This window comes from Misgurnus anguillicaudatus, chromosome 24 (genome assembly GCF_027580225.2).
Source record: "Misgurnus anguillicaudatus chromosome 24, ASM2758022v2, whole genome shotgun sequence".
Taxonomy (NCBI): Eukaryota; Metazoa; Chordata; class Actinopteri; order Cypriniformes; family Cobitidae; genus Misgurnus; species Misgurnus anguillicaudatus.
Window position 1 is genome coordinate 6,915,173 of NC_073360.2, and position 58,297 is coordinate 6,973,469.

A 58,297-nucleotide genomic window follows, 5' to 3' on the forward strand; every position below is an offset into this window, starting at 1 on the left:
CACACACACACACACACACACACACACACACACACACACACACACACACACATACTGACACTTATTTAAATGTTTATTTAATGTAAGTTGACCAGATTTCTAAGATGGAGACGAGGGAAATTTCCTAGTTCAGTTATCAAAATACAAATCTCAAATTAAAGCTCATTTGTTATTATCTATTAATTGTAATTATATGTTGTGTTTTAATTATTGTGAGTTTATAATTCAGCATTGGATTAAAAATGGGATGAACCCAACCCACTGGTTTGTAATTTAACCTGTGTTTGTCCCTTTTTGACCCATTGATGGGTTAAACATAACCCAGCATTTTTTTATAAGTGCACTTTTCTCCTTCCTTTCTAATTCTCTTTCTTTAACCTGACACATTTGAAAGTATTAAGTTAACCTGACTACCCACTCCTTTAATGTTCACTATGTACTACATCAGGACCATTTGGGGTGGTTTGATGGAAATTGGCGGAGGCACCAAGTGTTGCAAGAAAACTGTACTTAGTATTAGTAGTATTACTATAATATTAGGATTATAGACAGTTTTTATTTCAAATGTCACATCTTTATTCTCAATGTTTGAACAATATTTAAATGTATTAATGTCCTCAATCGATAAAAAATAATAATAAAATAAAGAGTAGTTCATGTACAACACAAAGCAAATGTACACAATGATATGATCACATCAACAAAGTAAATGTAGCTGCTCATACCAGACCAAAATAAACCGAACATTAAAAAACAACAAACAAAACGAAACCAATCAGATCAGCTTTATGTTGTACCTTAAACCTGAAATCTTTCTCTTCTAGTTTACATTTCATTATAGAGACAATTGACATACAAAAATGAGTATAAATATTCTTATGACTTCAAACATTAACATGAGACCCTTGTTTAGTTGCAGCAATAGAAAATAAGCTTCTACAGTATAAGGTGTCGATTCATGCACCTCTTTTGATCAATACAACAAACAGTAAGACTCTGTTATTTCATTTCTTTTGTTTCACCAACATTATCCAAGATAATAAAATAGAAGAATGATGCAGGAAAATATATATAATCTATCTCTATGAAGTGTAACGCTGTAACAGACAGTTTAACTATAAGCCTTCCTCTCACAGATGAATCAACGTCAGTATGCAGTATTAGATTTCATCTTTAATAAACATGAGATCAACCTCAGGGAGCAGATTTCAGATATGTCTTAATACTTTGTTAACAAAAATATCTCTCTACAGTACTTTTTTAAATCTTCAATAAGAAAAAAAAATATTTAGAAACTTAGTAAAAAGCCATTTTGCAGTTTTGTATAGAAATGTAAAAAAACAGCCATTTCAACAAATACAAATGAATAAACATTTAACAAAATAGTTACACATTGTATAAAACAACTTAAATAATGACACTATAATATTGGGGTACAAACAAACATTGGATAAGCAAATAGTTAAAGGGTTTTTGCTTTTTACTGCCCCCTTAAACCAAAACCCCTCACAAAATAAAACTTTAAATAATAAACAACATTTAGTTTGAATGCTTTCAAACCAATAAATGATATTGTGAAAATCCTTAACATGTTCAGGTCATATTTCACAATGTCTTAAAGGTATAGCGGAAGATTTTCGTTTTCCGGGTGGATCATCTATATTATTGGTCATCCCAGATGTCAATCATTCTGATGATATGTTGACGTATAACCGTCGTTCGTGCTCGTCCCTAGGTTCGCTTTCTGCACATGCGCACTTTCACGGGTATATGTGTGTTGTGCTACGGTTTCAGCACAAGTCACTCACGAACCGCACAGACACGGTAAACATGCCGACAGCAACTTGTAAACAGAGCGAAGAGAAGAACTACCTGCATGCTCTCTCTCTGCCGTCATGCACGCGTTTAACAGGCGTTCCCTCTCGGGAGGAGGTACAGTGTTGCGAGCGTGCATTTTTTTTAAATGTGGAGGGGCGGTTCTTTTAAATAATTTGGGAAAATCTTCCGCTATACCTTTAAGAAAAACTATGTAGATTTGACATATTTTACAAAATGATCCCTAACTTTGATATTTATAAAAAAATTAAACAACGGCACTTTATTACAACAACTGTACGTAATACAATAATAGTTAGCCCCTGCATCCACCAGAGTGTTTTTCCAGTAGCCAGCGCATGTTTTTTGTCTGTGCTGGCTGTTTTTGTGGGTGCTTATCGCTTGCCTTTTTAGTTTGAGCTCAGCCATACTCAGTGTCGGTGCTCGCAGTTTTTGTCTGCGCTTAGCATCGGCTCTTGCCATTTTGTCTGCGCTCAACGTCTGCTCTCGCCAATTTTTACCATGCGCAGTGTCGTTGCTTACCCTTTTTGTCCATGGTCAGCAATGGCGCTTGCCACTTTTGTCCGTGTTCAGCATCGGCGAGCACAGTTTTTGTTCAGGCTCAGCATTGCTGTTCTGCGTTTTTGTCAGCACTCAACAATTTTTTCCGTACTAAATGTCAGTGCTCACTGTTTTTGTCCGTGCTTAGCATCTGCGCTCACAGTTTTTGACTCTGCTAAATGTCAGTGCTTGTAATTTTTGTCCGCGCTCAGCATCAGTGTGTGCCGTTTTTGTCCGCGCTTAGCATCGGCACTCGCTCTTTTTGTCCGCACTCAGCATTGGCGAGCACAGTTTTGTCCGTACTAAATACACATCAATTAAATTGTATTTTTGTTTGGTTTTCCAGTAATGTTGGTCTATGTGTTGTGTTTGTCTCAGTGTCAAATGTGAAGTTTCTAAGCAGATTAAACCCTCACTCAAGAGTTTACATGATTTTATCTCTGCATGTTCTTGCTCAAGAATAACAGTGGCTGTATCATTTCTATTGTAAAGAAATGCTGCAGGCATTTGTTATAATACTTAATGCTGTTTTTAATTACAAAGGCTACATATTACTGTAATGTGAAATGCTTTATTTGAACCAATTATTTTTGCATTATCAGTATTATGTAATTTTAAAGGTTACTGCTCACCTAGGTCTATTTTTATTACCAAAAATATCAAATTACTTCATTATCAATTAGAAAAATAATTGTTAGGGACAGTCCTATATTAGTTAAAACATTTCAATAATAATAATAATGTGATTTAAGTTTCCCATTCATTTATTTTATCATTGAGGATTTCTTAAAAAATATAAAAATCTTGTCTCGTCTCGTGAATTTAGTGTCTCGTCACACCCCTAGAAAGTAGCAATTAAAGCTCTCAGCTAAAGAAACACTGGCAAGCGCCCACAGTCAGCAGCATTTAAATGCTTTGGTGGACACAGGGTCTTATGTTTTTTCCTGTATCAAAGACAAGTAATAAGAATGGGACTTGGAATGTGCGTATTTGAAAAGATGTCACGATGTCAAAATATAAACATTTCTATTTCATTTTTCCTTGAAAATATAATTTCTTTTTAAAGTGTTTTTCTTTTTTTATGTGAAATATGCCCTGGACTTTCAGTGAGTCTAAAGTTAAGGCCTGTTTTTGTTGATCATAAACTGTTTACATTAAAGTGAACATCACAGAACTATTGGGTTTAAAGACACCACACTATTGTGATCTGAAAGGGAATGGAGTGCGGCTGGCCTGGTGAGTGAGGTCAAGGGGCGAAGCTTCAAATCAAAGCGACGCAGTGTTAATACGCCTCTTTCTGCGTGTGCATCTGCTCCTGGATCTTCTGAAGCATTTCCTGCATTCGTCGCAACTGCAATGAAAAACAAAACCAACAATTAGCCACCACAAAACCGCTAAATCAATAAATCAATACTGATGATCAATATGTCTGTAAGCTCGAGCAACAGCCAACGAGTCATGTGATATTGATCGTTTTCCTCCTGAACATCACATTAACCAACCGAAAGCCATGAAAACAAATGACCAATTGCACAAATGCTTTACTATCATCAATAGTAAATACTATGAACTGTGATCACAAATCAATAGCTTTGCTACATAATATGACCATAGCTATTACTAAATCAATAAAGCTTTCCTACCAAATTATACAATAATTCCATTATAATAAAAACATATGTGCATATTTGTGCTCCTGTAAAGTGCTGTGTCAGCAGCGAGTGGTTGTGTGTTTGATTCCCAAAGAACACACATTCGGATTAAATGTGTAGCTTAACAACATGTTTAAAGTGTGTGCCAAATGTATAAATGTATGTGTGACAAATATCATTGTCCCTAAAATACTTGTTTGTAAACTATTTGTATGGTATTGGTATGCAGAAGTTAAACAATACTTTGGTAAAATTAAAAGTTGATTCAAATAAAGATGACGTTATTAAACTTAATAAAGGCAAAACCAGTGAATGCAGACATGTTATGAAATCATTTAAACTGGGCGGATCAAAGGATTTTAATGTCAGATTCCAATGCAAAATAAATAACAAAAAGAAAGCAAGCCTTTGTATATTTTCTTCATTATTTTCAACATGAGACTACTACAGACTAGTGCTGCTTTATTTATATCTACACATAATCATATATTAATCTTTCAGAAGATGTTTAAACTATAAATGGGTAATATTTTTAGGGAACCCCTCATCTCAGCTTTATGACAGGTGTTAAAAGAGAAACAGAGTGATGTAGGGGAGAGCGGGGCACAAAGTAACGCTTTGGCTTCAATTAAAAAATATTAAAGTAAGATGAATCATTTCATTTACACAATTAACACACACACACACACACACACACACACACACACACACATCTCTGCTACAAATGAACACTTAAAGTTTGTTTGTGGGATCTACCATTATCGCACAATTACAGCAAGGTGACAAGAATGCAAACGTGCAACTTACCCCATAGGTGGGGTTCATTGTAACAAACAGAGGGTTTGTTAAACACAAATAATTCAATAAAATCTGTCTATATATTTAAGGTGGATATTGTTTATATATCTGCCTATAATAGATAGATATCCACACATTCATCCATTCATCATCCTTCATCTAACCACCCTTGTATTGTGCAGCAATGCATATAAATAGATTTTTTGAAAGGGAAAAAATCATAATTGTGAGTTATTTTCCCTGATGTTGTATTAACAGTTATCATTTTGATGAATAGTATTTATATTGTTTTCATTTTATTATCACTGTATACTTGAGGCTTCACTGTAACGCTATGTGACAACTACTGTAACCCTGCTGTGTAAAAATGTTTTCAATCCCAGCTATCAGTTACTAAGAGTTGCTGACATGTTGGTGTTATGTTTTAGGTAACAAGACAGTGATTCAAATAATATAAGGTTGGATTTGATGACTTACACACCAACTCAGAAATTGAAAAAAGACATAAGATGAAGAAATTTACTTTCATGCCTTAAGATCACTCTTTGTTCAATATCTTAACCAAAATGCATCAAAACTTTCACAAATTCATCTTCTGACAGTAAGAGAAAAAGATCAAAAGCACAGATTACTCGGCGTTGTAGAAATATGTAAAGTAGCTGCGTTACAATGAACCCTGCGTTAGTTTGTGCCCCGCTCAACCCCTACTATCAGATGGTGAAATACAAGACTAAAGTGCATAATGGCAGAGATGTGCAGGCATTAGGAAATGTTAAATAAATAAGGAATAATTGACGACGGGCTGTTAAATTCTAAGAAAATAATGCACACCCAAGGTGGTAATGCGGCATGATGCGAAGTGCCGTTACACCGCGGGTGTGCATTATTTTCGAATAATTCAAAGGACCGTCAATTATTCCGCTTATACCACGGTTACCACAAACATTGCTCTGATGCCTATTTTTAAGACATTTGACAAGTTAGGTGTGCGGTTTACAGAAAAATAATCAACACCCATAGAACATTTCTCAGCCAATCAGAATAAAGCATTCAACAGACCCGTGGTATAAAGACTAAGAAACACAGCAGACATCACAGTGAAGATGAATGATGAATGACAAAGTGCTCTATTCTGTCTGTATACACATATACACTCTTTCATACTGCACACATTAGAGAAATCGAGGGTTTATCATAGATTCCTGTGCTTAAATAAATGCTGTATATAAATCCCTGTCAAATATAACCCCTATCATCATGACCCTTTCAGATGAGGGTCAGCGGTGGGCTCGTGCTCTGTGCGTTGGTCCACACATGACACAGGGTCCGAATGTGGCTCATGATGTTGTTCTGGACAGGGAGCATGTCGTACCTCCTCATCCTTCTCTCGGATGAGCTTCTCCGTCTCATTGTCAGCGACGGCGGGTACCACGGGGATGGGGAAGTCAGTAACGCTCTCTCTGGTCAGTTTGTTGCTCAGAGAAACAGATAAATATGAGGGTGAAGTGTGTCTCTCTAGTGGCACCAAACACAACTACCATCAGATGACAACATATCAAACCAACTTTTTCCAGATAAAAATAAAGCTTGGGCAACATAAAAAAACAACAACTTAATTTTGTAATTATTTAAATGGGACATGTCATAAGACTTTTTTGAAGATGTCAAATCTTTGGTGTCCCCAGAGTACATATGTGAAGTTCTAGCTGAAAATATCATATAGATAATTTATTACAGCATGTTAAAATCGCCACTTTGTAGGTGTGATAAAAAATGTGCTGTTTTGGGTGTGTCCTTTAAAATGCAAATGAGCTAATGAAATGCAAACACTGATCACCATAATGTTGGTTTGTTATAATTAAAACTCAATTGTGCTGTCAATTACTTTTTCCCTCCCTCTGCACTAAATGGCAATGTCGTGGTTGGATAGTGCAGATTAAGGGGCAATATTATTATAATAAGATCCCCTTCTGACATCACAAGGGGAGCCAAATTTTTAAACTATTTTCACATGCTTGAAGTTACCGGTACCCAATTAAACATATAAAAAGTCAGATTTACATGATATGTCCCCTTTAAAACACATGTCATACTTTAAGTTATGAGTGCATACTTGCGGTTGCGTTCCTTCACCACCATGCGCGTCATGCTCTGAATGCAGTGAGCTCTGTAGTTCTCATAATGAGTTTCCCGCGTCACATCCTTCAGATCCTGCATGTGTGTTCGTACCAACATGTTCCTCAACTTTACAAAGTCACAGTGTGCTGGGTTCTCCACTGTTAAACACACACGTACGTCAGGGTCATTACGTATTTTAACATAACTCGACTCTACAAGAACTACAAATGTACACTATAGTCTCTAGTAAAAATGAAATATACCTGAATGTACTAAAAATATACTTAAAACCACACAGTCATTTGTAGTACAGTATGTTATATGCTATTTTGGTAACATTTTACAATAAGGTTAATGCATTAACTAACATAAAAAAGAGCAATATAGTTTTCAGCATGTATTAATTCTTGTCAATGTCAGTTAATGTCAGTAGTTATTTATGTTAGTTCATTGTGCATTAGTTAATGTTAACAGTTACAATGCTTGATTTTATAAATGTATTTGTCAATGCTGAAATTAACATGAACTAAGATTAATTAATGCTGTAGAAGTATTGTTCATTGTTAGCTAAAAAAAATTATTAATTGTTAACAAATACAATCTAAACTGTTACCGTTATTTTTTGGGCTCAATAAAAAAGTGTAAAAGTGTAAAAAAAGTGTAAAAGTTATCAACTAAAAGTAATATACTAATTAAAAGTATATTTGTACTTCAGTAGTACTTAGTGCTTGAAAAAAAGAATAAGAATACTTAATAATACCAGTAATACTGCAATTGATTTTAAGTGTATTGAAATAAATGGTCTCAAAATAGCACAGTTTATGGTAGTATATCTATTTACAGTACAAATACTACTTTTTTGTATTAAGTATAAAATGAATGTGTGAATGTAGTACATTTACTAAGTGTACATAACCCTGGAGAACCCAAGAACTATCCACTGGGTGGCGATCTTACCCAACTTAAACACTGACGCATTCACTCAACACTAAAAACAGCGTATTTTGATCAGGCTCTAAATCTGATCTTTTACAAAAGTTCTTCACAAAAATGGAATTATCTCCGCTTTTAGCTAAAAATTTGAGAGATGATAAGAGAACAAATGAAGGTAGGATGAAACTCGGAGCGTCTGTTCTTTTATTTGATATTTTATGTTTATTTAAAGAAGATCATTTCCCTGGAAGGCATTAAACTAAAACTGGGTGGCAACTTAAAAAAAAAAAAACGCTGACGGGGAAAGCATATTTGATCATCACTTCAACAGTTGCATGATATAAATGTTAATGCATAAATTAGATGAATGGTGATTTAAGAAAATAAACACCACAGTCTTTAATCATATTTTCATTGTGTCTTTGCTGCGTCTGTGTTGGTTGGGAACTACACTGTGTTTCAGCCACTCTTGATTCTGAGGAACTACTTTGTTTGGCGGAAGAGTAATATTTGTACTAATATAATTACAACTTATTTGTGTTTTATTTTATGAAACCCTGCTATGCATATGAAGTAACCGTTTTATAAACGCAATAAGCCTCGTGAAGCAGTGGTCTTACAGTGCATTTTATAACAGCTAAAGGGCTTCGCGTCGTGCCTACAGTAACATCGCCCCTTAGCTGTTATAAAATGCACTGGTAACCCACTGCTTCTTGGGGCTTATTGCTTTAATAGTGACTGAAAGTTTTACTGACTGTTTATATAAGGCTCACAATGAATCTTTGCATGTTTTTAATAAAGGAAATAATGAGAATTTGAATTGTGATGAATCTACAGAGATGACTGGAGATTTCTGCAGCTGTAGGTTTTTGCAGCCTGTTCATTTTATAATTATATATATATAAATCAGTGACTCTGGTATGTCTCAGATTTTCTTATATAGATTTCAGAAAACAATACAGAGATGGGTTTTGAGTATCGTATCGCTGTCAAAAGTCATACCTTCTACAATTCCCCAGGGGTACAGACGTCCTCTAACCCTCTTCCCTTTGGCCTCCACGACTGTGTTACTGCCAATCACAGCAAAGGGAATACTGTCCTACAGAACAACAACAAACAAATGAATCATCTCAACTGAACAAATCATCTCAAATGAATGAATCAATTCAACAAAACGAATCATCTCAACTGAATGAAACAACTCAACTGAACGAATAATCTCAACTGAAAGAGTCATCTCAACTGATTGAATCGTCTCAACTAAATAAATAATCTCAACTAAACAAATCATCTCAACTGAATAAGGCCCTGTCCCAAATGGCACACTCTGGACTTATGGACCTCTTCAGAATTCACACTTTGATGGCATCATGTAGTGCAGACCTTAGGGACCCTTGACATGAGTTCAAGAGGGTGCACTGGAGTCATATTTTGGGACAGACTTGAGCGTCACGCCGGAAATAGGTAGAGAAGAGAAGTTGCCCATCAGTGTGAACTCTTTTCATCGGTTGCCTGATTGGTCTGATTGCTCTTTCTCAAGGACTTCTGGGTTGGTAAAGTGCGCGAAGCCTGCTGCAGTGTGGGGTTCGCTGAAGACCGCATCAAGGGGGCAAAGGAGGCGCTGATGAGCACACTTCAAAGCATAAAAATGACATATGGGACAGCCTACAGACTCATAGACTAAGCGAGCACGCGCAATTTAAGGCCATGAGGCCGAAAGTCCAGATGAAGTGCGCCATTTGGGACAGGGCCCATCAACTCAACTGAATGAATCATCTGAGCTGATTAAATCATCTCAACTGAATAAATCATGTGAGCTGATTGAATCATCTTAACTAAACAAATCATCTCAACTGAACAAATCATCTCTGATGCAGCTGATGCATTCCACAAAACAATCTGCTATCGTACAGTTTTTACTAGTACAGGATGTTATATTTAACAACATGCTAGATTAAAATGTCTAAACCTTGAGTTCTTGATCTTGCTGTTTGAATTCCTCGTCCTCATCTGAATCGCAATCTGGAAACTGGTAGATCTTGATCCCATACTGCTCAATCTCCTCTCGAATCTGTTATAAACCAAGGAGTTGGAAACTGAAATGTACCCACGACACAAACACAAATGACAGATATTGATCAATCGAGCACTTGCCTTGATTTTCTTCTTTTTGACCTCAGTAGGGGTGAGCGTATCGGCTTTAGCTAGCACAGGCACAATATTCACCTTCTCATGTAGAGCTCTCATAAACTCAACATCAAGAGGCCTTAAACTGATAAACACAACAGCAAACCAAATGAACACAGATTTCTACACTATAAGTGTTTTAACACAATCTCAAAGCAATTCTGATGTATTTTCTAAAAATGAATACAGGTATATAGGAATTAGCCAAGTCTCAAAGACAATATGTGAGATTAGATTAAGTGTTTTTATTATTATATTAATATCATTTCATGATATTATTCAATCATATTAACATTTACTGTGGATGTAATCTTTATACAATTCTAATGCAATTAATTAATTGTGTTTGCCGTGAGAGACAGCCATAGACTTTTTGTTTTAGTCAAGATAATAAAGAGTTGTAATTACAAATGTATGACAGCAGGGGACACAAATGCATTGCAGAAGCTGATTATCTTTTATTATTGTGCAGAAGTGTTATGTCTTATGACTGACATGCTCCTGTATTATAGAAGCAGATATGAAAGGTTTCTGCCAATTTTTAATTAATAAAAAAATGATAAATAAAATTGTAAGATATGTCCCAAAATTGAACATTAAACACAAAAAAAATTCATTTTTTCACTTTAATGGTGATAATGCATCTTTCTTGCCAAAATGAAAAATAAAATGCAATGGGTGATTTGACATTCACTTTTAGTATCTCGAGGCAAGACCAACAATATTACAATCAAAAGGTAACGTGAAAAAAGAAGCAAAAAATACCCTTTAAAAGGCATTTTATTAATGCTTATGCAATAATAGCGACAAAAATGTATTTAATTATTTATTTTATTTAAAACATTTAATTGTATTTAACTTTTATTTAATGGTTTTCATTTTCCCTTTGTTTTGCAAATTCTATGTTAATCAGACAATTAATTTAAACTCTTTTAACTAGCGAGGTAGTGAAGTTGAATTCATTTTAAACTTAATTTTTACAATATAACAACTCCTCACTTGTCAAGAAATCGTAGTCATTTTAAGTTGATTAAACTTAAAAATGTAAGTGCAACAGGGAATTTTTTAACAGTGTACCTTAAGTACAACAGCTGAACGTGTCATTCACAGCCATTATATGGTACTTTTGAACTCTTTGAACTCTTGCTAGGAGGATATTTAAATAAGTAACCGGAAACAATATGTGCACATCCGAAAAAATTGTGGGAAGCTGCACGATTAACCAAATCAAAAACACTTTTCTAATAAAAAATAAAAACCTTAAAAGTATAGGGAAAGAATTTATTTTTCCGGGTGGATCATCAAGACTATTAGTCATCCCAGTTGTCAATCATTCTAGTGATATGTTTACGTAAGGCCATCGTATGTGCTCGTCCCTAGGTTAGCTTTCTGCACATGCGCACTTTGAGGTGTATATGGTGGGCTATGGTCTCAGCCATTCATTGAATCTCGCGTTCTCACCGTGTTTTTTCAAAATGTCTGAGGGTTGCAAGAGAAAAAGAAGAGAAAGGCCTTTAAAGAAAGAAACAAGACCAGAGTGTTTTTGGGAGACTATTTCACACGCTGGCGTGCGCTAAAAGCACAAGTTAGGCTTGCCATGCGAAGTTTCTACTCGGCAGGTAAAGTTTGTCGTGCTATTTGGAGAAATCCATTGCTAGTAAAAGTTGATGTAAGCTATGATTAGCGATGCTAGCCCTAGCACAAGTCACGAACCGCGCAGACACGGTAAACATGCCGACAGCAACTTATAAACAGAGCGAAGACAAGAGGCTTGTGCATACTCTCTCTCTCGTGCACACGTTTAATAGGCGTTCCCTCTCGGGAGCAGGTAGAGTGTAGCACAATTGCATTTTTTTAAAATGGAGAGGGCGGTTCTTTTTTACAATTCGGGAAAATCTTCCACTATACCTATAAGTTCTTCATTAGGCCTTTTGGGAACAACAGTGGCAGTGTGCCGATTTTTGTTTTTTATTAGTAAATGAGTAACTGGGCCAAAACCGTCTAAGGACATCTGTGTGAATAAAACAGTCGTACCCATGACCGAAGGGTGAAATGAAGTACAGACAGCAGTGTACTCGGTTATCCTGAATGTTTTTTCGGTTAAGTCCGCTCTCATCTCGGAAGTACTGCTCAAACTGCTGGTCTATGTAGTCTGCAACTGACTTCCAGCTGAAAAAACATACACAGATCATCTGATACATCAGGAGTGGAAGTAATCATGTCAACGGTAGCTGATATCGGTTTCATTAATAAAGTGTTGGACCACAGTTTATCTTCAGTACAGCTGCAAACCTTCTCACTAGATTCATACAACTATTGAATGATGTCCTGTCTTTATTATTTATCTATCACATCATGATCCAGGTGTTGAATCTACTTTTTACTCTTTACAGATGTTAGGGTTGTTCTTTCTTTACCACTCAGTGTTATTGACTGCATCTCCGAATCCCGGTGTGTCTACGATGGTAAGCTTTAGTTTGACGCCCTTCTCCTCGATGTCCACTGTGTGTTTAGTGATCTCTACCGTCTGAGTGATCCTCTCTGCCAAAAAAACAAAGAGCAAACTTTCATCCTCATGTCTGTCATTTCTTATTATTTCAGATTCATTAATGCATTTCTGTCTGTAGCGTCAGACAGAAGTAGTAGTAGCGTCAGCGTTAACACTTGACAGAGGGCATGGTCCTGACCGTTCAACAGCCAATCACATTGGACGCAACACATTGGCTAGCTCTGCACTAGGTTATTTGCATTAAGTCGATCTGATTGGTTGACGCCTGCGTTGGTGCTTGAAAACTTCTGCTGTGACGTGAACTTGAAACAATTCAGTTCGACAACGCATGACGTCACCCATTCAAAGTAAATGAGAAGTGTTGACACTGACCCCACGTGTGAATGTACCGTAACAGGTGTTCAGGTCTCACCTTCAGCATTAAGCAGTTTTCGGTCTTTATATAGATCTGTGAGGAAGAGACTGTTGACCAGGGTGGATTTTCCTAAACCCGACTCTCCTGTAAAGAAACAACACTCATGAAAAATGATTTCACTTCTGGTTTTAGGTTTTTAAAGTTAATAGCAGACATTACCTGCTACCATTAAAGTGAAGTCAAAGCCCTTTTTCACAGATTTCCGGTGAACTTGATTTGGTAAAGTTGCAAATCCCACATACTCCTTATCTTGGTCCTATCCACCGAGACATCAAAAAAGAGAAACAATAGAGTAAGACAAAATGATCAAGAGAATTAATAGATTCAGCAGTATGTGGATTAGGGGTGGGCGATAATCCGGTAGGTATGATAAACCGGTAGAAAGATATTTTGGACTATCGTCTTTATTGAGATTACACATCCATGTTATGTTGCTATGCACTTGATCATGAAAAAGTAAAATTTGTACGCATATTTAGGGTGTTTTCAAACGTCCAGGAGACAGCGAATCTCTGCAATGGACCAAGATTGACTTGTTTGTTGTTAATCCACAATAAAACACCCGGCTCACGTCATGACGGAAGCCCATTGGCTCAGATGTGTGGAGAACTTCCTGTGTTTGGTTCGGCCCGAGGTCGAGCAGCGTCCACACCACAGATGGGTTGCGCCAGAGTTCGGCGATAGCCGCTCCGAGACCACCTGTTTAGGACGATCTCAGAGCAGCCGTTTAGTGCGCACCCAAACGAACCGTACTCGGACCGACACGTCATTTGGGCCGACCTAAACAGTGTATGTTTGAAAGCACCCTTAAGCACCGCAGTTTTAAAACATTGAAACACAAACAACAGTGCTAAATGTCACACTGTTTCTGTGTGATAGTGCATTCATACCATTAAGCGAGATTGATTTACATGTTAAGTCAAAGCAAAGACACGATAAACATCCTGCTCCACGAATTAGGCGTTTGACGCACACAAGTTGAAAATCTGGACTTTGGCTGATATTTGCGGCACATCAACCAATCAGGAGCTTGCTCTAGTAGTGACGTAATTACAACATAGCCAGTTGAGGCAAAAATTCAAAACAACAATGGCGGACAAAATCAATGTCGCTATATGTTGACACCCGGAGTTGTACGACACATATTTAAACTTCGACTAAATTCGCTTAATTCAAGTTTGGTGTGAATGCTCAGTGAGAGCAGCGTGCAAGCTGCTCATTGAGCTTGTGAGCTTTTTTGCCACTTTATTGGCTTTAAATACACACATGCCCGTCTCTGCAACTATCCTCAAAAGGAAACCTAACAGCTGGAAGAGAAAACGCATGTCTAATAGTATATTGCATCCAAACTTTGGTCTTAAAGGGGAAGTTACCAAATTTTTCTCCTGTCTGTCACTCATGTTAATCAAACAGCATTGAAAAAAAAAACTCTACCGTGATACATATCATTTGGTAGATTTTATCTTTACATAAGATTTTGGTCATATGGCCCACCCCAAATGTGAATAATAAAAAAATGAATAAAACCCAAAAACAAAGAACCTGAAAAAATATAAAATATATCAATTAAAATTTTAAATAAAATAAATATAAATGCTGAATGGTAATATACAAATTATATTAATTATACATTATATGCAAGAAATAATTGACAACAGGCCGCACACAATGTGGTAATGTGGCACGATGCGGGTGTGCATTATTTTCAAATAAATCACAGGACCGGAGTCAATTATTCATCTTATGCCACGGTTACCACAAACTTTGCTCTGGTGGTTACTTTAAGACATTTAACAGGTCAGGTGTGCGTTTATGTGGAACATTTCTCAACCAATCAGAATAAAGCATTCAACAGCCACATGGTATAAACAGTAAATATATAACAGTTAATAAGTTGCAAGACAGATAAAAAAATGATATGGAAGTGCAGAAGTAAATAAAAACCGGAGGACAGCTATCTCAAGACTCCTTTACTGCATATTCAAAAGTAAAATGAGCATTTGTATAATAGTTTATCTCTGAATGTTAAAGAGTCAGCACATTCAGAGAAACACTAAACCAGAGGAGAAACTGACGTTAACCCTTTAATTATCATCATCAGAAAACCACAACATAATTCACTTTAATGAATGACTTTAAACTAAACATCCATGCCCCCTCAAAAAAGGAAGTGACATAAACACTATTAGATGGAGATAAGATTAATTTGCTATTAGATCTAAGAGAACTTGTGCAGTTCATTTTAATGTTGCCAAAAAAATCTGATCAAGAAAAGCACAAAAACAGCTCTTAGCTATGGGTGATCCTTTAGTTTCCAAATTCAGATTACTATACTTCTGTACATCAGTACCAAAGTATCTTCATTTAACAAAGTACTCATTGCAAACATATGTATCTAATAATGATCTTATTACATTGTGGTATTGTCATAAAACTGTCATGCACCAAGGTATTTACATGCAAAAATATCTCACGTCATAAGACACGTCACGCCACATGCCATTTTAAAGCAATGTCAACAAACTTTGATTTTCATTTTGAATTGTATACATACATGCTGACGTCATAATGTAATCTAACTAGTTCACTATTCTTTACCTCAGCAGCATATGGATCATAACAACCCCAAGGGCTTCTAGGCCTGGAGGGGCTGATGGGAGACGGCAGGTTAAAGTCCACATGGCCGCGCTGAGCCACGGTTCTGGACTCGTGGTCTAACTCTCCCGGGCTCCTGGGTGCCGCCACAGGCCTCAGAAAAGTGGGCGTTCCCGGGGTGTGGGGTCTGCTATGACCCTCACCATCACCCTTATGGTGCCCGGACGCGTGCCCATCTGTGGGAGGGTGATGTCCCATAATGTTCTCCAGCTCTGAATCTTCCGAGTCTTCTTTAGGAAAGTGCTGGGCTCAGGTGTATTTTGGAGGGGTCAGGGAAAAACAGACGGAAAGGCGCAAAAGTAGAGGTTTAATCGGGGAAATGGATATGAATGGAAAGTTGCGGAACATAGAAAAGAAATAAGAAGTTTAAAGTGGTTAGATACTATTTTTTTTGCATCTGTACAGAACATGAACAGCTTCTGTGTAGCTCATTGCATTAACAGTGCCAAAGGTCATGGATTCAAACCCAGAGATCACAAGTACTGATGAAAAATGTGTAGCTTGTAATGCACTGTAAGTCACTTTGAAGAAATGCATAAAAATGTTATGTGATTAGAGGTTTTCATGGGTCCACTTAGATCCAAAAACCTGAGGTCCAACCCGAGAGGGTTCAGGTCTAAAAGTTTCACATGTGCCCCGGACACAGGCCGGGTATAATAATAGCGGCATCGTGTCACGGGTAATTTAAAATGAATGTGGTTTTGCCGAACAGACCCGAGAAGACCCGAACTATCTTGTGTATGTGCGTCAAGTTGTTTTCCAACCCCTCCTCTGTTTGCCAAGAGTGCTTGCGACATCGTGTAGCTGGCAGTAGGTTCATTTTTGTTGGGAAAGACCTATCCATCAATTTTGAAAGCAGATTTTAGCGGTTAGTTGTGTCGTTGTCGGATAACAAATGAAAATAAATGGAGCAGCGGGCCAAATTGGATGCAAGACCAACTGGGTATCTTTCTGTCTGACTGGTGCGTTTTGGGATGCAGACTGCACACACAACGGTGCCGTTAAATTCAGGTACAGTTGGGTTAAAAAAATAGCTACAGGTTCGGGTCGGGCTCGGGTCTAATTCTCCGTTTGTCTCAGGTCGGTTCTTTCTTCAAAAAAATATTTATGCACGTGGGTTCGGGTGCAAAGTGATTCGAGTCATTTTGGATCGGGTACATTTCTTTGGACCTGAGAAGACCGCTAAATGTAATGAAACACAATTATCTGATACTGGTATAATATTGGCAACTTCGTTCCACTAAGCTTGACAAACATTACAATTCAGATACAGCACACTGTTTAACTGTAATGTATGAGTTTCTATTAGACCTCAAGGCTTTTGGGAGAAACTGTGGTGAAAATGATTCAAGACGGATACATTTGTTTGAGTATATGTCAGGCACTGCACCTCTGATGAGCATCGCATTAAAGAAGTGACGTCACCGTATTAACAATGTGGCATCAAGAACTCACACTATGCAGATTTATTGTACAGGACGATTTATAGTTTTGAGTAGGTCCTACGGCGTTGCCTCTATACATGAGTTATCATTTATACCTCTGTGTCCCTCTTTACATCAATGTGCAATTACACATGCAGACCGCTAGTAGGCAGTGTCGCTGAAGTATAAATGGACCTTTACTGTGATTGTATTTCTAGAGAGTGAAGAGTGCTGTTGTCACTCCATTAATAAAACACACTCAGAATCACCAAATATAAAATGTCTTTCTTCACATATGTGGCCTTTGAAATGTGCATTAAATGGGCACCAATGGGTTAAGCATCAGCAACAAAGATTTTAACATGTTTAAAGTTACATACCGAAACGTCTTGAAAAGTCATCTTGGAAACTTTTGAAAAAACTCAGTTATGAAAAGAATGTGTGCCCTACAGGGCATGCGTAGTACACAAGAGCCCTACAGTCCAAAAAAGTCTAAATGTTATAGTCTGACAGTAATTGATGAAGGTGAAACTAAACATGCTACGGGCCACAACTAATATACAACCATTCTGTGATAAACAAACAGGATAAACCAGCCTAAAGAGGTCTGGCCAGGCTTGTTAGTCTGGCTAGTTTTAATGGCTTTAGATGGTTAAGCTGCTTTTCAGGCAGGAATGTCAAAAGTCTTTAATATGATGCTGCGTACACTCCAAACGCAAAGCATCGTGTTTCTCGCTCTAAATTACTTGTGGGATTTAACTTTGTGTCATGCGAATTTTTCCGCTTGAGTTTAATATTTTCAACTTGCGCGAAGACACGTTTGAGACGAATTTCAAATTTTTGCACCATTTACATCGCCCCACACGAGTTCACGTCTATTTGCTTCTTTACATTGACTTTGTATGTAATCTATTCGAGCAAATTGTTGACTTCGCGTTTGGTGTGTTAGTAATAAAGGGGACATTTCACAAAAATTATTTTAAGAAGAGTGTGGATATAAAGTTTTAGCTGTAAATACCATATAGATAATTTATAAAAGCATGTTAAAATGCAATGCCACTTTGTAGGTGTGAGCAAAAATGCACGTGACATCATCAGAATAGTACACACACACAGTACCGTATTTTTCGGTCTTTAAGCGGCATTTTTTTTCATAACTTGGCTGGTGCTGCGTCTTATAGTCAGGTGCGCCTTGTAAGTAAGTAAGAATTAATTTTGACATTTATGAGGCAAGAAATATCATTACCGTCTACAGCCGCGAGAGTCCACCATATGCTGCTTTTGTATTTATGTAATTCATTGGATTCTGTAATGTGTAATGACGAGTATGCAAACTTCACACTGGTTGGTTTGTTCAGTTACTTTAGACTATTCAACCTTCCAGGTAAGTTCTGTATGCTATGTTTTATCGTTTAAATAACTAAAAATATTACTTTAACGTACAAACATCTATTCAGCCTGCTGTTCTGTCTGCTGTTGTTTAGTTGAATAACTTGCCTTTCCAGATGAAATGTCTGTTCTTCGGCTTGGATTTTGTGAAATAATTTTCTAAATAAACGCAACGTATAGTCCACTGTGACTTATATATGTTATTTCGTCTTAATGGCGCATTTTTGAATGATGCAGCTTATACTCCGGTGCAGCTTATAGGCGAACGCTGACTGGTTGTTGTAATATTTGTCCCACCCCTCCTCCACTGTGATTGGATGGCCGAGTTAGAAATGACATTGACAAGATGAGCTTTTCACCCAAATGTGAAAATATTTAAACTTTCAGAACTCAGCGCTGAGCATGGAAAAAACGCCGATTACAGACTCGCAGCGTGAACAAAACCCATCGGCTGCTGTTTTTGAAAAGCGCCGCACTTCCACTAGAAACAATTGAAAACATAAACCGTTCACCGGCATAAACGCTTTGGTATGCACGCTACCTAAGGTAATAAAGGCCTAACAGTCCATTATGTACGGTTTTTATACACCACTGATAATATAGTTATGCATATTATATTGCATTTCTGTCAAGACCAATGCACCTACATAATGCAAACTTTAAGAAGATGTCTCAATGGAATAAGGGTGATGCATCAATACCTTTTCTTCTGTATGCGCCCTGGGTTCAGGTGACGCAGGGACAGAGTTCTGCTCATCTGACGCAGAGTCAACATCACGGTCACTGTCCTCCATAGCTACTGGGGCTACTGTACACTCTGTCATCTCCAAACACAAGAGACAGGGACATTTGGAGAGGAGGGACAAACCAGTTTAAAGGGGACAGTGGTGGAGTTCAGGTTTTAGGTGAAGGGATATTACAGTGGAAGGACGGTGAGAGAAAGAAAAGAAACAGTAAATAAACCTAATGAATTAAATGCAAGAGGTCTGGATGAAACCATATGGGTGTTAAAGTAAAATATGCCAGTATGCAACAAAGGCACTTACTGGAATTATTTTCATTACTCTCAGGTACAGATCTGGGGAACACCCCAGCATGCCAGAAACGACAGTTACAACAATAATTTATTGAAATTGATGTTCCATCAAGTAATAGAAAATAATAATTTTATTAGAATATTATGAAATATATTACATGTTAAACCACAGATATCATAATAGAGAAGTATGTGCTTTTGGCCCCGTTCCCTTCACATTGGTCTCGCCAATGTTCATCTGAAGTCAAAGTGTCATTTTGGCTGGGTGATAACTGTCCCGAATCATTGGGCACCTCCACAAGTCTCTATGATATTCTGGTGTCTATATAAGGCATAGGTTTATCATTCAATATAAATCTATAGGATTATGAAGTAAGCAGAGGTATGAACTATAGATATACTGAAACTTGTTTTAACAAACAGCACTAATGAAGAGTTAATGACCTGCTTTGTGTCACAGGCATGTTAGATCAATATTCAATCTATCCATGAGCTTTACTGACCTATTTTAAGGCACTGCTCAATGCAGTCTACAAATAAAGCTGTACAATGTCAAGAAACTGTGATGTTGCATAATACAATCATGATTCAAAATTAGATTTAGTAACATATATACAAGCTTTTTATTCAATAAGGAAAATCTGTTTAAGAAATCAACATTCTCAAACTGTACAATACAAATCTCCTAACTAATCAGCTTTCATTGAAGAGGAGAAAAAAGAAGGACAGGACGATGGGATGCAAAGACAAATAAAGAACATTTAAACATACATGTCCTTCCTCTTTATACATGCAGACAGAAACTGACCTGAAACACCTTGAGGCAGATGAAACAGTGTGAATTTTTTGCCTTGACGAAGCCAGCTCCTCATTCCCTCATTCACCGCTCCAGACCCAGTGGCCTGTGCATGAGTTCAGGCTTTTATAGCACCAGACCCTGCATGGGACACGGTGTCCTTCAACTGCATCGAGCGGCACTGCTGCCCCTGGGCAACAATCAGTACCAACCCTCAACCACACAACTCTATCAACATATAGGGCAGGCCATTAAAAAGCCTGAAGCACTAGACATCAACCAAGATCCAACCATCATATAATGAAGTCACACCCACAAAACCAAATGCCAATAATATTGCTGTTATTACTATACATTTAAAATGCCTTATGGGTAATGAATTAATATGGTATGTTGGATCTGTATCTATATAAAATGAATAGAAACTAAGGAATGATGTGATTTTGGTTGTGTACCTGAGTATTTCCAGTTAAACTGCATAGAAACAGACATGACTAGTTTTACAGTTTTTCTGAATTGCTAAAACAAGAATTTCTCAAAACCTTAAACACAAATCCAAATTGTCAAACTAAATTCACAAAACCCTTGGCTCAAACAATTCCTTCAAAACCATTTCACCTGTACTCAAAATCAAACTAAGCTTTCAAATCATACACACATAAGTCTATAATATGTAACACTGGAAAGCATACACACTAAAAACACAACATCCAGGACACGTTTATTGTACATAACAACACACTTGACAAATACTGTTAAAATCTCTATTACCATAATCACAACTTTAAGTTTAACTGGAAATACTCAGGCACACAACCAAAATCACATCATGCTTAAAAAGACTGAAAGCACTGCATCGATCTGTGTGTGTGAAGCCTTAGTTTCTATCCATTGCTAATGTTGCTTTCAACGCTTAGTGTCAGAATTCACTCACTCGTTTTCATTAACTCATTTAAGTGGACTACATGTGAACTAATGTATGAGAATAGTGAATGAAGAAGATATAGGGGGCTATTTTGGACACATTCCTGCTGTATCTGCAAATGACAAAGGAGAGGAGTATTGTTTTTAAACTGCTCTCACTGTACTTGATGTCATACGCTGATCGGTCTGTGCAGCGGTGCATGAAGTCAAATGTACCACCTGCGTCTGTGCAGCAGGGGCACATGCTCCTTGTCCCAAACAGGTTTAGGGACAGCACAGTGACATTAAAATAAGTTGTTAAAATCGCGGCCACGCTTTTTTTGCAGGCGCCTCATGCACCCCCATTAAATGAAGTCCCATGATTCCCCATGTCTTAATGCACCACTGTACTTGGTATTAAAGTCTTACAACATCAACAAGAGCAAGATTAAGGAATTTCAGAGCATGTCCTAGATCTCAAACCCACTCCCCCGTTCTAAAACTCTTTTTGTGGGTCACTGAGATAAGAAACAATAGAGTGAATCAGGACAGATTTGGGTTTTTCAAAAAGACTGAAAATCAACAATACATTAATAATAAATGTAGCATCATTCAAAGCATCAAAAGGCAAGATCTTGAATCTTGAATTAAACTTAATCCCTAGTTTGCCAACATATTGTTTTGTCCTAAGGCTAATATCATGCTATCATGTCTGAAATGTGAAATATGTGATTTCGGGGATTAGATCATCTCATAATAAGACAGAGGCACACATTTTCAGTTAATCTCATTGCTTACAGCAGGAGGTCCAAGACAGATAAAAGCAAGGGATTTATCTTTCCACAAACAATAACTACAGTATCTCTTATACACTGGATAAAAACAGCTAATTCCTTATTACAAACAACAAAATGATGGATATAGCATCAAGACATTACAGACAAGTTAGTGTGTAGCATGCTTTCTAATACACTGTATACTATGTACAAACATATTACTGGACAGCTGTAATTGTGACTTTGACGATTATGTAATTACTTCACCCAAAATTGTAATCCCGATTAGATTTTTAAATAATTGTCCATGTCAATCCAATACATTGCTTTGTCAAAACACTGAAAGGCCTGATATGACAGCTTTGTTTGGGTGGGACTACCAGTTTATTTGACCAATGCTATTTTTCCTATTAGCATTACACACCACAGCTTTCCTTTTCTAAGTTGTTTGATATTCACCATCATACAAATTGAGGTATAAGCAGTAAAACAACAGACTCTTTATATTTGCCTTTCTTAGATACAACCGGACAGTAAGAAATCATTCTCAATTCAGTCAAGTGATGTGTTTGATATGAGCTCATGTTGTCAGATGCTGTGATGACTGCAGCAGAGCTGAGATTGTGTGTGAATAGTGCTGTTGTGTGAATCTGCACAGCGAAACTCTTTGTGACTGTGTGTGTGTGTGTGCGCGCGCGCGTGTGTGTGTGTGTGTGAGAGAGAGAGAGAGAGAGAGAGAGAGAGAGAGAGAGAACCATACATAAACATTAATGCACAAATTGATTGGAAAAGCCAATATTTGTTGAGTTCAATCATATCAAAACAGTTCAATCAAATCAATAATTTTACTGCGGAGTTCATATCAGAGTAATCTACTGAACAGACCTAAAAAGCTAAATCCAAATGCCTGACACTTTTAATCAAGTCAACAGCAAACAGTTACAATGTCTAGTTCCTCAAAGTCAAATAAGTAAACATACTGCAAACATACCTCAATATCGGTTATCTCTGAGATTGCTGCCATGTTCAGCGATGCAGAGAGAGACCAGCCACACAGGACAAGCAAATGTCACCCAAAGTCTGTCTGCATCTCACTGGCATTGCATCACCACACTCCCAGCATGTGCATCTCACTGGAGCTCATTTGCATGGCCACACCCCGTCATATGCATCCCACTGCAGACCATTTGCATAGTCACACCCAGGCACACAAATCGCATCTGCATGGCTACACTTCCAGCAACTGCATCTCACTGCAGGTCATTTGCATAGACCCAGTTTCAGTGTATGAATTGAACTGAAGATAATTTGCATAGTCACACCCGAGTGCACCAATCACATATTTCATGGCAATTTCAAGCACCACTGTAAAATAATTACACAGATCCACCCCCATCGCATGCATCTCACTGTAGATATTTGCAGTTTTTTCAAGGCTTTCGGTTATCACAACATATATCTTGTGAAACTTTTACTAGTCTAGGTTTGCTGAATACTACATGTGTGTTATATGGCTTTCTTCAGGAGAGACGCTGGCTTTCCTGAGAATTAAGGCAACAAATTTGTCATCGAAAATGTCCATGTTTACATGAACACAAAAAATAAAACAATGCACAGACCTATACATTAACTTTGCTGTTCATCAGGCAATGCTTTAGTCTTGGATCTATAGTTAGTTCTCTATAAATGATTTCTGATGACAGTACCAAGCAAATCCGGGTGCCTCTGAACACATAAGCCCTAACAAAACATCAGTCACATCTGAGACGTCTGTGCAGCTCGCAACACAAAGACATCCAAAGAAAGATACGGCAAACCCACCCTTTAACATCTCTTATCACCAGTGGTCACTGCCATATTGGGCTTTAAAAAACACTGTAGTAAGTGACACACATTTCAACTAATCCCTGACATTAAAACAAGCTCTTCTTAACATGAACATGTGTACTTAAGGGTTTTGTAGTATATTTAAGGAGACTCTCCTGAAGCTAAGAAACAGGACAAGATAGAAAAACTGATTTGTTTTAATAACAAGAGGATTCAGCAAAGCTTTCTGGGATTCAGTCTACATTCACTTCTCCATAACAAATCAAAACCTCATCAGATAATCTCAGTGGATTAGTCTTCTGTTGTCATTGTGGAAACAGATAGCAAAGATACATTATTTTAGATGTATCTGGGCTAAATGCAGATTTTGAAGCTTTGTGTACATTGCCATTTATTCTTTCTACTGACAGGAAGAGACTGCCTGAATGACATCAAACAACGCTATCTCATGAGAATTTGTACGAGTTGACTAATTCGCATTAATTCATACAACCACATTCGTAAGTTTTTTATTGAAGGGATAGTTTACCCAAAAATCTGTCATCATTTGTGACCCGTGCTGCTGGCAAATTGAGTCGGAATGAGCACATTTTCAAAAATTTGTTATTTATATTTTGAAATTCTCTCTAAAAAAAAAAACAAGGCTTGAAATTAACTTTTTAGTAGGTAGCACTGGTGCTCCCAAGTGTAAATTGTCCTGAAGATTAAAAGCTTGAACAATCAAACTTGTCCCATCAATCGTCTCGTGGTTAGACGATATGAAGCGGCCGCGGCAAGTTTGGCCAGGACGCCAGGGCACCCCTACTCTTAAAAAAAAAAACATCCTGGGATTTTTACAGACAACAGAGAGTCAGGACCTCGCTTTAACATCTCATCTGAAGGACGGTGCTTTTTGACAGTGTAGTGTCCCCATCACTATACTGGGGTGTTAGGACCCACACAGACCACAGGGTGAGCAGCACCCCCTGCTGGTCTCACTAACACCTCTACCAGCAGCAACCTGGTTTTCCTATGAGGTCTCCCATCCAAGTACCGACCAGGCTCAAACCCTACTTAGCTTCAGTGGGCAAGCTGTCTTGGGCTACAGGGTGTTTAAAATAAGCTATTTGCTTAAAAAATGTAGACGCATGGTGCCCTATAATGTTATTTTAAATTTTTAATTTAAATTATTTTTACAAATCCCAATTTTTCTGTTTTACTTTTTATGGATTCCCTATTTTTTCACTTTTAATTTTCTTTAATGGTTAATTACATTTTACTTATCAAACAGCATGTTTAATAAACATAAAACATAAAATTTAATAATTTTTTTTTTCCAAAATAATCAAATAAAATGTATATCATATACATATAAATGTATATAAATATAATATGATAAATTTTCATCAAAACATTGCATTTTTATTTTTGTCAATGTGCATAACAAAATTTTGTTTAAATAAAAAAAAAGGAAAGTAAAATTTTTTTGAGAGTGAGTATAAGAAAAACATAATTTTTAATCCTTATTTTTATTTTTAGTTTTAAAAGTAGATTTTACTATACAATAGTAATATATTTTTATCAACTTCATTACGTTTAACAGACTTTTATTTTGAATATGGTCGAATTAATACGAATTAGCCACCTCCTCTAAATTACGTACGACTTGGCATGAGATGGAGCTGCATAATTCGATAAATAATGTTGCATTTCTGATCTCTATTAAGATCTTATCATAATAATATAATACTAGTAAGATAAGAATATTTTTGTATGCCAAACAGTTTAACAGATATAGGAGTTATTCGATCTACGTCATCAATGTTCGCGGCGGCCATGTTGTTGACATAGAAACCACGACAACTGTCAGTCTGTCAATTGACAAGCGAGGCAGTGTCGGTATTATCCATGGTATTTTCAATGTAATTTTTTTAAACAGCGCGATGGTGTGTGGTGTAATACACGGCTGTTCTAACAACAGCAATAAGAACACCGGGATTAGTTTTTATGCGATACCAACTGTCAGAAAACATAAAAGGAAGGAGACAGAAAAGTTGAGCCAGTGCAGGAGAGACTTGTGGCTTGCTAGGATAAATAGGCTAAACTTTCAGCCAACTCCCCACACCAAAGTCTGTTCCCATCATTCTATCACATGTAGAAAACGTTTCAGTTTTTAGATAACTTTACATCACCTCACAGCAAAGTCTGTCCTCATAATTTTATCACATATGGTTAGCTGTAAGCAGTGGCTAACACGGCTCTTTCAAATAAGCTGCCATAAATTGAGACCGTTATTAAATTAGTATTAATAACTACATGAACATAATAGGTCTGGCATTGTTACTAGGTAGGGAATTAAGGGCCGTTCACATTATAACGATAACTATAAAAAATATAGTTTTGAAAATCGTTTTATATTAAAGAGAATAGCGGAGTTCACCCCAAAATTATAAGGATACAGATACAATGAATGACATCGTTGGGATCACTTTCTGAGCAACTTTTCCCACCTGATGAAGGATAAACCATTAATAGCCAATCAAATCTATTTGAACTTCAAGTGCACACGCACTTAAAATGACAGTGAAGCTCATTGCTGAGGTCTATACCATAAAATTACCTGCAGTTGCTATGAAAATTGACTACGTAATGCTTTTAATTCTATTACATTAAGTAACCTTTATGCCAAAAGGTAAGAGATTACACAAACTATTAGATTCACTGTTTGGACTTACGCAAAACGTAGTGTGTTGAGGACATCTGCAAAAGTTTTATTACAAGCAATATTACAGGCAAGTAATTTGCGCGAGTGCCGTGAGCGAATTAGCATAAACGTATTGTTTGGTGATGTGGACGCTAATATAGTTATCGTTATAATGTGAACGGCCCTTCAGTGCTTGTATGATGTATGCAGATACTGTATGAACGATATAGTTATAAATATCCGGATAAGTTACAGCTGGCAATAAGGACGGATCTTTACTTAAGGCTATTGGGTCTATTTGATATGGGTCCACACCAATCAAGCTAATCTTCTCTTGATACCGAAAAGATGAAGCCATTAGGCTACTGCTCCCCTCAACTCAAATCTACGTGCGGCTAGGTGCAGGACAGATGTCATGTCAACAGTATGGCCGCGGTTAGCTACTTCCGGTGTTTGCGAATAAGCCCTATTGTCAAGATGAAGCCCAACTGTGTGCTAAAGACACATAAGCATCATCATAAAAGTGTATATCAATAAATAATCACTACTTTCCACAAGTAGATCATAATGGTCTTCAGGTTTAAAAACACTGTTTTGATATTTCGCACATAGCTAGCCAGTTCTGTACTTCACAAAACAGCGTCTCAAGGACTGGCTTTCCCAGACTTCCTGACTAATTCATTTAGACTTTATCAACAATTTTTCCAGGTTCCTGTTCGATCCAGACCCAGCTGAAGTGATGTCCCCTCCCTCGACCTACAGTTGTGTTTGTGTGTTGTGCTGATCGAGCATTTCTTCTCATTACAGTCACAGTAATGCAAGAATGCATGTTGAGAATGAACAGTAGGATGAACATGCATTCATGTGTGAGTTTTGTGAACTTGAACAGAGTGTGTTTCTGACCAAAAGCAATATTATCACATAAAAGAAACCTGGGCGATCTGAAACATATACATAGAAATCAACCCGTCACACCATACAAACAGCACTCATGTGTAGTGCATCAGAGGCTCAACTCACAATCGAGTCCAATGTGAACATATTGACCTAACTAAAATAATAAGCATCTCCATTAATCTGAAGTCTGTGCACTAATGCATGTATAATCACAACAGTCCAGAGCCAATACAGCGCTGTTAAGGGAAACCAGGCATTATGCTGTCTATTGGTTTTTTAGTGGACCTCGGGTAAGAAAAACTGAATGGCACAATTACTTCTCACACAGAAAACAGAAGAAGTGCTTTTGAATGGGAAGTTCTCTGTGCCAAAACAGCGAAAAGCGGAGGCTAGACTTCACCTAAGACCAAAACAATAGATGTAGACATAACAACAGTGGAATGTGGAGGGTCGTGCCCCGGCTTCGCTCTCAGCATTCTGAAAGAACTTTAGTCGCTATCAAGGTGGCCTAAATCCAATGTGTGAGGTTCATTACCAACATATGGGCATGAAAGTGTGGAACCAGATCAGACACTACTTTTCATTCCGGTAAGGGCTGAACATCACAGAAAGCAAAAACATCTGAATTATCTGATTACAGCGCTAAATACAAGTATGAACAAAAACATCTTGTTTGATATTAACATGGAAGGGTGGTCATGTAGGAACAAAAGGCAACAACATTCAAGTGTAAATATCAATCCGTCTTCAAAGAGTCCAGGTCATCAATCTTGGCAAAATTGTATGAGGTATACACTTGAAATAGGCACTTCAGCATATCCGGAGGAAGTCTGACCTCTTTGTGTTTTTTTCAGTAGTTGACATGCGTCCTCTATTGGAGCACCCCTCCCTACAGCGTATCCTCTGAACCATTATCCCATTATGCCATTAAAGTACATTGACTGCCAAACCACACCTACTCTTCTTCAAACAAACAGGTCAGTGAGTTTACATGCCACATACATACACCCTTAAACATCTCAATGGGAACTAGATTTTACTAAAGATGACAGCAGACTGGTACCCGAAGAATAAAGACACGATCTGTACATTATTTCCTATGTGCCATAAAGCCTGGGGGAGTGTTTTTTTGATACTTTATTAAAAGGTGTTTTGTTAAAATAACAGCACAGCTGTTAATATATTAAACTCCAAATAAATAAAGTTCAATTCAATTCAATTTTATTTATATAGCGCTTTTCACAATACTTAATTGTTTCAAAGCAGCTTTACATTAATAGAAGCAGTAAAAACACAGAAAAACGACAGATGGCACAACATAATACACGATAGCATAAGCAGTCAAATTTGCTACGGCTATGACTCGACATTATAAGCGAGCGTATTACTAATGTAACGTCTAGAAGAGGAAGCTAAGTTAAGCCCAAGAAGGCTGACTCCCCGGGGTAAAAAACCCCCTAGAAGAAAAAAACCCCGGGCTGTTTAGCCGAGGAAAAAAAAAAAGTCCTAGGAGGGAAAAACCCTTGGGAGATATACATGTATATACACACATATAAACGGGTAAGGAGATTAAGCGGAGATTAAGCTGGTTCTGTCGGTGATCGTTGGTCAGGCATCAGCTGGGCATCACGTTGAAGGACGACCAGTAGATCAGAGGTGTGCCGAATTTCCCATCTACCGGAACTGGGTCTGTTTGTCCCATTGTCCTCGGGGTCGAGGACGAGACAGGGAGAGAAAAACAAAATCATATTAGCGTAGGGGCCGTTCACATGTAATGCAAGTGTCACACAGTGATGTGGTTTAATCAGCTTAGTTTCAGACAGACTAACTATTGCGGCATAATTATATTATCCACAGTTGAGGATTTTGCAAATTGGGGGCCCACTGCGACGGTATATATGGTAACTAAGGGTCACCTTCCGGTATTTAAGAGAAAATGAAACCTGTCGACCCTTTGACTAAGGCCTGTAACCCCACTGTCGTCGTTAATGCAGGTTCAGTGGCAAACGGGTCTATATTGCATACTATTTACAAGACCACAAGAAAACCCCAACATCGCAACCTGACCATACGTGTTAACCCGTTTGACTAAGGCTGGAGGCCCCACTGTCGTCGTTAATGCAGGTTCAGTGGCAAACGGGTCTGTATGGCATACTATTCACAAGACACACGAAAGCACCAAAATCGTAACCCGACCATACGTGCCAACCCGTTTGACTAAGGCTGGAGGCCCCACTGTCGTCGTTAATGCAGGTTCAGTGGCAAACGGGTCTGTATGGCATACTATTCGCAAGACAAAGAAAGCACCAAAATCGCAACCCGACCATACGTGCCAACCCGTTTGACTAAGGCTGGAGGCCCCACTGTCGTCGTTAATGCAGGTTCAGTGGCAAACGGGTCGGTATGGCATACTATTCACAAGACACACAAAAGTTCCAAAATCGCAACCCGACCATACGATAAGATAAGGTTTTTATTTATTTATTTGGTTGGTCTGTGTTATGACCGCGAGTGCTTTGTTCCGTACAAATAACTATTTCGAGTTAAGTACCTTTACTAAACAAATTATGCGAATGCTTTGTTGAAGAGAAAAGTTTTAAGTCTAGATTTAAAATGATCAACTGTGTCTGATTCTCGGACATCGGTTGGTAAATCATTCCAGAGCTTAGGGGCTAAGTAGGAAAAGGATCTTCCACTTTTAGACAATTTCATATATTAGTTATGAAATTGTCTGTCAGATAGTCTAGGGATAATCAAGAGACCAGAATTTTGCGACCGTAAGTGCTCAACAAATGTATAATACTTACACCCAATGTAAGGTTTGTGTCACAGCTGCTCTAAACTAACAGTATTGATGAAAATCATTCATTTATGTTTCTATAACGGTTAATCCAACAGTATGTGTAAGATCATTAGTCACAATACTATTTTTAATGTTTAAAACATTTTTTTTTAATTGACTGTTTTACAAGAAAGGCAGAAAAAATAGTAAAGCATTTTATGATGTTTTTATTTACATGCCCAATTACAGTTATTTACTTTCAGTCCCTAATAGAAAAATGGTTGAATGTTACGCTTGATTTATTTCTGACTTCTAAGTGTGGACTCAAAAGTGGGTATAAAAACATGAATTCAATTTGACATTCATCACTCCTGTTTAAAATTATGAAAAGGTGAAGAACTCTCGGAAAAAAAAGAGCCACATTTAAACACTTCACGATGCAGGATGATCTTTGACAAAATAAGACAGATGGTCTACAACAGTGGTTCTCAAACTTTTTCCGCATGCGGCCCCCCTTGTGTACGGTGCATTCCTTCACGCCCCCCCCCCAAAGAAAATTTATGACAAAAAAAACTGTTCTAAAATTTAACATTTTAATTAAACAAAACATATTAAGTTATACAAAGTAGTGCTGTTGGTTAGTAGCCTTATATTTTTTTAGGTTTAATTACACAGAATTCATGATAAATTAATGTATTTTATAAAATGTCATAAAACTGGGGCCACCCTGGCACCATCTCGAGGCCCCCCTGGGGGCCCCGGACCCCAGTTTGAGAACCACTGGTCTACAACACCACCCTGCCCACCAGATGTATACATTAATCTTACAAATATTAAAGGATCATAAACTGGCTTATTTTATAATTTTGTACTGTTCTCTGTGGTCCACTAATAGTGTTTTTTAAATCATCATAATAATAGGCTTTTATCTACATTGCTTTTGAGTCTCTATTAAGAAATCACCTGGATGTAATCAACCACTGCTATTATTGGGTAACAGTGTTACATATGTAAAAAAAGTTTCAATACCCCATTCTGTCCATGTGTGGAATTACACGTAATAAAGATTCAAAAAGTTGTGGATATTCTGCGGCGGTGGTCTTTCGCCTTACTATAACATCATACGTAGGGCTGGGCGATATGGCAAAAATGTGATCTTGGAAAAAAATCCATACTGACCGATAACGATACACGATTTCGATATAAGATGTTAATGCTTCCAGCTTTAAAAGAATATGCCAACAATGACTGAAGCCACAGAAATAAGAGGGTTCATTAAATACAATTTTAATCTGCACCTCGTTTTTTTAGATAGCCAAACCACTTCCATATAACAGAATTTGTGCTACCTTTTTTGTCCACAATTTCATCATCTTTGGATATTTATGTATTACATATAGGCCAATGTATTTTTGCTGTCACTACAACAATGCTACTGACAAGCAATCAAATCTTTAATTTTTCTACTTAATCATAAGACTATATTCATCTTGTTTTACTTTTCAGGCATCTGTATTAAATGTAAATATATTAGTTATGAAATTGTCTGTCAACATGATTTAACAATAGCAATAAATACAAACAGGGCCGCATTAATGCATGGGCTTACCTGGGCTTAAGCCCAGGGCCTCGGGCTGGGAAGGGCCCCGAGTTGCCAAAAAAAAAATAACTGCCGCATTTTATAAAAAGTTGATACTCCCTTTAAAATTATGCTTAATCGCTTTGCTTTGAATGTCCGTGCGTGAATGCAGTTCCTGCGCAAGAAAATCTCTCACTTACTATAGGCTACCCTGCAATCATTAGTGAGCTTTTTAAAATTTCTGTCTGAAATATCCATTATTGCATCTCTGAAGGCAAAACAGACAGCTTTCTGATAAAGTGACCAAAAGTGCCTTTCAAGTGATGAACAAAGACTAAACTGAGGACGCGTTTTTATCTTAATACGAAAGACAACGTGTATATAAACATTCATTAAATGATTCCTCGTAACATTTTAAAGCCAAGATGTACAGAACAGCACACAAAGATATTACACAAAACAGTTTTGATAACTAAATCTAATAAATAACAAATTAGATTCTGCCTCGGAAGCCTATAAGTTCAGCGATCGTTTCATTTTGAGATTTAGCGTGGCAAGGAAATAAAAGACGAGAAATTACATATAATTTGTTACTGTAAATTATAAAAAAACAAGCTTTATATACAATTACTTAAACGGTTCATTTATAACCAAAAAACACTGAAATTAATGATTTTATAGACACTATATATGCTTTATTATTTTGCACAGAAATATCTGATTGCTTACTTTCACTTTGATCATCTCTGTATTCACAAAAACGGCTTACCTGTTTTGTAGCTCAACTTTTGACAAGTTAAGCAACCTTTTTAAATACATTTTAAAACTTATACTTGTCGAAAAAATCTGTTTTTTGATGTTACGTTTGATGAATGCCTAAATATGATCACGCAGAGCAGCACGTTCGGCTAAATTGAATGTGAGTGACAGCATGCAACCGCGCAACATCGACACAATGAAAAGCAATCCAAAACTTACAGAACTTAAATTAGATAAGAATTTACCTTTATAATTAATAAAAAATAAAAACAAAATAAAGTCAGAATCATTAGGTGCAGAACATGGGTGCAAAATGCCTAAATGCGCAGGGGAATAAAACCCACAAATAGTTTAATCAGATAACACTAAATAATCTATAAATTAAATAAAAACAAGGAAATATTAAAATTAATTTTAAAATAACGAAAGTATATAATTACCTGTTTTGTCTTTTTAATTGCAGAAACAAAGAGACTTTGCAATGGTTTCTGGATATGGACGTCTAGCCCTGTCACGGGATTTAGGCTATTAACAGACTTTAAAAATATTTATTGAAAGCTACTATATTATTTACTTAGTATTATCATAATAGGATGTATATTTTTTATATTGGGAGAAAGCTGTTAAATATGAAATCAGATACTGTGCACTCTTATACAGCCAAAATTAAATGATCCTCAATTTTATAACACATCTGCGACAATTGACTGTGCAGTAGTCGAATCAGGCTTCTCCTGTCAAAGCATCGAATCTTAGACTATTCGGGTCACCTAGGACTATGTGCATATGTTATGCAGTGATATTTGTGTATATTGCGGGCATTCTGATATGGTTTTAATATTTTGTAATTCCATTTATTCCAGCAAAATAAAAGCCTGACAACTTGCACTTAGTGATTATAAAGATTGTGTGAATGTAGGCTGCAATTCTGGTGGATAAAGGGCCACACAAAATGATAAAGCCCAGGGGCCCCTTACAGTGTTAATGCGGCCCTGAATACAAATAATACACTGCACAGTCCTCACTGTATCAATTAAATATGCAGCTGCAAAATGTATTCAGTAAATACTAATAGTAGTGAGGAGTTTTCATTTTTTGTGTGTAATGAACATTTTTGACACAGAAAGCAGCAGGCTACTGTCACTTTAAGACCCAAGACAGCTTTAACTGCACTGTTTCAATATACTGATAAACATACAGCTGTTTATATTCACTTACACTAGAAAGCTTTTACGCCCGCGGCCGGCACATGTTTTCAAATGTTGAACGCAGAGAGTTGAAAAATATTCAACTTCGAGTGAAAAGCTTCGCTCGTCAATGTCAGTTCTCACACGGCCGTCCAATCACAGTGGAGGAGGGGCGGGACATTATCACAGCAACCAACCGGCTCACAGCTAAAGTTTCACAGCAAAGCACTCGGCTGAAGAAAGCTGGCAATCAGCTGAAAAACAGCTGGCATTCGGAATTGTCCAGGCGTTTTCAGCCGCGTTTAAAAGTTTTGGTGTGCACAACCCAATATACAGTATATTCACTGCAGCGGTGGATCGGCTATTTTTCTTCATCTTTTCTAAATTTGTAAATGTCCTGTAAATATACTTTCAAAGCGGTGCAGACATGTGCGCGTGCAAGATAGACGCGAGAAGAAAGTACTGTACATTTTTTGTCTGCTATAATCCAGGCATTAATGCAAGCTGCTTGTGCTTTAATAAGGCGCTTGTCATTTTTTGCGATCCATGACGAGAAATGGACTTAAGTCCAACATTACACAAAAGTACAGATCAATCCACATTGAGTAAAAATGTCTGGAGCTTATCATCGTTATCATTTTAAATTTCAACGCGATTCGATGTGATATCGTTTATCGGCACAGCTCTAATCATACTGTAGTCACGCACTTTTCAAAACGAGTTATAGTTTTGACCTTGGTTTAAATAAAAAAAACTACTTTTTTTTAAAACAACAACAAAGTGTTGAGTTTTGAAACTTAATAACTGCCTCTTAACTGTCAAATGATCAATAAAAATTTCACAGTTCACAACCCCTTTAATATTCTAGGTTACATATAAGCTGTGTCCCAATTCGAAGGCTGCGACCTCCAAAGGCTGCATTCTAAGATTGATTGCGTCACAGCAGCGTGACTAGTTCTCGAAGGATGCTTAAAATGCAGCTTAGAATGCAGTCTTTCTTTCTCTGGGATAGAGCAAATGGATCCTTCACAGTCTAGGCTTTCCCAAGATGCATTTCGCGTCTGTAACGGCTGGATATAATGGTTGGAAATGTTAAAATAATATATATATTGGTTGGGTACAGCAGGTGGCGCAACTACGCAGCCTCCGTAGGCTAGACTGTCTAATTTCGGTTTTTCATGGACTTTAGAGGTTGCGACCTTCAAAGACAGAGTCCTCACCATTAAAGGACACATCCATCGAAGGATCTAGCCTTCAAATTGGAACAGCTATCGAGGACTAAAGAGAGATTTGTTTTCAGTACTGACATAAATGCATCTAATAGTTTTGCACAGAAATGAATATTAAGTTCATAACTGTGATCTGAAAACACAAGCGACAATTGTTTATCTTATCATCTTATCTGTCTTCAATGAATGCACGTGCCACTGAAACTATGCAGGAATTTTCAGAAACCAGGACGAGACCACGGGGACAACAGACCAGAACAAAGTAAAAAAAATCAATCTGTCAGCTAATAGCCTTTTAAAGCCTTTGTCTAAAACTATTTTTACATACACACATATAGACCATGTACACAAATATATAGACATATCATAGTCTCTCGAAAAAGACATGACTTTTTGTTCCTGTGACAGGAAGACATGATCATCTTTAATAACAGCATTAAACTGATTCTCCCTGAGGATGCGAGTTAACAATCAGAGACAGACAGACTGACTCTACCTTCCCAAAAACCACAGTTATAATTCATAAGTCATCAGTACACCTCATCTACACATACAGTATGTACATGTGCATATTTCAGTTGGTTTAACATCAGTGAACCCAACAGTAACATCTCTGATTCACATGTGCCTCACAAAAAAACACAATAAAATGAAATATACACACAAGTGGATGACACCTGTTGTATAGCAGTGTCTTCATAGTTTTAGACCAACGCTGATCACTATATGCTGTGATTGTATATGGACAATAAAAAAACAAATATATATATAAATATCTAAAGAGCAATATAGAGATGCTCTATCCACAGATGAAAGTATGTCAAATGGGTTTGAAGTGAAATAAATGTTAATAAATCATTTTAGGTGAACTAGTACTTTATCATATCATGCCACATCTGTTTCTATTTAAATTGTGTGTTTTTGTGCATTATGTTAAAAATAATGTAAAGAAAAGCATTATATAAAGAAGACAGTATAATTAATAATTGAAAAGATAATGTACACAGATAATCGCTGTGTAAAACAGAATGCATAACATATTGAACTTCCATTAGTTTCAGGAGGATAATAAATGTTTTTGATTTATGATATATGAGATATATTTAAGATATATGAGGACTTTAGAAATAAACCACAGATAACTGTAACTGCTGTAATGCTTATGGGTGCGGTAGCTTTGAGTGTTCAGATTAAACTGATAACACAAGTTGAGATCTGTTTGTCTGGAGGGATTTCAGAATACATCCTCAACTATCTGAGAACGGGAAACTACATTCACATAAATACACAAATACACTAAGAGCCAGTGGCAGCCGGTGACTTATTTTTCGAGGGTGCATGGTGCGAAGCTCATCACATCATGTATTTAACCCATCATGTGTGTGGCTCATCATGTCAAAACATGTGTTTGGCACGTCATATAAACTTATGTGCATCAAGCGTTATGTCAAGCTATACATGTCTGCTGCAGACGCCCCAAAGGGGTTAATGATAAAAGACGCTTACGTTTGCAGATACTCTCTTAATCTCGTGTGTTATCAGAGTTTAGTGTTAAAGGGATAGTTCACCCAAAAATGAAAATAATGTCATTAATGACTCCGTTCATCTTCGGAAACATAGTTTAAGATGTTTTAGATTTAGTCTTTCTGACCCTCCATTGAAAATCTATGTACGGTATACTGTCCATGTCCAGAAAGGTAATAAAAACATCATCAAAGTAGTCCATCAGTGGGTCAGTTAGAATGTGTTGAAACATCGAAAATACATTTTGGTCCAAAAAGAACAAAAACTACGACTTTATTCAGCATTGTCTTCTCCTCCGCGTCTGTTGTGAAGTGCCTACCCAGTCTCACAAAGTTTCGTGATATAGTCACGTATTTTTTTGATTCTGCTATTATCACGAAATTTCGTGTTTTTTCGTGATCGTATAACGAATTCCTGTTTTCGTGTGATTATCACGTATTGGTTACTCAACTGCTTTTTCCTATTTTTAAACCATTGTCGCTTCGGTTTAGGGTTAGATTTGGTGCTTGCATTAGAATGTCACTTTATATATTGGTTTATACATTTTTTCTGATTTATTTTTTTAAATGTCGCCTGGCATTAGGGTTAGAGTTGGGTTTGGTTAGGGATGTCATTTTATGTAAATCTAACCCTAAACCGAAGCGACAATGGTAAGAAAATAGGACAAAACAGTTGAGTAACCAATACGTGATAATCACACGAAAACAGGAATTCGTTGTACGATCACGAAAAAACACGAAATTTCATGATTATAGCACGAAAAAAGAATAAAAAAAATACGTGACTACATAACGAAATTTCGTGAGACTGGGCTGGAAGTGCATGTGCGAGACTAAAGTCACGTGACTGCAGTGAAGCATGATGACGTACGACGCAGCTGAAGTGTTATCTGGTGCGCCCCGGCTGTTTTTTTTTTTTGTGCGCCCGGGCTTCGTTTACAGTCTGAGGCAGTAAATTAAAAAAAAATGTCGGGATTTACTAAAGACGCGCTGTGTATAATTAGTGCAAATATAACCACGCGACTTAAGACTGGTTTTGTGGTCCACATTTTCTAGATCACATTAAGCAATGTGCGTAAAAACAAAAGCAATTACTTTCATCAATAATGTTTAGAAGTAACACTGAACTTTATTGGCCCACAAACATTAAACTACACCATAGATATGCAGAAAATTAACAAAAAAATTATGTTTTTATGTTAAATATAAACAGTCCATCTAAATATAATTCTGGTTTTATAATGACATGTAGAAATGAAATCTAAACACTGTGGGGCAGTTGGGTTTAGATTAATCCAGGTCAAGGCCTTAGTTAAATTAGGGCCTTTAAGTAGTTTTTAAAAACATACCTTACAAAAAACACCACTGGTGTGCATTTTGAGGCAAAACAATGGCACTGATATGTTTAAGGATATGTCCGTATAAATTGTTTTTAAATTAAGGCAACTCAAACATGCATTTTAGTCTGGGACTAGGATAAAACAATATAGTATGTTTATAGCTCAACTTTATTTGACATGCAATGTTAATACAGTCGAGCTGCACTGTGTTAACAGAGCATTTATCTCATGTTTGAGGTTACATCTGTCCACCGCTGAGGAGTTTATTTCATCAGCTGTCAATCATGAGGGTAGTTGTATTTTTTGAGGTTTCTTAAGTTTATATTAAGACTTCACATTTTTGAGATTTAACATTAAAGAACAGTACTAGAGACTATTACAGAATCCCACAATGCCCCAGGGCTTTAACCCCAACTCCTCAATTGAGAATGTTCACCCGGCCTCCAATTATAGTCAATCAATTTGTCATCATAAATCCTGCAAGTCTGAACTGCTGATGTAAAACTAAATCAGTAGACTCAATGACCCTAATGCAGTTAAAACACCATGCACTGGTTGAAACAGAGACTAGGTCTTACATTGAAATGAATATTTCTACAGTTTTTATTCCAATTTTTATTTTGATGCATTGCATCTATGATACGGAAGAACCAGGATAAAAGTAACGGGTGACGAAAGTAACAAAGGGATTTTCTCCAAGCCCTGACTAAATTTGCATTACACTATGACATGCAACCCTTAACAGAGCTGACAAATATTGCGTCATTTCATCATCATTTCCAGCTTGTAGGTCCAGAAAGCTGTTTTTGACCATGATAAGTTAATTCCTAAAGTAGTATTTTTTTTTTCAAATAACGCGTTGTGTTTCTGGTTTCATGTGTTACAATACTGATCAATCTACTACAGGTTATTTAACACATCATGAAGTTTGACTTCTCAGGGTTTTTTTAATAAAAGTAAATCGGGTTTAAATGTCAGGAGTTCCTGTGGGTTTACACCAAAGGCGAAGCGTGAATTCGCATCGCGTTGCTCGCTCTAGATTACTCGCGGGATTTAACATCGTGTCATGCAAATTTTTTGCTCGAGTTGAATATTTTCAACTTGGGCGAAGACACGTTTGAGGCGAATAGTGCCTGTTTTCACGGCAAACACGCCTCCCATATCGCGTCATTCGCATCACCCCACACGAGGACGCGTCTGATCGCGTCTTTGCATTCATTGACTTTGTATGTAATCTACTGGCGCAAATCGTTGAACTCGCATTTTGTTGCTTTTTGTTGAAAATGTATATTATGCTAATTTAATTTTCATAGTGTTTATACTGTTGACATTTTTTTATTCTCAACAATTTTAAGTTCGTAGTGTCAGGTTGCTTTTAAAACATTTGATGAAACTGAAATTTAAAATGTAAACAACAAAATATGTTTGCCAAGTTTTAACAAGGCCATAGTCATGTATATTTACTAAAAACAAGTGTAACACAAAAATCTATCTTGTTCTGTTGTGTTACTTTTGACCCACCTGTCTCACAAAAAACAAACAAACCAAATGTTCTTAACCCCCCTTAATGACATCACCGTGGAGCCAACAGATGCATAACACATGCCGCCACAGCATCATCACAAACTCAAGCAAATGATTACTGCATGCATAACCAGGACAACACCAGATCCACGTATCAATGCTTCTTAAATGTACATACTGTACAGTAAACACTATAGTCAGATAGATAGACGGGTTTCCTGCAGCAGCAGCTAAATATCGACACACAGATCCACTTTACTATCCCACAGCACAAACATGCAGACACATGCAGTTTCAGGTACAGTATAGCAGTATCTGTATTGAGTGAGTTCAGGCCAGACCAGACACACAGCAGACTGCATGACCAAACGCTCTTAACACAATAGAGTTCAGGAAATACCATCAGAACATACAGGAATAAACTGAGGATATGAAAAGGAGAAGATAAGACTCTCTGTGGGAAAACTGATGAAGAGAACAACTTGAACATAAACTGCTTTTCCTTCCATAATGTGACTTTTATCCATTGAGAGTTGATTTAATATTGAAGTATACCTTGGTGAAAAAAACAATAAAACCGTTACAGAAAGTCCTAATGGTTTCCATTAAAATACCAATAGGAACAATTAGCTTTTACCATTAAAACCACTACAAAATTCCTTTTTGTAGCGTGTTTTGGGACATATTTCATTAGGATTTAATAGCCCCACCAATAGAACCAACACATACCAGTAGAGGAGACCAACAGAGACCCATAGAGACCATTATAGTTTCCAATACAACCAATAAAATTCCCATTAAACCAATAAATCCAATAGATTTTCTATGATGGTGTCTATTGTTTTTTTTAGCAGGGTAGTCTCTATATGAAAGTTTTAAAAGGGGGAGAGAGACTGGAAGTTGCTTGGCTACCTGCATGTTGCCATCTTTTTACTTACAGTTTATTTAGAGCCAATCAGCCTACTGAAAAATCCAACTAAGACCAGCATAATCTGGTGAGCTGGTCTCCCAGCTTGGTTTCAGCTTGTATTGCTGGTGTAGCAAGCTGGTCTAGCTGTGTTTTAGTCACTTTTTAAGATGGTCAAGCTGTGTTTTTGGTCGCTTTTTAAGCTGGTCTAGCTGGACTTAGCTGGTCAGGCAGGAAGACCAGCTGACCCACCAGCTTTGCCAGGCTGTGAGGACCAGCTTAAAAACCAGATACCAGCTTATGCTGTTCTTAGCTGGATTTTAAATATCATGTGATTAATCATTCAAGAACAGGTCAGGGAAAAATCACATGCTAATTGGCTAATGAGACCAGTTTATGAATCCAGTACAAGAAAGTGTTTGCCAAAAAATCAACTTAAGATTCAGAATTTGCACTATAATGCCACACGCTAAATAGTTCGGCCTCAAACATCAACATGGCTGTAAAACTTGTCTGATCACGTTACGATGGACATGTGTTGACATTTAACCAAATATTCATGTTCTTAAAAACTCCGCACAGATATATTTTACACTCTAAAAATGGCTGGGTTATTTTTGACCCATAATGGGTAAATATTGGACAGAACACGTGCTGGGTTAAAAATTCCCCATTCTGGGTCAAAAATGACCCAATGTTGGGTTGTTGTTATGCAACTATGGGGTATAATAACTCAGCAGTTGGGTTAAAATAACCCAGCATTGGGTCCATTTTTAACCCAGCACTTGTTCTGTCCAATATTTACACATTTTGGGTCAAAAATACCCCGCCATTTTAGAGTGTAGAGTCAATGCTTGCACACACCCAGTTAAAGCCATAATATGTAAGATTTTTGTAATAAAATATCCAAAAATCACTTGCACAGTGTGATATATTTATAGAGTTGTGTATTTACCTTATCCCAAAAGTTCCCATGGATTTGTAAATCCAGAGAAATTTCTCATTTTAATAAGGGCTCCCTCCTTTGTAATTGTTGCCCTTTTAGTGACTTAAAGCAACACTATGTAGTTTCCATGTAAAAATGACTTACAGCTCCCCCATGTGGTTGAAAGCGCAGCAGTGTCTGGTATCAGACCAGGGGCGTAGGCAGAAATTGTATTTTGGGCGGGCCGGGGCAAAAGTGAGTGGGCCAATAGTTTATCCTAGAATAAAATGACTTAAATAATAATTAAACCTTAGAGTAGAAAAAAGAATAGACAATCTGCAAAAACAGTGACATCTTTCCTTTGCAAAAACAGTGACATCTTTCCTTTGCAAAAACAGTGACATTATTTCCTTCCAAAGGCAATAATAAAACACTGTCTAAACATGTTCAACCAACACATAGCTCAATAAAGGCTGGACAAACCAGGCAAGGCAGTCTTATTTAGCCTAGTCAGCACTGCAAAAACAGTTCACCTGAAATAAAGTAGGCTAAAAGTAACAGGAAATTGAAATAATGAAAACTCTCAGCAGAGCACGGTTTGAAATAAATAACAACACACTGCCTAATTTATATTAAATCAACCATATACAGTGCAATCAGCCTGGTGGAAATTAAGCTTTTGTGCCAAAAAATAGCAACTCGTTTAAATGAAACAATGTAACTTAACCTATAAGGCATACATCTATACACAACACACCACTTAGTTAAATCACTTCCCGAGCAAAAATTAAGGACATGAGTTAAACAACAGGCTTACCTTTGTTGTTTTCTTTCTACAAAACGCAAACGCCTGGGTTTAATGTTGAAAACAGAAATTATCTCATTATACTCCAAAGAGTCACAGAGTTATTTTTCAAAAAACAAAAGGCACAGGTTTTTGAGGCGAGTAGTACTCGTGGATTCAAATTGGGTTGTACGTGGTTCCAGTAGGGCCGTTAGATCGGCGGGTCAACCTGTGTCAGTCTGACCGGAAAGCGCACTGGAACTGCCGCCAGGGAGCAAGCGGCAACCGGCGCCACCAGTGCGCCTGACTAGCCGCCCTGTGGGTTGATGAGTCTGAAGAACTGAGCTGGTAGGACTCGGCAGATGGAGGCAGTGGCGTATCGTCTTCCTCAACTCTTGCTTTTTTAAATAACACATTAAAGAAACTTTAGCCATTATTGTGGCAATTTTTATATTAGCTAAAAAAGCAGTTAGCAAAGTTAGCTGGCTGGCTGCCAGAACCCGTCGCTCCCCACAGAGTCTACCTGCCAGAACCCCTAGCAACCAATTACGTTCCGGAGGGCGGAGGCTTCCTACAACTTGCTTTAACAACTCCATTTTATTTAGAAAGCAAATTATACACACACCGGTCAACAATAAATCCGGATTATATTAATATATTTTCTTAAATACATTTGAATAATAAAAATAAACAAAAAATGTATTTTGATTAAACTTGCCTCGGCGGGCCAGGGACTTATGTGGGCGGGCCAGTGCCGCCCTGGCCCATTACTGGCTACGCCCCTGTATCAGACACTCTTCTGCAGGCAGGGGGAGGGGCGGGGCTGTGTTTCCTACCCTCCACTGCCACTTTCAGAGTGTGCTTGTAGCAGCTAGGGGGCTGCTCAGGTTGCAGCAACAGTACAATTTGTCCAGTTAAAAGTTATTCTATTACTGAAATAATTTTAGAGACATTATTTAAAGGTAAAAAACTACATAGTGTTGCTTAAATATTCGTATAAAATGTGAGTGATATTATACACTTAAAAACAATGTGTCATTAACACAGCACTTTGGTTGCAGAGGCTTCTGTGTGAACACAAAAATGTCCCGTAAATGTTTTGGGATCGCTCCAGAGAACATATCCTGTGTAAACAAGAGGCAGAAACAATGCCGTAAGGCATTAAACAAGCCTTACTTGAATGCATGCACGGATTCCAGAAAATCATTGAAAGTGTGAATTAACCAAAAATCAAACGATCCCGGGAAAATGCCGGATGCATTTTACGCGTATTTTCCGTAATCTGTGTGAAACTGGTTTATGGGTAACAATGTAGTCACAAGGTTCTTCAAAGAATTCCATAATACAATTAAAACATAGTACTGCCATGATACATACAGAAAACCGTGATGTCACCATGACATACAGTACACTACACATCAGAACAAACTTTTAAAATGATTTCCCCTCACATTATCCTCTACAAAGTGATTATTCAGTGAAAGCCATCCATTTTAAGACTTAAGGGCAATTTATAGTCGTGCGTAGGTTCTGCGCCTTTGCAAAATTGTAACAACGTGTCCGTTATATGCAGACCGCAGGCATTGTGATTGGTCTGCTGAAACCCCTCCTGTCAGGTCCTAATACAGATTTTTGCTAACAAAAAAAAAGATGGGTCAAGTTGAGGAGTGATAAACTCAAGCTGCAACAAAAGTCGCTGTCCATTTACCTCTATCACAGCTAATCTGCTAAAATCATAGACAACAACCTGCTTCTTCTTCTTGTTTGTGGGTTTACTGGCCAAGCGCCTACTTTTTAGGCTGTTGCACTGCTAATGTGGGTTACACGCGTGGATACTGCCTACCAGCGGTCTAAATGAGTGTTTGCACGTAAATGCGGATGACGACGCAAAAGTATATGTAAAAAACAGACTTTAGCCTACGCTGTCGCGGTTACCCGGTGAGATCTACACACACCTATAATGAGCCTTTTACTTTTCTAATGTTAAGCATACACATTTCACTTACAGTACATTAACTTTAAATTAACTTTCTTAATAAATATTCCACCACATCCATATTTAAACATCTACAAACACACACAACGACTTTACTAAAAATAAAAATTAATTTCATTAACTTGTCATGGGAAAAACTTCAAGTCAATACTTTCTGTTTGGCCAAATACAATAAATGTGATGCCAATCAGATATTATGGTCCAGTCCAGACGTGGAAACTGCATTAAGAAGGCGATAGGGCACACAACCTTTTGTAAGCCCACCACAGAGTGACATTTCCAGCACAGTGGTGTCAGACTGCCTGCTGGATAAATACAGCTTATAAAAGCTCATTAGTTTCAACTTCAATCAAACACATATATATTGCATTTATGTATGTGCTATTAATAAGGTAAGCAGGTACTGCTCATACGTATGACCTGAGACAGACTTCAAGCTGTAAGGTTTGAGGAGAGGATATTGTGTTTCTTAGCCATTGGTCTTAAGCTTTTTGAAAGCTTGATTCAGCATGAGGAGTTCAATCTGGAGAAAAGTTTCAGACTGAAACAAAAGAAAAGAAATGTAGCTTTTAAACCCCTAAATAACAGTGATGCCTGACCCAACACCATTAAAAAGTTTATCCGCTTATTAACAGTTTCACATAGCTATGATGCTGGAATCAAGTGTACCTTCAAGTGATGTGTTTTTCCAAATGTAAAGGCATCATTACTGCCTCCTGTGGTTTTACGGTCTTACAGTGTGTCTATTTTATTCTCCATATATAGTGAATGACTAAAATAACAACATTTGAGAAGTAAAAACATTTCAGGCACATAATGAACATTTAACATTTGAGTTTAATGTCTGAATGGAGCACCGATCACATGCATTAAGAGTTGTTTGTCTTTCCACTAGAAATTAAATGACCAAATATTAAAATAGCAAGCTGTTTTTGGTATGCAAGATGGAAAACATTTATAATGCACGACTACATTCATCACAGAGCTGTCAAAACAACATTGTGACTAGAATGTAGACTGATAGAGTCAATAACAGAGGAAATAAATGTAAGATGAACTGTGATGTCAGAAGTCATTGTGCAGTGTTGTATAAGAATGCAATAAGCATATTGGACACATTTCATCATAAAGTTCACATCAATGACTGAAGACACTGAAAAGAGATAGACAAAGCATCTGAAATTTGGAGAAGGGTCTGCCTGCAGAAGTTGGACTTTCATTTCAGGCTTGCACTCTCATGCGCTTACTGACAGTGATGTCACTTGCAGTCGCTAGCTCGACAAAACCCGGACAAGTTTGCATTGCCTGTGGACGCTGGAATTGTTACATTTACTTAACATAGCAAAGAAACACGTTTGTAACAAAAATATTTTTTCCTTGTGTTTATTGCAGGATTAGTACATTTTGCATTTTAGTTTTCAAGTGAGACACTGTTTTAATATTTACAGCAAAGCAACTAATAATCAAAGATACAAAGAAATTGTTAGATCTGAAGAGCAATACAAAATTGTAGTTTAACCTAATGCCCATTTTTACTCTGGTTTCATCATTACTCTAGTCACCATTTTAAAGGCAGGGTCTTTAACCACAGCGAAACAATACTGAAACATGATGTGCACTGTTGTGCAATGGGGGTTTCATAAATTAATACAATTTATTTGTGAATGAATTATATGCATTTTGCTGATACAGATACTAAATTTAATTGTAAATTCACTTAATTAATTACATCAATACATTAACATACATCAACAGCACTATCATCTCCACTTTCATTGTAAAAGAAAAAGGGAAAAAACATGGACAAAATGTTTTCATGGTTGGCAAGTTTACTGTAATACCACATTCATTTTAAATACCCAAATGTTTAAAAACTAAATTTGCAAGTCATAGATCAGTATAATTACTTAACATCTAAAATATAAATCATTTAATAAAATTCTTAACAAAACATTGACAACAATACACTGATGTTGCGATATTGAGAAGTACATCAGAGAATGCAGGTCATGACTGCAAGTAAGGCTGGGTATCGATTCAGATGTTCCAGATCGATTCGATTTCAATTCACAAGCTATCAAATCGATTCGGTTTCAATTCTCGATTCAATTTTCGATTTCGGTTCTTGGGTCGGTTTTTATACTCGATTCTCGATTCAACTCAATGAATATAGATCTAATATAAAAATACTATATTTATAAAAAAAGAACAGTGAACAGCAGTTTACAAGTGGGTAATTAATAAAAAGAAATTAAAAGCCACAACACTATCGTCGTTGTCTTGCTTGCAAAATCTAAAATGCTTCCATACCTCTTACTTTTTATGTGAAGGTGGCATCAAAGTCATTGATGTGCCTGAAACCACCATTTTAAGCACTGAATGAATGACAGGCTCGCCTCCGCTCCTTGGTAACATTGCGCAAGGCAAAAAAGAGGGTGACATCTAGTGAAGAAGACTAGTAATTAGATCAACGTTAATCTTACGTTCAATGTTTGCAGAAATAAATATGAAAAAAATAGATTTTGCTCTTTAAGAATCGATTTTGAATCGACCACATAAAAAACATGATTTATTGAAAAATCGATTTTTTTGCCCAGCCCTAACTGCAAGTGATGTCACTGCCAGGAAGCACATGTGTCTGGGAGTGCAGTGCAAGTGCTGCAGCTAGACCCTCTTGGAAATCTGTAGTAGAGATTAGGTTGTGTGAGATAGAGAAGAATCCAGTGTTGGGGAAGGTTTTAAAAACCTGTGCCTTATACATTGATCAGTCACAGCCACATTGCTTTTATATGAATGCATCACCTCATGCCAGTCAAAAGGACTGATTTTATAGATAATGAACTAACCAACTTGTAACTTACAATACAATAATTATTTGCACCAAGTCTCACTATTAAGTCTTAATAAATGTGGAGAAAAGCTCTTTCACGCCCTTCGTTATGCGGTTCACTCACGGATCTCTGATTGATTCACTTAGCTCTGATTGATTTGCATGGTGACTGAATTGTTAAAACCATTCATGTATGAAGGTATGATTGTTTAATAATTTGCAGTTCTTCTTGTAAAGTTCAGTTCGTGCCTCACTGTGCTGACAACGAAACAGCGCCACCACACAAGTCATGCAAGTGCCCATCATGCCATTATAGTATAAAAATAAAGTCATGTCAAATGTTTCTTATAAACGTGGATGAATATGTGCTAAAAAGAAGCGAGACTGGATGAGCTTACAATAACTGGACACAAGAAGAATTGCAATGAGAAACAGATGCTTGACAGACTGTGACTGTATTGAACATCACGGCAGTACTTTCGAGAACCAGACTGAAATTCAGTAAAATCGAATTCTTAAATATACCCACGAGAGATGGATAACACAGAAACAGTGCTAAATGTATCAGCAGCAGAAATGTTTGGAATTCACCACTTATATTTCATGGTCATTTGCAAGGGCCGAGATTTAGAAGTGACCTCCGTCTAAATTCTCAAGCTAACTCTATAAATAACCCTAATGAAATCTCCAAAGACATACTGGGTCACTCCATGCAGCCTACTTAACAAGAACAACAATACTGCTTCCTCACAATCTTCCTTTCAACACTTCTACAAGTCTCTTTGAACTTTCAGTACATGCCTTATACTAAAAAACACACAACTGTTACATACTTATAAATCTGTTCAAATGACAACTATCTTGCAAACATCTCCAAGTGTTGGAGTGACACCATGAGGCACTTCTCACTGGTTGGCGTGAATAAAAAAATAAAAACAAGGTTTAGTGGAAGAGTAAGAAAAGCGAAGTCTTATATCCTAATTTGTTAATCTTATAATAAAATGTATGTGGATCTGAATGTGAGATTTGAGAAACGGCTCATGAAACACCAGCTTGACCATTGTGTTAACGTTTTAAAACCAAAACAAAAAAGTGTACCACATTGTTACTGCAATTTCTACCCACTTGCTGCTACCAGATTTAACCATTATTCCTGTCAGGTGATAAAGATAATACACATTCTCTGTAATGTTACACACACACACACAGAAACCATTGCACAGTACATCAGTAAAACAAAAATCATTATGAAAACATTCCATACATTCCGCTCTATTTCTGGTGCATTGCTAGCTACACCAAATAATTCAAGGAAAACCAGCAACGGCTACATCGGATATAAACCCACAGACCTACAAGAAATAAGTGCTGTGCAGAAAAATAACCTAAATCAATTCATAGAACCAAACATTATCTATTATAAAAAAAATTATTCCCTCATTTACTTTAGAAGCTTTGCAATTTTAGCTACACTTAATAAATGAAACACCTATTATACGCACACAAGACCTACATAAAACAAACACCAATTTATAAAAAATAAATGATCCTAACAGTTAATTATAAAAAATCTATGAACTGGCGGCTACTGACACTGTTATTTACAGATTATCAAATACAGATATCCAGATGAAACTGGTGCTGTAAAATCATTTATCTGAGCTTTTTAAAACATGATCCTCCACATCTGAGACTTACTTCAGGAGCTAATGCATTCTCAATAGATACATCTGAAGGATCCAGCATCCTTTCTCCTGTTCTGGGCTCAGTTGATATTCCTCACTGCAGAGCTGAATGATGGTAACTTCAATTGGTTTCCACTTCGTCAGATTTACAAACCACAGCAGTTTTGATTTCTGCTGTACTCGCTTTCACTATGCACTATAAGCTGATATTTTATGTAGCCTGCTAGTGTACAGTGCCACCCTCAGGCTCTGGCATCATAATTAAACATCACAAAATGATTACATAACCATCTAGTTAACATTGCACATAAACTGTATAATACAGATCTTTTGTAAACAAATAAACATTGAGCGTGCAATGCTGTGCACTTGCTAATACTGAAGGTGATCTGAACAGATGCATACAACGGACAAGAAATGGCAACAGTGAGTCTTTAGCAAGCACTACCTGAAATAAACACTTCAGCAGTAGAGTAACTTTGTTTCGAAAAGAGATGGAGACAAAGACCCCAAACCCTCTTGCCCTATAGTAAAACATGCACTTTACAGCAAAACCTTGATGTGTCCATGGCCAGTGTTAAAATGATAAAAAAATCAATAGGCCCAAATACTGACTTCATACTGTTGCTGATACTCTAACTATAACGTGTCCTCAAATAATACCAATAAAAACACAGACATAAACTTCAATGAGGCCTCGGATAGCTATCCCCCTCCATGCACAACACATGAAAGGACTGAACAAACACAGTATATCTGCTTTTGGTCTGCTACCAGTACTTTTTAAAATAATGGTTTGCTTAGAGTTTTGTTAAATATTGCTGCTGGTCAAATGACAGACCACTGAAAACTCACAGGCTGAGTCAAATTGTCTAACACAGATGTTAATCAGTGCATTATACAAAACACATTTCATTTTAGGATTTCAGATAATCATTATTGTAATTATTTAAATATAAATAAAACTAAAAATGTTATAGATATAAATGTACATAATAACTTAACGCAAGCATGATTATGCCCATCAACTGGCTGTACATTTACATTTACATGTTTTCATACACACTGAAACATATAATATCTTAACAAGACAAATACGTTAATTATTTACTTATTAACTCTTTCCCCGCCATAAACAAGTTATATCATCAATTAAGAGAAAACACTTCCCTGCCAAAGACAAGTTTTTACAGCAATCCATATTCACGCTATTATACACAAGGTGGCACTCTTACCCACCTTATAAAACACTAAAGCATTTACAGATCCAAAAGCAGTAAAAATACTCATTGCATTCCTCCTCTTATACGTATATACTGTGTACAATTCACACATATAAGATTTGACAAGCACGAAAAAAAAAAGAAATATAAATTAATATTTACACTTTTTTTAGTTTGCTCATGCATGTTGCCAAATAACATGTACTTTAAACATTTTGTCTATGTCAAAAAATGTATGAAATTCTGTTTTCAGTGGACTTGAATAAAACTGAATCTAAAGTTTTTTTATTAAGTTAAAGCTGTAGTCTACGATGTTGAAAATTGGTCAAGAAAGCCTTAGACGTTGGGAAGTTTTAAAAAACTCATCCCGCCCCTCTACATACACACCCCTCCCACCGGGAAATGACCTGAACGTCGTCACTCTGTCAAGCTGTGATCACCGGTAGTAAACATCGGAACAGAGATTTACTGAGATTTACAGAGATTTAGCTAAAAGGCAGTAAACACGTAAAGCCTTGAAGGAATGAACACTTACAAGTATGACTGATTGACGTTATTTACTTTCACAACAACGTTTGGCATATGTTTCCCCTCCTGAGCCTCGTTTCCCCTGGTCAAAAGTGCTACATAGCGCACATTAATTGCACAATAATTATTAGTTAGTATTGGTTTTAAGTAATTGTTATAGCAGCACACAGGGCATCTTGTTCAAATTCCGATCGACTCGAACAGAAACCCGCTAGGCCTATTGAAATATATTCAAGCACTTTAATAAATATAATTACTTTGACCCGTGATAGGCGATGCTAAACGGCTAACATTCCAATGCCGACCGGCAGCATGAGCATGTTGTCAGACTGATATAAAGATATTAATGTAACACCTCACACCATAAAAGTATAAATAAATGCTAACCTGCTCAACAAAAACTCAGCGTCGGTTTTCAGTCCCAAATCTCCCTGAAGCTTCCTCCAACGGTCAAAGGTGGACCCTATATTAATTCGACTTTGAGTCCAGCGTTCTTCACATTATTTTTTTTTATCTCTGCTCTTCTACAGACTTTCTCTTTCTTCCAACCTTGACTGTAGGGACCGCTTGCTGCTGTCGGTTTGTTTTTTCTTCATTTGTGAGCTGTTGCTACTTCGCTAGCTACCACTGTCAGAAATTTCATGTCGCAGGAGAGGGCGGGGTGGGGTGCGATGGGGTGGAGACGCGAGCGCAAAGTGGAGTTTCAAGTGGAGCGGGGATTGGATCAGAGCAGTCGACCAACGTAAGCTGTCCGGCCGGACAGCTTACATTGGTCAACTTCTCTACTGCTTTACACACAATAGAGTGAATGGATTTTTTTCATTCTTTTTTCTCTTCATAATGATAGGATTTTACTGTAGAACCATAACCAGCATCTAAACTAGGTTATTAATAATGAACAATCTTAGAAATCGTAGACCATAGCTTTAACTGAATTTAGTTTTGCATCAAATACAGCACATTTTTTTGCTCAATCAAGCAATTGCGCATGAAATCACATGCAAGATGCATAGCAAAGAATGTGCAACGTTAATGAATTTGCACGCACAAACCCCTTAGAGCAGGGGTCCCCAACATTTTATACACTGCGGACCAGTTTCAGCTTGAAAATGTTTTCGCAGACCAGGAAGGGGGTGCTGAGGTGCTGTGCGACTCAGACTCGTGTGTTGCACATACCTGCTCTATAACTTATTTTTAGTGGCTGTTAGTGCTGAAAATACTACTTTGCAAATTGTATAAAGTTTTAAACGAATGTAAAGATCAAAGAACCATCCATGAGGAAAGTTAAAAGTGTATAACCATATTTTGGCCAATTGCTTTTACTTGCATTGTTTAAAGACTTCACCAGCTCATTCAGTCTTCAGCTTGAAAGGCAGCTTGAACCTGAGGCCGGGCTTAAGTCCCAAGTTTAAGTAACAGAACTGAAAAAAATAAGTAATAAAGAATAAGATTGAGTAGAAGAGGGATGCCGGAGGAATTGCCGCTGCCCGGAGTAATCTAGAGTCATTCTTTTAATGGTGATTGACACAAGACTGAATGGTAAGGTTCCTCCCGAACCTACGTTTAAAGTGTACCCATTGAACTATGGTTACTGCAGTAAGAGTTATATTCATCATGGTGCTGCTATCGCTGGATAATTATGTATTTGTTTTCCAGAAGACTTTTCAGTAATTTGCGATGTCATAGAGTTGAAAGTTTTCATGTAGTGACATGTATTCAAGATTTGCGGCGTACATTTGCATTTGCTTTAGAAGAAGGCTCAAAATCTAATGACCACAATCCTATGTAATCACAGATGCGCTGGTAGACAGAGAGAGAAAGAGCGCTGGCTGGTACAAAAGTGGAAACGATCAAGGTCTTCTGAAGTTAGTTCTTAAAGGTTAAAACACCTGATGAAGCTATTACGTTGCAATTATACACATTTTTTCCAGGACGTTCTTGGAACCCGGTGGCAACTTGTCCACGACCAGGTACTTAGAGCACAGATTTGCATAAAATTACCATCATTAATAGGGGTGTCACGATTTCGATTTTAAATCGAAATCGATCGAAATTAAATCACAGCTTCGAACTTCGAATTAAAAAATGGGATCGTCGATGCTGCCACGCCCCCATTTCACGTCCGGTCGGCTTGCCAAGCGAGGAAAAAAACTCTCAGAGATGCCTTTAAAAACATCTGTCCAGCGGAACGCGATCATATTTTAAAGACGAGGGATGCTACAACTCATTGAAATGCATATCATAAACAGGATTACCAGTGATCTGACTTTGGACAGAGCGCAGCTCTCTGCACGTGCGCGATAGCGAGGGAGGCGCAAAGATGCAGCGGGTTATATTAAACAAAAGGATAGTTTGCCTCAGCTTGCATGAAACGCATAAAACTGAACAAATACGTAAGGGTTACTACTTTAGTTTATGTTCAGACGTCGGACAGATGCGAGCACGTGCACGTGAGACAGAGAGAAGCGCAGCTGCTTATTATGCTGGATTTATTTCAGATGCTATGAGTCCAAGACACGCGCATTAAGTCCATGTTAGAGATGCGCGGATGGACTTTTATTTAATAGCGTGCACTGGTGTCATCCTGATTTACCACGTTGTAAAACTTATTCCAGGCAACCCTTTCTCACATTCTATTTCCTTTGTTTTTAATTCTCATTTTTTGAGTTTGCCACGTACCTCCTTCGCCAGCGTTGATAAGAGCTGTGTCAAAATGCGTCCTCATTTCTCCGCGCTGTTAAAGAACGAATGGATCCTTAACAGCCGAGGATTTCCCAAACAATTAAAAGCTTTATTAAATAAAAGTGTGTATTTATTAGAAAACTTTTTCTTGTCACTGTTTTAGTATTATAAGTTATGTTTTGTGTTAATATTATTCTGTTTATGTTGCGTATATTTCTAGGTTGATTATTTGATATACTGTTGAATAGTTTAATCTACATCAATGTGTCATATGTTCTGAAATAAATTAATATTTTTCTGATTACATATTTATTTTAATAAGTCAGAAATGTCTCCGCTGTTTTTTGGTGACAGGCGCGGTGGGTGCTACTGGGGGCGTGTGCAGCAGGTGACGCAAATTTTGGGTGGGTCCTCAGAAGGCTAGACCGTCTCATTTCAGTTTTCTTCTTGAACTTCTGAGGCTGCCACTATGAAAGACAGAGATGTCGCATGCTTAGAAGGACAGAGCTAATAACAAGCAGTCGATCCGGCACCCGCCCGAATTTAATTAAAATATTATTTTTCGTCACGTCATCCGCCCGATCCATGTAACTGCCAACCGCGCATAGTCATGTGCGTGCAAGAAGGAATCCTCTCTCTACAAGCTCTCGCGTTAAGTGAAGCCCACAAACCCCCATGCGAGTTTTGCAATGTGCATGTTAATGTTAAAGTATTATAATAATAATAATAAATAATGGCATATAATTTTTGTCTAAATTATATGCCATATAAAAAATATGTAAAAATCGAGAATCGGATCGAATCGTGACCTTAGAATCGAAAATGTAATCGAATCGAGGATTTGGAGAATCGTGACACCCCTAATCATTAATAAATATTTTACAGACTTATTTTCAAAATAAACATAAAGTAGTTTATACAGTAATGTTAATATTAGTCCCTGACCTCATTATCTGGAGATTAGTACATCATTGCAAAAAGGGGTGGGTACAGAATGGCCTTTGAAAAGAAGACACCCATCCACCCTAAAAAAAGCTATCTTGAACTGAATTAAATCTCAGACACAACTGAAAAGTGCTACTGTGCACAATTCTTTATAGGGGGTTAAGTTTTAATGCAAGTTTTTTGTTTTCCAATGCACACAAATTCTTATATGATTTTAATAAAGATAAAAGGCTTGCTTTCTGTGAGGTCTGAAAATAAATATTTATGGAAATACACTCATTACTGGTTTAAATGTTAACTGGCACATCGGTCAAGTGAATCGTTGTCCTGCAGTCTGCTGCTGAAACAAAGAGATGCATCAGTGCCACACAGGATTACATTTGTCATTCAGTCACATATTACTTCTGCACGACACACAGTTAGATCGTATTTTTGAAAGTATGTCAGGCCACAGGTGCATGCTTATGTACTTATAAGTAAATTCATGTTTGATCAACTATAAAGTCATGACTCAAAAAGAAAGTCAGTATTCTGAACTGCTTCAGACAGAGTCTGATGGTGTACTAGAAGAAAAATTAAAGTTTGTGAATACTTTCTAAAGGTTGTGTATATGATGTACTGTGCTACAGGGGATGTCTTGTTATTGGTTAATTGGTTAAGTTTAACAGACGTGCGTAAGGTCACGTGACAGGAAGAGAAGGAAACACACACATTTTAAGAGAGACAGATCCTTTGATCTCTTAATGAAAAATGTGTGTTGGGCTGCCCAGACTCTCTTATTTCAATCACACATGTGCACGCACACACACACACACAAACACACGCACGCACGCACGCACGCACGCACACACACAAACACACACACACACACACACACACACACACACACACACACACACTCACTTCTACAGCTATCTTAGTAAGGACACTCATAGATGTAATGCCATCCCTACCCCCTTACCCCAATTCTAAACTCAATCCTAAACTCAAGTTGTAACCATCAAAAATCTCTTTAAAGAAGTGCCAGAAAGTGAGGATTGGCAAAAATGTCCTCACTTTACTCTCTTCATCCTCACTCCAATGGTCTTACAAAAACTTCACAAACATACATAGCTATACAAGTATACATAATGTACACACACACACACACACACACACACACACACACACACACACACACACCAGTACTGTGCAAAAGTCTTAGGCCACCATGCCAGAATTAGATTTGTTGTTTTGCAATGTTATACTGATCATATATAATTGTTTTTCAGTCTCTTTAATAGAATACATCCAGAAAATACAGGATATGTGTATACAGTATTAAAAACTGTATAAAAATGTAAACTGATGTGTCAAGTATTTAGGGTAAACCAAGCGTGCCGCACAAGCACTGAAAAGTAAAGCCAAAACGTCTCGATCGCCCCCAAGTGACTGGTCCCAGTCAGGGCCAGATTAACACTTTGTTATATCCTGGGCAACAATATTCAAGGGCCCCATCATCACGACCCCAGGATCACCATAATATGGTCATATACAGAATATATTACTGTAATATACAGTAAATATACTCAATACTTCAAACTCTAACTGTCATCAGGTGTATTTTGATTTACAAATATTTAAATGCTCATACAAATGCACTACTATTTCCCCTATCAAAGACATTCACTCACATATGATGCTATGAAAACAAAACATATCAGCATCTGTATAATCTCCGGGCTGTAAAAGTAAGCTGGCGGTGTAGAAAAGTCCTTGCTAAGTTAGCTGAGTTGTCCTCTGACTTAACAGAACTTTTTAATACACATTTAAGATGACCATGGATTAACTCTAATTTGCATAGTCACTGATATAAAAGGCTTATTTTTTGCATATCCAAGCAGTGTCTAAAAATGAAAATAGGCTTTTACTTAATTATTATTACAAGACCATCATATAGCCTAATATTAGACACCCAAACCAAAGTGAAGAAAATTATCTTTAAAGGAATAGTCTACTCATTTTCAATATTAAAATATGTTATTACCTTAACTAAGAATTGTTGATACATCCCTCTATCATCTGTGTGCGTGCACGTAAGCGCTGGAGCGCGCTGCGACGCTTCGATAGCATTTAGCTTAGCCCCATTCATTCAATGGTACCATTTAGAGATAAAGTTAGAAGTGACCAAACACATCAACGTTTTTCCTATTTAAGACGAGTAGTTATACGAGCAAGTTTGGTGGTACAAAATAAAACGTAGCGCTTTTCTAAGCGGATTTAAAAGAGGAACTATATTTTATGGCGTAATAGCACTTTTGGGAGTACTTCGACTCGCCTGAAAAGTCGTCTCCCCTTCTCACTCTCATAATGGGAGAGGGAGGGTGTTACTGCACCGATTCGAAGTACTCCCAAAAGTGCTATTACGCCATAAAATATAGTTCCTCTTTTAAATCTGCTTAGAAAAGCGCTACGTGTTATTTTGTACCACCAAACTTGCTCGTATAACTACTCGTCTTAAATAGGAAAAACGTTGATGTGTTTGGTCACTTCTAACTTTATCTCTAAATGGTACCATTGAATGAATGGGGCTAAGCTAAATGCTATCGAAGCGTCGCAGCGCGCTCCAGCGCTTAAGTGCACGCACACAGATGATAGAGGGATGATTCAACAATTCTTAGTTAAGGTAATAACATATTTTAATAATGAAAATGAGTAGACTATTCCTTTAATTTGCAAGTCTGAACTGAACATCAACGCAGACATGAATTTCCTCACAGAAGTTTAAGATCAAACAGGCTACATCTTGAACGTAGATATATAAATGAACACAGAGAAAGTAAGTTTAACACTGTGAAGCACAAGCAAACATGCTGGAAGGCAGCTAAAAACCATCAGGACATATACACCGGCTTATTTTATTTTATTGGAGCCTTACCTCCAGATAAAGTAATAAACTGGATTGATGATTTAAATGTTGTTTACTCACATGTGTGTTGTGAACTCTCCGGATTTTATGTTGTGCACTGCTCCACTCGTTCAACTGGTCGGTTTGTTTACAGTGTCGCGTGAGCAGCTACACTGCAGGTTCGACTTCATTTGGCGCTAAGCAGACCTCTTGGTGATGTCAAAGTACCGCGAGAGCGATTCAAAGCAGATTTCTCCATGTGATAACTGGAATCGCTCTCGCGGTACTTTGCTGTCACTCGGCTGTGGGTTTTTTCGCGCCCCTATAGTAATTTGATTTCATACGCCAATCGGATCGCGCAGATACACCACTGTTTATACTTTACATTTTCTGCGTTTCTGATGTCATTTTCCTTTTTTAATTTCCGCTTCGCGCTCCCACTTAGCTTCTCCATGTCTCGTTTTTTTCTGTTGTAGCAACGCCTTGCTTCACTTAACGCTCGGCGAACCTTTTACCCACCTATGGCTCTTCCCACCTCATGCGGACTGACCAATGAGAAGAGGGTCTTAACTTGAGGCCCTCTCTTCATTGGTCAGTCCGCAAGAGACTGACTCTCAACCGCTCTCAACTCACGTTCAAAGTCAAGCAGCGCAGCGTCTCTCTTTGCAGCGCATTGAGCGCAAAAGCCCGTGTTGATAGTTTGTTTAATATAAAGCGGCCAGCGGGAGATTACCAGATACAGTATTTTGCTCGTGCCCTTGCTGCCCCGGGGCCCTTTGGAGGTCTTGGGCCCCTGGGCAATTGCCCAGTTGCCCGTATGGTTAATCCGGCCCAAAGGTCATAAACCCCGCCTCCCCCATGTTATTCAATGGGAATTGAGACCAACTAAACAATTTAATTATTACACTTCAACTATCTTTTTTCCAAAGCTGATTTCTGTCATTTACTGTAGTTTTTATCACGCTGATGTAAATTCAAGTGTTTTTAAAAACGTCACGTCATGATTATCAGCTGTGATATGCGCATTTTGCGAGGGCGGGGCATTGATTTTGCGACTTCACTTCCTGCTCACTACTGCGCAGGACGTGGTCCCGAAATCGCTACTGCGCAGACTCAAGACCCAAGATCAGCACCGTATCGGGAAACTGGCGGCTTCATTTTTCACCAATGGAAGAGAGCGAACAGGCGTCGTCCATCTTTTTTTACAGTCTATGGAGTAAACTCCCCTTCCACTTGAGCAATAGCAGGAAACTGCAGGATCTCTTAAATCTACATGAAATTAAATCATCATTTTAAAGAAATTAGTCTTTTTACTTCATTCTGATTAAAAAACCTCAAGATGAGTTTAGTGCCAAGAGAGGTCACACTAAAAACCAATGATGCCTAAAGAAGACATTTAGTCCTGAATTTTTTTTTTTTTACATATTTCCTGTATTTTCTCTTTGTATCTTAATAAAATAGATTGGAAAATAAATATGAATTGACATTAAAATGTTTAAAACAACAAGTCTGGTGGTGGGGGCCTAAGACTTTTGCACAGTACTGTAGATATAGGTAATATGATCCAGATATTCTGAATGTTGTCTTTAAATCAAGTTGATCATTTTG

At 37.4% G+C, this 58,297-nt stretch overlaps 1 protein-coding gene across 6 annotated transcripts; it reads right to left on the reverse strand.

Annotated features, from left to right (window-relative positions):
- Positions 1-536: 536 nt before the first annotated feature.
- On the reverse strand, positions 537-48,585 carry septin4b (septin 4b). 6 transcript variants are annotated; one of them, XM_055195834.2, is made up of 13 exons: positions 20,301-22,648; positions 19,158-19,273; positions 15,587-15,886; positions 13,148-13,244; positions 12,986-13,072; positions 12,482-12,605; positions 12,099-12,233; positions 10,032-10,149; positions 9,847-9,948; positions 8,880-8,976; positions 6,940-7,102; positions 6,199-6,298; positions 537-3,727 (listed from the first exon to the last, which is right to left on the reverse strand). In XM_055195834.2, the coding sequence occupies exons 1-13, from the start codon at positions 20,362-20,364 to the stop codon at positions 3,659-3,661; spliced, it is 1,572 nt and encodes a 523-aa protein (XP_055051809.1). In that variant the 5' UTR covers positions 20,365-22,648; the 3' UTR covers positions 537-3,658. The 6 variants fall into 6 exon arrangements, with proteins under 6 accessions (XP_055051809.1, XP_055051813.1, XP_055051811.1 ...); XM_055195838.2 differs by having other exon boundaries at positions 19,158-19,280; positions 20,301-22,647; XM_055195836.2 differs by lacking the exon at positions 20,301-22,648 and adding an exon at positions 19,503-19,532 and having other exon boundaries at positions 19,158-19,280.
- Between the last annotated feature and the right edge of the window lie 9,712 nt (positions 48,586-58,297).

Coding starts and splice junctions, on each gene's coding strand:
- septin4b (XM_055195834.2), bottom strand. CDS start 20,364: ATGAGGAGCTGGCTTCGTCAAGGCAAAAAATTCACACTGTTTCATCTG. Junction 15,887..19,157: donor GGGCGCATACAGAAGAAAAG/GTATTGATGCAT, acceptor ACCTGAGCCCAG/CACTTTCCTAAAGAAGACTC. Junction 3,728..6,198: donor TCCGAGAGAAGGATGAGGAG/GTACGACATGCT, acceptor TTTTCATTGCAG/TTGCGACGAATGCAGGAAAT.